The sequence below is a fragment of the Syngnathus floridae genome, chromosome 2 (assembly GCF_059516105.1).
Source record: "Syngnathus floridae isolate MCC-2025c chromosome 2, RoL_Sflo_1.0, whole genome shotgun sequence".
In the NCBI taxonomy this organism is placed as follows: domain Eukaryota; kingdom Metazoa; phylum Chordata; class Actinopteri; order Syngnathiformes; family Syngnathidae; genus Syngnathus; species Syngnathus floridae.
Window position 1 is genome coordinate 26,245,774 of NC_142414.1, and position 68,022 is coordinate 26,313,795.

The 68,022-nt window shown below is 44.4% G+C and overlaps 7 protein-coding genes and 1 long non-coding RNA gene across 15 annotated transcripts in view; 4 read left to right on the forward strand and 4 right to left on the reverse strand.

Annotated features, from left to right (window-relative positions):
• The first annotated feature begins 2,693 nt into the window (after positions 1-2,693).
• Positions 2,694-7,041, forward strand: LOC148402862 (cyclic AMP-responsive element-binding protein 1-like). Its single transcript, XM_088368490.1, has 8 exons — positions 2,694-2,872; positions 3,988-4,076; positions 4,158-4,304; positions 4,379-4,479; positions 4,814-4,953; positions 5,029-5,211; positions 5,282-5,435; positions 5,517-7,041. Exons 2-8 carry the CDS (start codon positions 3,996-3,998, stop codon positions 5,659-5,661), a joined length of 951 nt encoding a protein of 316 aa, XP_088224616.1. The 5' UTR covers positions 2,694-2,872; positions 3,988-3,995; the 3' UTR covers positions 5,662-7,041.
• mettl21a (methyltransferase 21A, HSPA lysine) lies at positions 7,032-7,984 on the reverse strand. The gene is made up of 3 exons (XM_088368491.1): positions 7,743-7,984; positions 7,550-7,661; positions 7,032-7,481 (listed from the first exon to the last, which is right to left on the reverse strand). Exons 1-3 carry the CDS (start codon positions 7,887-7,889, stop codon positions 7,084-7,086), a joined length of 657 nt encoding a protein of 218 aa, XP_088224617.1. The 5' UTR covers positions 7,890-7,984; the 3' UTR covers positions 7,032-7,083.
• Positions 7,985-8,353: 369 nt separating this feature from the next.
• LOC148402864 (cyclin-Y-like protein 1) lies at positions 8,354-11,926 on the forward strand. Of its 2 annotated transcripts, none has more exons than XM_088368488.1 (10): positions 8,354-9,154; positions 9,221-9,295; positions 9,371-9,405; positions 9,478-9,578; positions 9,754-9,831; positions 10,035-10,086; positions 10,146-10,265; positions 11,126-11,292; positions 11,359-11,521; positions 11,590-11,926. In XM_088368488.1, exons 1-10 carry the CDS (start codon positions 8,998-9,000, stop codon positions 11,704-11,706), a joined length of 1,065 nt encoding a protein of 354 aa, XP_088224614.1. In that variant the 5' UTR covers positions 8,354-8,997; the 3' UTR covers positions 11,707-11,926. The 2 variants fall into 2 exon arrangements, with proteins under 2 accessions (XP_088224614.1, XP_088224615.1); XM_088368489.1 differs by having other exon boundaries at positions 8,356-9,154; positions 9,796-9,831.
• A 435-nt stretch (positions 11,927-12,361) lies between these two features.
• tns1a (tensin 1a) lies at positions 12,362-53,824 on the forward strand. 7 transcript variants are annotated; one of them, XM_088364556.1, is made up of 38 exons: positions 12,362-12,522; positions 12,665-12,790; positions 17,611-17,715; positions 19,253-19,411; positions 26,845-26,959; positions 28,196-28,233; positions 32,761-32,799; positions 33,856-33,897; positions 35,177-35,226; positions 35,295-35,466; positions 35,534-35,584; positions 35,652-35,774; positions 35,854-35,918; positions 36,157-36,240; positions 37,612-37,724; positions 37,808-37,868; positions 37,953-38,028; positions 38,109-38,238; positions 38,898-38,963; positions 39,037-39,162; positions 43,977-45,638; positions 46,205-46,285; positions 46,431-46,585; positions 46,696-46,780; positions 48,097-48,153; positions 48,333-48,359; positions 48,494-48,575; positions 48,879-49,408; positions 49,477-49,563; positions 49,641-49,769; positions 49,965-50,060; positions 50,127-50,204; positions 50,275-50,346; positions 50,445-50,471; positions 50,568-50,736; positions 50,803-50,871; positions 51,363-51,392; positions 51,470-53,824. In XM_088364556.1, exons 4-38 carry the CDS (start codon positions 19,316-19,318, stop codon positions 51,597-51,599), a joined length of 5,013 nt encoding a protein of 1,670 aa, XP_088220682.1. In that variant the 5' UTR covers positions 12,362-12,522; positions 12,665-12,790; positions 17,611-17,715; positions 19,253-19,315; the 3' UTR covers positions 51,600-53,824. The 7 variants fall into 7 exon arrangements, with proteins under 7 accessions (XP_088220682.1, XP_088220691.1, XP_088220702.1 ...); XM_088364565.1 differs by having other exon boundaries at positions 12,665-12,771; XM_088364576.1 differs by lacking the exon at positions 46,205-46,285.
• On the reverse strand, positions 31,024-34,442 carry LOC148402866 (uncharacterized). The gene is made up of 3 exons (XR_015854847.1): positions 33,828-34,442; positions 31,919-32,028; positions 31,024-31,555 (listed from the first exon to the last, which is right to left on the reverse strand). It is a non-coding gene; the product is annotated as an uncharacterized LOC148402866 (long non-coding RNA).
• LOC148402867 (lymphocyte antigen 75-like) lies at positions 47,075-47,909 on the reverse strand. Its single transcript, XM_088364605.1, has one exon. It carries the CDS (start codon positions 47,907-47,909, stop codon positions 47,097-47,099), a length of 813 nt encoding a protein of 270 aa, XP_088220731.1. The 3' UTR covers positions 47,075-47,096.
• Positions 53,825-54,597: 773 nt separating the features above from the next.
• Positions 54,598-58,381, reverse strand: LOC148402868 (homeodomain-interacting protein kinase 2-like). The gene is made up of 11 exons (XM_088369433.1): positions 58,111-58,381; positions 57,724-57,990; positions 57,478-57,663; positions 56,619-56,800; positions 56,429-56,552; positions 56,260-56,367; positions 56,123-56,191; positions 55,865-56,058; positions 55,587-55,796; positions 55,418-55,527; positions 54,598-55,344 (listed from the first exon to the last, which is right to left on the reverse strand). Exons 2-11 carry the CDS (start codon positions 57,913-57,915, stop codon positions 55,241-55,243), a joined length of 1,479 nt encoding a protein of 492 aa, XP_088225559.1. The 5' UTR covers positions 57,916-57,990; positions 58,111-58,381; the 3' UTR covers positions 54,598-55,240.
• Positions 58,382-64,810: 6,429 nt separating this feature from the next.
• LOC148402869 (insulin-like growth factor-binding protein 5) overlaps positions 64,811-68,022 on the forward strand; it is a 5,073-nt gene continuing 1,861 nt past the window's right edge. Inside the window, exons 1-2 of the mRNA XM_088369439.1 lie at positions 64,811-65,503; positions 67,796-67,968. Of these exons, the coding sequence (XP_088225565.1) occupies positions 65,176-65,503; positions 67,796-67,968 (501 nt within the window). The 5' untranslated portion in view covers positions 64,811-65,175. The remainder of the gene's footprint in view (positions 65,504-67,795; positions 67,969-68,022) is intronic.

Genomic DNA, 68,022 nt, shown 5'->3' on the forward strand with positions numbered 1-68,022 from the left:
GGAGGAGTTAACGCCTCGCCGGATTGATTGAAATGTTCTAATAAACCACGGTGCCGCCAGTATGGATTAAGAAGAGGACCAGGTCAGCACAATCGCGCCATGTTAGGAAAACTTTGCTGCCCGGTGGGCGGCACCAGCTCGGATCTGGCAACAATGTGACATTTGATTTTCATTCATGTGCATTGTCCCTATTCAAATAAATAAATGGATAAATAAATAAATGGATAAATAAATAAATAAATAAATAAATAAATAAATAAATAAATAAATAGTTAAATAAATAAATAAATAAATAAATAAATAAATAAATAAATAAATAAATAAATAAATAAATAAATAGATAGTTAAATAAATAAATAAATAACACACTGGTGTCTTCAGATTGGAGAACCTTTTTTATATATGCTCTGCACGTGTGCATGTGTGAACGCTTAAGTGTCTGTGGGGCCTTGTAGCCATGGCAACCTCCGCCAGGTGTTCATACGCAAGCCTGATAATTCAACGTGATAAAAAAAATAAAAAAATTGCATAAGGTCAGTGGTATTCAAATGAGTCAAGTAATTCCCCCTTTAGCCACACTCCAGACTTTGCCATGTATCTCAATACCACGATTGAGTGGCAGACATATTTCCCAAGATACAAGATGTTTAAAATGCTGACATCATGTTTCAGTCATGTTATTCAAAATGGTGGCTCCAGCTCCAGCCCACAAAGTGAATGGAGCGTCACTACTCCAATTTAAAAACACAAATAAAGAAGCAAAAATGGCTGAAAGTGCAAGCAGGTTGAAAGGATCCAAATTGTCAAGGGGCAGGCTGTCGATGGACTTTCGTGAGCTTGAGGTTTGACAGCTGGATTTAAGGAGAGGGGAAAGGGCTATAGATTGAAGTCAGGTCGCTTCATGCTTAAGATTAAACTCCCATCCTCCTCCTACGCCATTTTTGGGGGCGTCTTTGACATGATTGGCTGAGCTGTTTGGGCCCTGATTTACAGCCTGGCTGCAGCCTTGAAAATCAGATTTTCTCTTGCAGCATCAGCAAGCGGAAATCTAATTGAATCACACTGACCAGGGCGATACATAGAAAATGTGATGAAGAGGTTAATAATTGATGGCCGTTTTGATTTAGTCAAAGTCTTGGCCGATCTTTGTGTTTGCACTGGCAATTTAAGGAAGGCTATAGCTAACCGGGGATGTCGCGGCGAACGTAGCCGCTGGTCTTGATTAAGGGAAATCAATGTCTAATCAAGTCAGCCGCATACGAGATCAGATGCAAAGGCAGCTTTGGGACAAACATTTATCACGCGTGCCTCACTTTGAATGGAAAAGTAGAAAAGTTTACATCCTTGCCGATGCCGCATCCTGCCTTTCACGTTTTATTGCAAAGGACGGCGTTTAGGTCACAAGTGTTTGCACCGCTGGGATATTCAATCACTCGCTAGGTATGTTTCACATCTGCACGTACGGCTTGAAGAGCTGCCGCGTTGACCTCGCACATAGAGATGATGGTCATAAATTGGTCTGAAGTCTCATTTTCCCCGCAGGATTTTGACCAGCTGCCACAGCTTAGAACCCACTTTGCTGCGGCGGCCCCCACACGCCGAATGACAGAGATAATGAGAACATTTTATGGCCTGGCTTGATGACCAGGGAGAGGCAGCAAGTGTATTGCGAATGCAAGAGCTGTAAATAGTACATAATAAGCACCACATGCTTGAAATCTGTTGGCCTTCCATTAAAGAGAAAAGAAGATAGGAGCTAATCTCACCTTTTTCACCCACAGTCGGGCTCGGCTGGGTGAAACATGATGTGCAACGACAAAAGGCAGGCCAACGAGCTGCGAGGATGGAGAATGAAAGTGGAAGAATTCTAATGCCATCATGTGGACGGTAAGACGCATTGCCGCGAGCGAGCGAGCGCTCAAAAGTGCTTGATTAACATGGATGAAAAGGAGAACTTTGCAAAAACTCGAAAAACGGGTTTGTGTTCTATGTCAATATCATTAAATCGTGAAATATCCAAAGAGAAAAGTCCGCCTGTCGCTATTCTCCTATAATCAAGACTTTTAAGGATAAAACTTGAACTTCTATGTGCACAAACATTGCGCCTGCAAAATAAATATTAACATCAAAATCAAATAAAAGCACATCTTTACCACAAAAGTAAAAATAAGTACAAAATTAAACAAAGATTTTAAAAAATTAAACTATGAAAATAAATATGGAAATAAAAAACGTAAATAAATATATACATAAATACAATATCAATGTATATATATTTTGAATTATTTTTATTATTTATTTTATATTTGGTTTTATTTTCACTTGTATTTGTTATTTTGACCATTTCTGTCGTCCATTAAAGTACTACAGTACATAATTATTATTATTATTATTATTATATTATGCTTAAGCTCATTCTAGTGGTATGCAAAAGAATCGCTGTCAACACAGTTCTGCTAAAAATGCTACTGTTCAGTCCAAAACAATTCCATGTTTATTTTCAAACTTGTGTGGCATTTACATTTTACTTTTGAGAGCGATACATTTTGAGTGCATTTTGAGTAAGTACCGTCTCAGAGCCGTTAGACGGCGCTAACGCAACCACATCCTTGTATGCCAACCTCTTACAGGAAAAGAGGAAGAAACTTTCGGCCATAGTCGTGAGTTCTCGGCTCCTCGGCCTTTTTCGGCTCTTTCCGGACATCCGCCCGTTCCAGGCCGATTCTCGCTGTCGTCGTAGCCTTCGTCCTCCTCTCGGTGTTGTTGTTCTCGGTGACGCGACGGAGGTGTAGCCTGACGCGGTCTCTTACGTGTCGGTCTGAATAAAAGTGGAGCTCCGTAGACCCGGGAGTGACGAAGCGAGTCTGTGTTGGTAAGAGGATACGCATCCGATCTTTGCTAGACAGTGAGATGGCTGCCCGCAACGTTTATTTGCGGCTTGTATCTGCACAACGCCAACAAAGAAATCATGGCGGCGGCGTTGCAGAGGCTCACTAAAATGAGTCAGTCGTTGCAATGTTCGAAAAAAAAAAAAGTCAGACTTAGATGGAGACTGGGTTGCATTGAATAAAATTAAAGAAAAGGGAGAGAGAAAATGAATGACACCATTGGACTAAGTCACAGAAGCAGTTTGGTTGATACATTTGAGTAAATAAATTGTTTGAAATAAACTTGGAAGCATATAAACTGTGTGGTACACAGTTATAGAATTTTCCCTCGCAAACCTTCAATGCATGCAACTTTGCACTTTTAAATCACATGAACGCATGTTTAATTTATCAGCGAAACCGCAGTTTAGACTGAGCACTGACGACCCACAGCGGGAATGCGAAGGAAACCAAACGGTCTTATTTAAAGCGGAATTAAAATTGAAACCGTATTAGCTTGTTAGCATGCTAGCTAAGCAATGTTGGCCGCGATGGCGAGCGGCAACATGCAGTATTTCTGTACACAACCAAGACCGACAACAATTTACATCGATTAGACTCCGATTGCCACTCATCGTGATTGTTACTTTTTTGCAATGTTTTTTCCTGCGTTTAAATGAAATACGTGCTCGCGTGTGTCGAAAGCCACACCCTCCTTTGGGGATGCAGGAGTTTTCAAACTGAGAGCGACTTTTTGATGACGAATTAATGCGAAGATCTACCAGTTTGATGCAGACTTATCAAATTTGCTCAAATTATCTTGAATAATGTTATTTTTATTGGTTATTATTGAAAATTAAGGCAGCCCCATAGTAATTGAATAAGATTTATAGGCAACGCTATACCTCTAGAAATCGCTGCTAGTGTTTACATTTTCAACAGTTCATATTTACAACATTCCTAGAAATTTACAATGTCTCGTTACTGGTACGCCATGTTTAGAACAGGCCTGTAGGCTATTCTCGGGGTCCCCCCTGCCTTAGAAGTTGTTGAGGTAAAGCTGATGAACACGATTTAATGCCGATGCACGTTCTTTCAACACGTTTCTGTCATTGTGCAGATTTTTAAATGACAATGGAAGCTTGTGCCGATACACAACCAAGTGGTGAAACGGGTGTGAAACAGGAGTCTGAGAGTGGCCTGGCCCAGGTAACACCACATCACACCGATAGTTGAGGATGTCTCGTTTCACTGCAGAGTTTACATCCGGATGGGTTGTCCTGCTTGTAGGCTTCCATTGCATCAAGCCAGGCGACGTCCAGCAGTCCTACCGTAGCCTTGGTGCAGCTGCCCAACGGCCAAACCGTCCAAGTGCACGGGGTGATCCAAGCGGCTCAGCCTTCGGTTATTCAGTCCCCTCAGGTCCAAGCAGTTCAGGTGTGCGTCGGTTAAGTGATGTCACCAAAAAAAAAAAAAAAACAGCTGATGTGTTTGTTGTCTCCCCCGCAAAGATTTCAACGGTTGCTGAGAGCGAAGACTCTCAGGAGTCTGTCGACAGCGTCACAGATTCTCAGAAGAGGAGAGAGATCCTGTCCAGACGACCTTCGTACAGGTTTGTTGTTTTGAAAGATTAATTGAATTCAAATTGACATCCCAATGGAGTGTAATGCAATTTTTAAGTCACAAAGGCTGCAATTTGGTGGGGCTATGTAAAAAAAAAAAAAAAAATTGCCTCATTTTGGTAGGTCAGTAGGTGTTATTTTTTATAGTTTTTTTTTATATACTCTCTACTAGACAAGATGACTGTTGAAAAATGTCATTATTTGTGATTTTACATTGTTGTAATCCAATTTACTGACTTGTGTTGACTAGTGTTTATTATTTTTATTTTTTTGCAATGTTCAGCCCTACTTGATAATCACGCCCGTCTTTTTTTTCTTCGTCAGGAAAATCCTAAACGACTTATCATCAGACGCTCCGGCCGTTCCGTGTATCGAGGAAGAAAAGTCAGAAGACGACTCGGGTCCGGCCATCACCACCGTCACCATGCCCACGCCCATCTACCAAACCAGCAGCGGCCAGTACAGTATGTTGCTTGCCCACTGCCAGCTTGTCACGTGGCCTTGAAAAAGAAATCTGATTTTTCTCACTTATCTCGCAGTCGCCATCACTCAAGGAGGGGCCATCCAGTTGGCCAACAACGGGACCGACGGCGTTCAGGGTCTGCAAGCTCTCACCATGGCCAATGCCACCACGGGCCAACCCGGCACCACCATCCTGCAATACGCCCAGACCAGTGATGGCCAGCAGATTCTGTTGCCTAGCAACCAGGTGGTTGTACAAGGTAAAGAAAAGATGGCGAGTAGAGTTTCTTTGGATTTGATCTTAGTTACCATCGACCTCCCGTTCTTCAGCCGCCTCCGGAGACGTTCAGGCCTATCAGATCCGCACAGCGCAGACCAGCGCCATCGCCCCCGGGGTTGTCATGGCGACCTCGCCCGCGATGGGCACGGGGACGGGAACAGAGGAAGTCACGCGTAAACGAGAGGTGCGCCTGATGAAAAACAGGTAGGTTGCTGATCATCCGCCACCATGGCAGTCTCGCGATCAAAAGCAGATTTTGACAATTTTCTTTGTCTTCTCGTCCAGGGAGGCCGCCCGCGAGTGTCGCAGGAAGAAGAAGGAGTACGTCAAGTGTTTGGAGAATCGCGTGGCCGTGCTGGAGAACCAGAACAAAACCCTCATCGAGGAACTCAAAGCCCTCAAAGACTTGTACTGCCACAAATCCGAGTAGGCCGCGGCGTCAAACGCCCGCCGACTGTACAGAGACTCAGTCAAGAGCCGTGCGTACGGATGCCACGCTAACTTTTCTAATTGTTTCGCTTTGTAAAAAAAAAACAAAAATTGGGAAAAAAAAACTGCAAGACATGTATGTGGCCCAGTAGGCAAAGTTAACTGCCAAGTACTAAGTTAGCGTTCCGTTCCCTTGACGTCGTAATGAGTGGATTTGTCCTCAAAGGAGCGCCCTGAAATCAAATTGGCCAAAGGAAGGGATGCCGTCGCTGAGGCTTGACGAGGAGGCGGAGCTACAAGATGTCATCGGCGCTAGTGAGCCAACAGTCCCGGCGAGTGCTCACTTGAAGACGGAACAAGTGATTTGACGCCGTCGCTGAATTTGCAGACTGGGTTCGATCTTTGTTTCTGCTCTCCTCCTTGGCTCACTTTGCCTTGCTACGCAAACATTAACACTTACCGATCAGATTGATTATTTTTTTTTCTTAATTGGCGTTTGGTCTCTAACATAACTGCAGGGTCATTATTTTTTTTGTTTGTTTTTTACCATTTTTTTTAAGATAAACTGGAGCTCCACCAATCTGTTTGCAATAAACAAGGGCCTTTTTTTAGACCTGGAGTGAGAAAGGAAGGAGAAAAGGGGAGAAAGATCAATTGACACAAAGCGCATATGTGATGCTCGTATTATGAAATGCTTTTTGTATTGTGGCTTTTAATCTAACCATTTATGATGTCATTATTTTCTTAAAATAAAAACCAAAAATAATGAGCCCTGCTTACAACTTATGCAATAGATACTTGGTCACAGATGGCCTGTGATGTATTTGAACTTGTCAAGCTTAAAGGGAAATTGAAGTTTCGTTTAGTAAGATGAGGTTGTATACAGTATGCACTTTTCCTTGCTGAAACAATCCAAGATATACAAGTTGTGACAAAAATGATATTGCAAATCCAAACAAATTTTTCCCAGCATTGGCTTGACTTCCCATGTACCTGCTTGTACATAGTTTGGATTTGAAATATAGATTTTTCACACCATGTATTTGACATTCAAACATGAAGCACCAGGACAACTTAAAGCAGTAATTGATCACGAAATGTTTTTTTTTTTTTTTTTTTTAAGGGAAGGGGGTGTAATTTTAATATTCAGATCACACCATAAGGTGTGTTGCACATGGTAGTTGACTCTTGTTGGTCAAACATTCTGCTCGTGCACCCAGCCCGAGAAGGCTATTTTCTTTTTAGCTATAATGTATAATGAGACTTTGTTATATTTCATGTGGCTTTTCATTTATTTTCTTAATGTCTGCACCAACTTGTATGATACATTATGTTAGAGCTGTTACATTTCGGCAGCTGTTAATAAAAGTGTTTCTGATAAGCTTGGATTTCAAAATAATACATTTATTTCAATTGAAAGAAATCATAAATCACTCCTGGGTAGATGCTTCTGAGCTTTGTATATATGAATGTCCTTGTCGTTGTCATAGTGAACCTCCTCGACGGTGAACTTCTCCTTCAGCATATTGAAAAACGTGCTATCTCGTTCATAGCGGATCCTGCAAGCCAGCAGCACCACGGTGGAATCGGCACATAAGTGCTCAAGTGTCTCTATCAGCGGCACGAATGTGTCCTCCAGGTAAACAATGTCCGCTCCCAAGACTAGATCGAAGCCCCCAGCTGGGAAGCGGGCCAGCCCCTCACCCCAAGAAAGTTCAGACACCACCACAGATTCCCGGAGGTCAGGTGGCAGGTTGGATTTGACATTGGTAGAAAGGAAGTCCAGAGCACACTTTCTGTCAGTGACGGTCACTTTAGCACCTGGGAAGTCAACAAAGTCAATTTGTGCAAACTGTAATTGTTAATTGTTTAATTGTTAGGTAATTTACCTAACAGGGCTGCAACGATGCCCACTAGTCCGGTCCCTGCTCCTAGCTCAATGGACACTTTTCCCTTGAGATCCACATGGCCCAGCTCCAAGTACATACACAACACAACGGCCTGCAAAAAAAAAAAAAAAAATGCATGAGCATAAATTTAAGCAACATGATCAATTCAAGCTCTGCTGTTAAGGTCACTGACCGCATCCCACACAACTGCTGCTACTCCAAGTTTCCTCCAATCCTGGGCTATGATGATCTCATGGCTGGCGAAATGAAAACGCGATGATGAATTTTGCAGTTTGGAAAGCGCTGGCACCACATTTTCTACATAAGGAACCAGAGCCATGACTCTAGTAGAAACATTAAATGTTCAACTATAATAATAAAGAAATCATTTCCGCTCATTTTCCACTTCCGGCGAAGCTAAACAGGCGGTACTTTTGCAATGCTGCCCTCTGTTGATGGATATTGTCACTACAAGTACAATGCAGTACTGTACGTACAGTTTCCTTTTCACTATCAAGTTTGTAAAAGTATATGATCCCTTTTATTTATAAACATCACGCCCATTGTCGACTCTCGTCAATTTGGAAATCGCTACTTGCTTGATTTATACTGTCTGATTTATTTTTTTATCTCAAAATCTCATTCTAAATTACATTATAATATTTGCCATTTTTGATTATGTTAGTCTCTTCTGAAACATATTTCTGTCACACAATACAAAGTAAATATGTTTTTATTATTAATATTTTCACGCAAAGCTGAAGGTCTTTTTTATTTTGAAAAGCGATTTCCCGGATATGGCGTAACATACGCGCTTACGAACGATAGGTCTGCAAGTATGTGCAGAAATGCGAGCTAACGTGGGACAACGCTTGAAAAAAATATACTTTATTTCTTTATTCAATCTCAATTAAGAGTCGTTGTTTTTGTTGTTTATTTGCTTTCCAATGCATCTTCACTCCACCATGGCTTTTGATTGAGGCGGAGTTTTCCCGATCCAGTGAATTTATAGTGACGTCGTGGATTGGATTGGGATGCGGAAGCTAGCCGGACAGCTACCCATCGGTCAAGAGAAAGCCGTGACTTTGTGGTTTTAATCTCTGCTAAGTAAGATGACCAGACATATTTTATACTATTAAACTTTTTCCACCCGTACTCCAAGCCATCTAAAAATGCAACCGTGCTTACATTGCGACGCACACGCCCCGGACATGTCAGCTGTTCAAGACATGTCTGGTTTGTTTGCATATTTGTTAAACACAGTACTACACCCTTCTTCTCTGAAGCCAAGACACCGAAACCTTGCACGCCGACTTGACATCCTTACACCTAGTCTAACTTAAAAAGATACTAGTTGTAGATACCGCTTGAGTTAAGAAACCGACTACACACTAACAAGGTGCACCCTGCAGTTCCAACTTATTATAAAGTGCATGGGAAAATAAGCTATGGGTGGGTCGGTGTCCTGCTGCATCTCTCCAAGAGAGAGTCCGAAGAACCACAGGATAGAGCTGGAGCTGGAGGAATGTCCTTTTACTGCAGAGGATGTGAGTGAAGATACTGGAACCTACCTGCAACACATCAGTGACAGAGAGCTCCCTGACGGTGAGAGAAATGCACCGTCCTCGGAACTATACGGAATTTATTTGGATAAACTTGACTCACTTTCAGAACTGGCCCATGAGGCAAACCCGTCGGACCACCCGAGAGCCACCACCCTGTTCCTGAACAAGTCTCAGACGGATGGTGAGCCTTTCTCTGTCACTTTTATTATTCACCTGGACGTCACCTAAATGTTCTGGTTTTCATCTTTGAATTTAGTGCGAGAGAAAAGGAAAAGCATCTACATGAACAATGTGAGTTTGGAAAAGATCTACTCACAAGTGATCACGAGGTTCCTCACGCTAAAACCTCCCCGTTCACTTTAGGTTTCTCCTGGCCTTGTGATGAGGAAGTACAGCTCCTGCTCTACAATCTTCCTCGATGACAGCACAGTCAGCCAGCCAAACCTCAAGAACACCATCAAATGGTACACATGGAAAATATGGGAGATGTTCGTAGCTCTCAGATTTCGAAAGTTGAGCAGCAGAGCGAATTATTCGACCCTGCTGCCTCGTCACTAACTGTAGACGTGGCTCCAAAAAATACAAACCAGAAAAAAATATATACAATTTAAATTCTTTAAAACATCTCCTTCCAAACAGTGACGCACATCTCAAACTGATGTCCTCCTCTTTTTGTTCCAGTGTGGCCTTGGCTATTTACTATCACATCAAAAACAGGTCCGAGTGCTTTTCTTATTTACCTAAGTGTCATTTATCTTTTCATTGATATAATTAGTGAGTCAGCAAATGTTGGTTTTAGCTAATAAGGTAGACTAATTAGCACACTGGAAAATTCACTAACTAGTTACTGCTGTTTTTTTTGTGACTATGAGAAAAATAAAAAAGATATCACTTTAATTGTTCGTTGTCTCCCACTGCAGGGATTCCAGCCGCTCACTGGACATATTTGATGAGAAGAAACACCCGCTGTCGGTGAGACGATTAGATTTTTTCTGGTTTTGGCTTCGAACTGACTTTTTCTGTTTCCCTAGCGGCAAAAAGTTGCAGACGACTACTTTGCAGTGAACCCCGAGCACAAGCTCATCTACCGCTTCATCCGCACGCTCTTCAGCTCTGCCCAGCTGACCGCCGAATGCGCCATTGTGACACTGGTTAGTTCATGAAATTAAGATGAGTTAAATGAAATTCCAATACATTTTCATCCAAATGTATTTGTAATCAAATACCGTATTGGCCCGAATATAAGACGACCCTGATTATAAGACGACCCCCTGTTTTTCAAGACTCAAGTTTGAAAAAATACTTTTTGAACACTAAATTTAATTTTTATACAGAAAATAATTACAGTACATCTGAAACAAATGATTATAACAATATATTCGAGGGAAAAAGCATGTTATTTTGCCTCATTCAAATCATCCCAAAACGGTCTATCACATATTAATATCTGAACATTTAAATATGTAAACTAAAGTGCAATCACATTTGTAAATGAATGGCTTCTGTTTTTTCCATTTTCTGTTATCTCTTCTCTTATTTCCTTCTCGTTTCTTTCTTACCGCAAGTTTTTTTTTCTTCTTCGTGCTACCGCTATTTTTATTTTTATTCTTCGCTTTGGCCTGGAGAGTTAAGTTCAGCAGTCGCTTTAAAGATATCTGGCGCCATCTAGCGTTGTAAATGGGTATAATGACCCCGAATGTAAGACTTATTTCAATGCAAAAAACACTGTCTTATATTCGGGCCAATACGGTAAATAGTTTTGCTTGTGTGTTTTCTTTCATGCACAAGATACAGTTTTGATCAGCCATTAACAGCATTTTTTTAATTTTTTTTTAAACCAGGATGTGATATTTACAATATTGCCATCCATTGCTGATGTTGCTCATATTCATTTTTATGTTCATATCAAACATAACATGACTAAGTACAGTACCTTGTGGAACACCAGTCCATACATTTTTATGACTTGAGCAAAGACAGATAAGGATGATATCTCCTGATTCTTTCACAGGTGTACTTGGAGCGGCTGCTAACTTACGCAGAGCTGGACATCTGTCCGTCCAACTGGAAGCGGATTGTTTTAGGTGCCATCCTGCTGGCCTCCAAAGTCTGGGACGACCAGGCGGTTTGGAATGTGGACTACTGCCAGATCCTCAAAGACATCGCTGTGGAGGACATGTGAGTTTTGTGAGCAAAAATAAAAAAAAAAGCCCTTAATCTTTTCTAAATATTTATTTTCTCCAGGAATGAGATGGAGCGTCATTTCCTTGAGTTGCTCCAGTTCAACATCAACGTTCCGGCCAGTGTCTACGCAAAATACTACTTTGACTTGCGCTCGCTCGCCGATGACAACAACTTCGGCTTCCTCTTGGAGCCGCTCAGCAACACGCGGGCTCAAAAGTTGGAGGTGAGTCACTTTGTCACGTGTCTCTGTTCCGCCATGTGTTCCTCACAAGCTTGCGACGTTGTCTTCAGGCCATCTCAAGGCTATGTGAGGACCGCTACAAGAACCTGAGCAAAACCTGTTTGCGGAAGTCCGTCAGTGCAGACAACTTGGGTGCTGTCAAGAACACAAAGGCAATATTGTCTTAATTTGGACCATCCGAGACATGTAATGTGGAACTCTTAAGTTTGAAATGAAAATACTTTGCCAGACGGACATTTCAAAGTGTCTCCACAAACTTTTGGATGCGACCCTGTGGTGTCGTTCCTCGCACGGAGACCAAATTAGATTTTGCTTTGCTTACTATGTAGGCTATTTCTGCTGAAATGTAAGAGACTTTATTCAACTAAAATAAAATCAAGTACTCTAGTTGTTGTTATTTGGTGTGGCTAAATGATACAATTAGACACGGGTGTGTCTAAAATTGTTCACTGGAAAGTCCCCAGGAATAAAATTTCTACCTGAGTCCTTTCATCCAGCTAAGCTTCCTTTTATGTCACCTGTTTCAAAATTGCACGACGTGTTTACCTCCACAGGAGGGCAGTGTTGCACTGCTGACGTTTCAACTGCAGCTCCGCAAATGAAAAAAGGGAGTCTTGCTAACAAGTTTATTTCACAAAAAGTTTTAAAAATATATCTATATAAGCATCATGCATTAACTTAGGGGAAATACTTTTTTTTTTTTTTTGGATGTGTAATTTTTGGTGGTCTTTTTTAATGTGCTGTTTTCTGGAATAATCTAAAGTGCAACTCGATTTATTATTAAATGACTAAAACTTCTCGAAGCACTTCCGGTTCTGACGGCGCTTGATGACCAGAAACGAAACACCAGTAGGAACATTCATAATCTACAGTGCTTTTTTGTTCTACGTAAAATGTCTTCAAGAGCTACAAAATAATCCTATAATACGTATAAATAATAGAGATTAACTTTTGCTTGGAAAAAGAAAAGTTTAGCAGATCAGGTACGAACCAAATGTTCTATATAAATTGGATTGTTTTTGTCTTTGACGCAAAATAACAAACATGGCCGTCCGTCTATTTCATTCCCAAACTAAATGCAATATGAACTCTTAATTTTGTACGTGTGTTGTGTTTTCCTTGTAGGACTCACACTTCTAGTGTGGCTCCATTAATCTCTCAGCATCATGAGATTTGACCGAACTCATCAAGCTAGCTCCCCGGGGGATTCTCACCATTTACCCTCTGCTCAGGTCAGTCTTTACAGAGAAGGTGAGAGAATTGTCATTCATCAAAACCATGCAGATGACCTCACAAATAGCTCGCCGGTTCAGATTTAGCATGTGTAGATTCTTTACATTTTTACGTCATGAAGTCAAAACTGCGCTTTTGAAACTTTTGAATTTTTAAAAAAGCAATTTGAAACTACATCACATCGGATTATCTTACAAAATTGCTGTGCTGTATTTTAAAATAAATCTTCTCAGTACCCATTTTTCACGTATCTAATAATAATCTCGGGGTTCATTGCGGAAACTTTTGAGTTCCAACAGCAAACGTTCTAAGAACTGCAGTGTTCTGATCCACCAGCAGATGGCGCTGTTCTCGCGTTAGTGTGTGCCGCATCCCAGCAGCTTGTTGCTGAGTGATAGGCGCCCACACCACACTTGCATCAGGAAGCAGTCAAATCTGTTTTGGGTCAATCCATTTGCACTTTAAGCCTTCTAAATTCCATAATACTTTTTAAAGATGAGCTTAATGTGTGGAATGTTTGGTTGAGTTGTCATGGAGTAGGCTAATTTAGGCTAGCCTGCTAATTAGCCACCGTTACATTTTAACGTAATGGTTAGCTTACTTCGACATTTTGTTTTGTATAGTGTTGCAGTCCATACAAAAGTATGACGCATCCGCCTCGGTGTCATCTGCAGGAGTAAAGCGACGATCTTAACGGCGCGTGTCGGATCCACGCTTTCACATTATAGCATCCATCTTGGCTTTGCCGCCCCGCCGCTCTTCCTGCTGAGCTGGCACAAAAATGGCTGCTGACTGCCGCTGGTTCTGTTTGTCTTCTAATGAGCTCAGGATCCAAATTTTGCCACGCAGCTCTGGCAGCCGCTGCAAAGTATTTCACAGAACCAGATGTTGGGCATACACCAACAGCACGCTTCGCTAAAGAGTGCCTGTATGACCTTTGACCTTAGCAGGGAGCTTGCTTTGGCAATAAAACAGCAGGCATGCGAGTTGGCTTGGCACTCATCATCACAACACCAATTTACATATCTGCGTGTGACTGTTTACAGTAGAGAGCTAAAGTGGGTCATGAAATGCTTACCTTTTCCTCTGGTGGCAATTAAAAGCAAAACAATGCGGTGAACCCGATGATGATGATGACGTTAATGTTGCTATGTGCGCCGCGATTAGCGCTTGCAACACAGCGATGATGAGTCCGACCAAAATGTCTTGCTCTGCATTAAGACCGTGGTTCTTTTGTTTGTCTCGGAAGGGACGCAAAATGTCCGTACGGCATCTCATGTTGACCTTCACATCAAACCCTGCACAATAAGTGCCGTCAGCCGAGAGAGTGTAATAAAGCTAATGGAGCACGAGGCGGTTGAGAGAATGGGGGGAGGACACCGCGCGGTCGTCCACGCGTGTCTCTGCTTTTATCGAACTCGAATCTGTCTCCACTCTGGAAGCGTATCTGCTTCAAAGTAGTAGCAAGCGTTTATTTTGAGAAACGTTGAGGCTCTGCTAGCTTAGCAAGGCTAGCTTAGCATGCCGCAAATCACCTTATCGCACACCCCGAGACAATTTCGCCCTCGGTTAAATCGCCAAGAATGGACTTTTTTTTTTTTTTGGACTGCCTGCCTGCTCTTCGGCACCCGCGGTGACAGTTAACGGGATTAGGCATGCCTTACATAAGCGTCTCCCATGGCAACGGCGCAATGGCAGCAAAGAAAAGGCAGGGAGACCATGTGTACCTGCAAAGTAAAGTTGTTACTTCTGATGATGTCACCATCACAAACGTTGCCGACACTAGTGGGCGCTATGCTTTATAGCCCCGTCAGAAATCTAGCTAGCCCCTCTTGCCTTTTAATTTGATGTTCTCAACTATATTGATGAATTATTTCCTCAGTTCCCCTAGTTATCGGTCTAGCCCCCCCCTTTAATCTAAAATAATCCTAGCGCCGCCCCTGGCTCAGCCGTACTGTAAATTATTCTTCACAAAATGTGTGTTTCTCGCTCCCTGCCACAGTTATGCTTATCGACGCCTCAAGTTGTGTCCCGTTGGATACGCACGGCCTTTGGAATGCTTCATTTCCCATCATTCCCTCAAGGGCAGAGACATGCATGCTTTCTGCCTCCAATTTTTTTTATTAGGAGTATAATAGTCGTTGAATTGGTTTAAGTGAAGCATTACAGTTGACATTTCGTCAACAGTAAACACGACCTTCCATCACCTGAGCATTTTTGATTGCTTCGGCTAATTTCCAAAACTGCTTCCATCCATGACATACAGTGAAGAATTCAGTATTCTATGATTTGATGCTTACCATCAACTGAGCACTCCCTTTCTCATCTCCCTTCCTGATCGTAGATTGGCCCGGTCCCAGAAACCAGTCCTGACTGATCCTTTCGGACCTACGAGACTCACTGTCACTTTTGCCTCGTAGCGCAGCATCAACTTGGCATCCAAGTTCAAAGCTGTGATTGGTGATAAATGCGTATAATTAGAAGGGGTGGGTTCCTTCCATGGATTCCTTGGCCCATTTAGGGAATGAGGGCTCTGCAGATTTCTGAGTACAGCAGACAGAATGAGGTGATTAATTCACAAATAGAGATATAACTCTATCCGAGCCTCTGCTGTTTCTCTCCCTCGATTGTTTGCGACTGCCTGATCCGCTTTAACCTTGAAACGTTTCCTCCCGGCGCTGGTGTGTTTGTCGACCACGAGGGGGTCTTTAACCTACATAGGTAGCAACATTAGCGGAGCTAAAAGCGTGCCACAAACTCTACTGGAGGACAGCCAAGTCAGCAGCGGGATGCAAGCTAGCAGTCTCGTTCGGACGCAGCGCGGGGAGAAAGGACCTTTGGGCTCGGGTTCTTTCTAGACTCAAACGTATTTCCCCTGCCTTGAAGGACTTCCCAAAATGTGGTTTGACATTGAAATTGACCTTGACAGTCATTGCTTCACATGGCATTTATTTACTGCTAAGTAGCTATCGCTGCGCCACGGCGAAAGGTGGCACGAGGAAGATTTAAAGGCGCCTGAGTTAAGTTGAGGGTCGATTTTAATTTGGCCGAGCGCCGCAGCTGATAATAGCGATAACTGTTGAGGCGCATCACGTCGCTGTTGTCGGTTGAGGCTTATCAGAGGGCATGCGCATCGCTGATTAGCTCGCAGCTTTCGGCGGATGCGCCGAGATCAGCCATCTTTGTCTGGCTCGTTGAAGCGAGACGCCGCAGCGAAGGTGACAAAAGGACATAGAAGGGATTATGATCACGGGGGCTTTTGGGAGCATGGCAATCTGGTCACGATATAAATTTATCACTTGGGTAAAAATACGGTCATCTCAATGATTTTCCACTGCACAGATCAAGCTTGCAGTTTGTTATAAACGTACTTTGTGTGCTTTAATCTTCTGCATTTACTCCTGTGAGTTTATTTCGGCTTCAGCAATGTCAAAGTCTGCATGCGCCTCTCCTGGAGACGCTTCTGTTAGCCGGGTAACGAGCCGGATGTGTTCACCCCCACAACGGCGCAAACCTCCCTTCTCCACTATGTTACTCTTTAAAAATACCAAAAGAAAGAAAACTATACAGTTGATTTTTGTGCTAAACTTGTATTACGCAAAAAAAAATTAGGGTCCAAATGAAGTCTTGTGTTCCACTAATTGCGTATGCATTCTTTTTGTTTTGAGCATGATGCGTGTCATTTCCTGTAAGATAAAGATTTTTTAATTTTAATTTTTTAAAGATCAGGGTGAGCATATTTTTATTTTAAAATCTCAGAAAAACATGACCATCAACAAAACGTAATTTAATTACTAGAACTTGAATTAATGGGGTTTTTTTCTTAGTGTCACATTTAGATTCCATTAACAGATGGGAAAAAAAAAGGGAGGGGGTTACGTGTGGTATTTCCTATAATGTTCCACGCTCCCTTGGGTGTCCACTAAACGATAGGATGTCACCGAAGTGGGCGAGTCGGGGAGGCCCGGCTGGATAAGTGAGTTTACCTTGGCAGCCGGCCCTGGATGTGTCACTACTCATGGTCCTCCGCTTTAAGTGCATCTCCGTCCCTTCACATAATTTGGCCCCGCTAAAGACAACGCCGTCACCTGGAGCTTCAGAGACCGGCCACGGGCCACCCCGGGCGGGCAGGTCCTTCACGCTGACCTTAAATGAAACGCATGTGGATCACTCGCTTCTAATGATCCCGTTTGATCGAGTTAGTGCATCAAAGCACATTGATCGGGGTCACCTCTGTCCCTCTGCTGCTTTCACTTGGGTCAGACGTGACGCTTTCGACATAAAAAGGGTGTCATCGTTGCTGCTGCGGAATTTCTCGCCGCCGAGGAGGGGGGAGAAGCAGAGAGAGAAAGAGAAGGGCATCAACAGAAGACAAAAGGTTGGGGATGAAATTTAAAAAGGAGGCAACGAGAGGATGAGCGGGCGGGAGAGAAGTGGAAGACGGATGAGTCAGCACATTAGGGAATGATGAGGTGTGTGATGGGACCTAATCTGGTGTCTGCTCCATACAGTACACACTGTGTGCCTGCATGCCCTGAATGTGAATGGCGGGCTGGTGCAGGAACAAGAGTGCCGTGTGGGCGGGGAGAAAATGCTCTGCCTGTCACTCACAGCTGTGAGATACTTTTTTTTATTTATTTATTTTTTATGGTTTTTTTTTTTTTTTTTTTTTAAATAAATTTCTTACATTTTTATTTATTTTTTAATTTAACAATGTATTAAGAAAAGTCCAAGGCAAACTTAATTCAGTCTTTATTTGAATCATAATCAAGATCAATCTGTACAATTTTGTTTTGGCAGCCCTCACCTTATATATATATTTATTTATTTTTTCGCAGGCTTCCCACGCTCATGGCCGGGCAGCGTGACAGGCCGGTCAATCGAAGTCAGCAGTGATTATGCAAGTTGCTTATGCTTAATGAGGATGATCAGCGCATTGCCAAGTGAGAATACCTTGATGATTTTTTTTTTATCGCTGTAAATGTCCAGCAGAAGCCTCAAACACATTGACATTTTTTTTTTTAAATCCAGTTCTGAATGTGGAGATCTAATAAGATGAAGAACGAGTTTATCCATTTTAATAATGGGGGTTCTTAAGACTCATATGTGTGTTGAAAATTGGAATATACATGACTGTCTTTCCCAAAAGCATCTTTTTCTCGCCACATATTGTTTCCATATGGGCCACCATTTTGCCCCAGCCTCCTACGCATTTGGCTACTCCCCGCAGGCTGGACGTGGTCCTCCATGCACTTGCGCTCACCGCTTTGATGTGTTGTGATTGCGTCGGTGTGGCGGCGGCGGCGGCGGCGGCGCCGGCGGTGGTGCACTGGGCTCGGGCTGGGAAAAAAGGGGGGGAGAGCAAAGAAGAGAAGCGCGTTCTGCAGTGAAAATCTGCTCGCTCCTACTGAAGCGTAGAGAGACTGCAGCACCAGTGAACGAGCCTGTGCACCACCTGCAGTCCTCGGCGCACGCATGTGTGTGACTTAAAGTGTGTCCGAGAACGATTCAATATCTCTCTCTTTCTTTCCATTCAGTTCCGCTCACACACCGAAATCATCTCGGCCGGCTTTTTTTCCTGTGCACAATTGCGCATACTGGTGCACGTGTGTGTTTTCATCGGCGCTCTCCAAGCACTCTCTCCCTTCCTGCATCTTTGTTTTGTCATTCCTCTCCCTTCCTGATGTCTCCCATCCACCCATCTTGACTCCCCCCCCCTTCTCACTCTTTCCTTGTCACTATTCGCCTTTGTGCACGTCATCTTGCCATGTCGGCTTACACACACACACGTGTGTTTACTCCCATCTTCTCTTCTGCTTCCCCCCTTTCTACCAATCCTTCAGTTCCCAATACATACACACTTTTTTTTTTTTTTTTTTTCTCGCTCCCATCCGCCCCCTCCCCTTACTGGCTGAGTAAGTGCTGCAGCATCACTGCGTGTGTGTGTGTTTGAGAAAAGAGAGAGAGAGCAGCAGTAGCAGCGGCGTGTGTGTAAGTGTGAGAGCGCAAAGCACCGGGAATCCTGAGCCTAGAGGGGAGCCGTGCGTGCCATGAGAGGGGGGCTCTTCAGCCTGTGGATGTATGTGCCAGGACAGCCTTTTTTTTTTTTCTGTTATTTTTTTTTATGCCTGAGGCGAGTGCTGTGTGTGTGTGTGTGTGTCGGGGGGGTATGTATGTGTGCAACAGTGCCGTCGATTAGCGGCGGACTATTGGCATGATGCAGCCGCCGATGCTCATGACACTTAAACTGATCAGCTCGGAAGACAGTTGGATGGCTAAACCATAGAGGTCCAATTTGGGGGTGGTGGGGGGGGATTTCTAGCTTTGCACCCTCTTAGTCACATCATCACAAATTGGAATTTGCAGACAGGTGGTTCCAATTTGCCAAAATGGGAAAGCGTAGAAGATAGTATCGGGTCTTTTTTTCGTTGTTCGTTTTGACGTTGTTCTTTTTCGGCTCTGGTGGGGGGGGCGTTGCAGGATCCTACCCGGGGGCCGAGCAGGAAATAAGGGGCTCGCGGACAAGAGGAAAGAAACACAGGCATGGCCCGCCTCAACTGGTGCCTAGCTGCCGTCATCAGCTGGGGCAAGTTCCTCTTCGCCTGCTTCTTCCCAATGCGGGGGTCCAAGCGAGACAAGGTAAGACTCCGCCGAGGTTGAAACGGGATTTGAGGGGACTCCAATTTTGAGGGAGTCGGAAGAGAGAACATTGGGAATGACCCAAGCAAGCATTGCATGCGTAGCAAACCATGTGGATGGTGTGAACGCTTTTGGGACCTGGGTGCTTCTTCTAAGTGCTGATTCAAGGTCAGTGTTACATCTGAACATGGTCTCCAGGCAGCTGCTCCATTTATAGCTGGACTCACATTTGGGGTTAACCACTCGGGCTCTGTACTCGGCGCCATCATCTGGACAAGGGGATGTTCTGGATGAACAGGGTCACCTTTCCATCAGTCTTTTCTCATCTGCATTGACAAGGCGAGGGGGGGGGGGACTTTCAGCCCTTTGCCATGTTTTGCCACACAAGTTCTGGCCGTTTTTAGGAAATTGCGATCATGTGTCTTGGTTAACCCTCTCGCGGGGAAAGCGTCCGTAAAATGGCCGGGAGCTAAAGAAAACTGAAGAATGTCTCCTCTTGTGAGAAGACACCATCTTCAGTCCTTTGACATCATCTTGAAGCTTTCCAACTTCAATGATGTGCAAGAAAATGCAATTTGGAGGGATCCTGTACATGCAAGTGCTGCAGCCGCCCATCACATTGAGCCCCCAACACCCTCCTACTAGCACCAAAATCCAACCTTCCCCAATCTTCCCCCCCCCCCCTCACCCGCCACACTCAATTGCCGCAGCTCCTTATCTCTACTCCCGCGCTCAATCCCCGCGCGCCTGTGTGTGTGTGTGTGTTTGTGTGTGTGTCAACGTTTTGCATGAACACTTCACTGGCTCGCTGAGCGGCTCCTGCGTTGGTTCAAATTGGCATGGAGGTGTTTGATTTCATCAAACCTAAACGCTCTCGTGCATTTTGGGAGTGCAATAATAATATAGAAAATTAAAAAAAAAAAAAACGGGTGCAATGATGTAACACGCTTAGCCCCCTCCCTCTAGTCTGGTTTGATGGCTGCAGTGCCAGAGCTCATCATGTGACTTGACTGGGAGGTGAAAGTGGAGAGGTAAAGGCTTGGCGTCTTCCCCTCCGAGGGCTGCTGTGAGCTGTTCAGTTTCCATGGCAACCAAGCTCACACGGTCCCAGGCCTGGGTTATGGCAGGAGATGGCGTAACACGAGGGGGGGGCGATGATGTGCAGAGGTTTTTCGGTTGCTATGGCGACGCCATGGCAGCGCATACATGTGGATCCTTTTCTTTCTATTCATTTTCCCCTCCTCTGCTCGTGTTGGTTTCTTCAGACCTTCTGCCTCTCTTCTTTCTCTCGTGATTTTTTTTTCTGTCACCTTTGAATCATTTTCACCTGCCTTAATTCTGCTTTCTGTTTCATCCTCTGATCTCATTTCATTCTATTAAAGTCCTTCGGAAGCCATCCGTGTATTCCCCTCCATAATACGTCCTCGCCTGTATTCCTAACTTGGTGCCCAGCGCAATGACTAATGTCCCCTTGCAGTATTCTGGGCCGGCCCTCCTTATGATAGATGCGTTGTTATTCTTCCATTAAAGCTTTCATGGAATGGATTCCTCAGCCAGCGATAAAGAAGGGCAATTTTGCTCCTCTTGTTTTATTGTTTCAAATATTTGCACATGGGATCTTGGGCGTGCCTAATATTTGGCATGCGACGTGTGGTCTGACCTCACCATACAACTGTTTGACTCTCGCAGTCGTGAGCCACTGGAGCTCAATGCTAAAATCAAATTAGAGGAAAACTGCTGCATTTCAATGTATTCAAATGAAGTTGACCAATCTGTGGTGATCATCGGAACGTTTGTTGGGGGCTACTAGAAGTGGCGAGCTTGCCTGAATAGAATCTTTAACTGCTGAAAAATACAGTGGAATCTCTTGAGTCCCATTCATCCATTCATCTGTCATTCATCTGCCATCCATCCATCCATCCATCCATCCATCCATCCATCCATCCATTCATTCATTCATTCATCTGTCATCCATCCATCCATTCATCTGTCATCCATCTGTCATCCATCCATCTGCCATCCATCCATCCATCCATTCATCTGTCCTCCATCCATCCATTCATCTGTCATCCATCCATCCATCCGCCATCCATCCATCCATCCATCCATCCATCCATCCATCCATTCATCTGTCCTCCATCTAGCCATCCATCCATTCATCTGTTATCCATCCATTCATCTGTCCTCCATCCATCCAGTCATCCATCCATCCGCCATCCTCCATCCATCATCCATCCATTCATCTGTCATCCATCCATCCATCCATCCATTCATCCATCCATCCATCCATCCATCCATCCATTCATCTGCCATCCATCCATCCATCCATTCATCTGCCATCCATCCATCCATCCATCCATCCATCCATCCATCCATTCATCTGCCATCCATCCATCCATTCATCTGCCATCCATCCATCCATCCATCCATCCATCCATCCATCCATTCATCCATCCATCCATCCATCCATCCATCCATCCATCCATCCGAATCATTAGCTTTGGCAGATTTTTATTTTTTTTTCTAGTTGCCATCATCTCTAGGCACACACAGATCCCATGTCGGGTTAACCTGTGAACCAACGTGGCCGTTCCAGTGCAAGTGATGAAGTGCAGCAGGGATCAATAGCGGGTGTTTTCTGGAAATGAATCGGCTCTTAGCCCTTTATGGATCTAACGGTGATGTAATGCGCCCGCTGATACAATGTTGATTCATGACTTGGATTTTCATTGACGTTCACGAGGAAGAGGCTCGCCCGCTGGCTCGCTCACGCAAAGTTTGCACACACACACGCACACACACACTGCATGGAATGGTTGAAAGATTTGCTCACTTTGCCAACAGCGTCTGGAGAAAATTTGGTCCGCGAAACTCACATTTGCGGCTTGTACCTCCATCGCCGCTAGGATGGGGGCGGGGTTTCATATGAGCTTGTAAATGAAACATCTGTCTGCCACAGTCATTTGTACCATTTTGGAGGGAACCAGTTGAGGTGATGAGGGGAGTGGAGGAGGAGGAGGAGGAGGCAGTGGAGAAACACACCATCTCCTGGGCCACCTTCCCCCACCCCCGATTTTTCCCCCTTCATAGAATGAAGTCGCACGAGTTGACAGGAGCGGCCAGCAGAAGTGGCCGAGACGCGGAGAGCGCCAGAAGAACGGAGCTCCTGTGCGCTTAAGCTAACTGATCCATCCAGCATCGATGCTCCTCACAATTGCCATCGGAGCCTTCATGGGAATATTCAGGAATATAACGGATTTATCTCGTAAGCTGGAACGCCCTCTTTTCTCGGGTCAGGATGCCTTCTGTGTCTCTCTCTCTGGCCGGGCGAGCTCGGACATGGGTCTGCCTCTCCTGCATGTTTTGGGTGAGACATTTCTTTCTTCTATTGCTTGATGGTGGAGGAATCTTCTCAAAGCGTGGGGAGTTGCAGGATTTGGATTTCAATTTACAAGGCAACCTGGACATTAGTTGTAATTTTTTTGTAACCCTTGTGTTTATTCTAAGAGTCCATCTTACGTGCGGGGCTAATTCGGTCGCCGCCTCTCACCGGTGTGTCCAGGCGGCCGCTGCACCGAAGCTATTTCTGTTCACTCCTGTATAATTTAATCTGCTTGCTTTTCCCTCCTATGTGGGACTGAGCGAGTATGTCGGCAAGCGGGACACGCAATGAGTGTCCATGTTGGACAAGAACATGCGGAACACCAAGACCCCACCCGCATTTTCCTCCACTTTGCGATCAACTTCTAACATTTCCTTGACTGGATTAGTGACGATGTACGTGTCACCATCCAGCCAGGCTTCTGCCCTACTTTTGAGTCTTGAGAAATGGAGCTTCCCATGCAGTGAGACTTTTAAAGGCGACATCATCAGCGGCAGAAGAATAAAAAACCTCAAGGGCCGCGAGGTGTAACACGCACGGGTGACGTGCGAGAGGCTGGTTCGAAGAAAGCTCCCCAAATACACGCTATTAATCATTTATCAGGCCCGTGCACAGGGAGTGAATATTGGATGTGACGCGCTGACACGGGCACAGTAGCATGAATGTGCTCATTGCTAGCAAGCAACTGATTTTTTTTTTTCCTCCACATAGACAAAAAAAAATAATACATCTTTGCTGCATCTATTGGAAACATGCATGTATGCCACATCTGTCATGTCTTCAGTCGTCTAACAGAGTCCCCTTATTGACTTAAACAAATCCCAGCAGAGCCGTGAAAATCAATCCGCCTTTGATTGGACTTTAACAGCCGTGCCACACCTCCGACGATGTGATTTTTTTTTTTTTCCTTCGAGTGCAATTAATGTGGTGCTCATTCAGCCCGTCTATTGGTCCATTTCTGATTTGACAATATATCCCATAGCAAATTCTAAAAATAGAAATGTTAGTCGGAACGATACGAGGCAGTGCGTTAACTTGACGAGTGGATGTGTGGATTGAATCGTCCTCCTTAAATTAAATCGTATCGAACGCGGCAAAGTTAATTCTTTGACGCCCATTAAACGGAGCTCCCGGGAGATATGCTGAGTGTGTGGGATCAATATATTGTGACTCTATGTGTGGAGCTTGGAACGCTCTAGTTTGGACTTTGGAGACTTTTTTTTCTTTTTTTCATTTCAGCAATCTAACAAGAAACAATTGCAGTGAGCCCAAAAAATAAATTTAGACCCTTTTCAAACTTTTTTTTTTTTCTCCCCACTGATGCTGTGCTACTTTTGATGGTCCAGATGGCTGGAGTTCTGAAGGTTTGAAGTTAGCGGGAAGGTGGCAGACTTTACAGACTCTGAAAGTATTAAATTAAGGCGATACTGGCAGCTCCATAAATATTGGGACACAATTCTCATTTTTTGGGCATTTTTTCATCCCACCACAAATTCACTGCAGACTTTCAGTTTTAATTTGGCGGCATTTACTTTCTAGTCAGGTGAACAGTGTTGGAATAGTTTTCCCGTCAGTTTTGTTTTCAGAAAATAAGATGCTTGCTCAGTCAGATTCAGATCTGAGAAAAAAAGATCTCAAAAAACGCTTGTCAACCCTTTTAAGAAACCTCAAAGCATCTTTGAAGTGACATGAAAAACTGTTTTCATTTGACATATTCGCTAATCATGTCTGGCTCCGGGTCACATGACCTAAAATTGCACGGCTCACGAACACACCTGTTGCGCATGCGTGGCGCCGTCACTCCATTAGTGATGGTGGCGCATTGATCTGTACCTGATATTGATCATGTGACACCCTCGTTCCAATTTCTCATGCTAATACGAGCAACTCAAAGCTGTCACCGCGCAGCGTTGCTTCCTCTGCGCCAATCTGGCCACGTGCCCGGAAAGTCGCTCCACTGGGATCGACTGGATTCGTTGTCATTAATAAAACATCAGCAACTCATATCTATGTTCTCCTACACTGATCCATCGTTGCAGGAAAAAAGAGGAGAAGTATATTGGCAAAGTCCGGATAAGCCGATGTGTGATTGCGCAACAATCAAGCAAATAAACATCTGGCAACGCAGTTTTTTCTTTCTTCTCCGTGCAGGCCTTTTGGTGAATATTTGCTTTCTTTTCATGGAGCATCTTGATTTGTAGGAAGATCATCAAATGTGCTGAGTTGGAATTGGAGGGAATTACAAGGTTTTTTTGTAACAGTGAACGCATCGCATCTGGTAGGGTTTGCCCTCCTCGTTGGCCCGGCCCGGCCCGGCCCACAAAGGCACTCTTTGTTCCGGGCAGAATTTCAAGCTGGTGGAAATGGAAAGCAGGTGTGACTGCTTTCTTTCTTAATCCTGAGGGGCGTACGGGACTTCTCCTGCTTCGGGCCGTGTTTGTTTCTGTGGAGCTCGCTGCTCCTCACGCTCGCTTGGTTGGATGGATGGAAGGATGGAGTCATGTGCCATGTGCTGGACGAGTTCCAATTCGATTCTCTACCTGGACTCGGTCATCATTCCTGCGGGATTTTACATTTCGATAATTATTTGCTCGCTAGCGCCTCAGATGCCGTTAGTATTCATTCTATGTAGATGAGAGATTTCATATTTGCTTCATCTACGGATTAGGAAAAGGAGTTACAAAAATAATAAAAGAAAAATGCAGCTCTAAGCTGTGTATTTTTCATATTTTATTAAAAAATGATTGATTTTTGTTTTCCTAAGGAAATTTCAACTTTTTTTCTGTTATTAAAGAGTTAATGGACTGCAGGAAAATGACATCAGCCTGTTTATTGCAACACAAGACAAAGTCAATCTGGCAATCCTTCATACTATTCATACGCGGCAATAATAATTTGCATTCATGGGGTGCCGAAGGACACGTTGGTGTCTTTGGGTGTGTCGCCCCGCCTCGCCTTGCCCCGCCTCTGTCTCGCCTTCCTCGTGGTAGCGCGTCTCCACTCCAAGTGAAGCCGAGGTATTGTTGTGCTGCTTTTCATTAGCTAAGTGCACCTCGGGGAGAGGAGCCCCAGTACTTGATTTACTGTCCTAGCTGTCCATAATCCTCAGAGGAACACCTCCTCGCCTTGTTGTGCGTCTTCGGATCTTGGGCCGTCCACTCTTTTTTTTTTTGCCTTTTATCTTCATCCATTTTCTGTCCCTCAAGATAAATCTTAATTCTCTCCCTCATTTTGAGGGTTATTTACAAATTTTGGAAAATACTCAAGTTTGAAGCGTATCTACTGACACGTTGCCGTGGCAGCCAATCGGAAAATGTAAAAAGTTGCCTTTCTTATTTGGCCTGCACAAATACACAAAGGAAATGACACTGATGCTATGACTCACGAAAGGTCACCAGGGAGCAGGGATGATGAAAAAATGACAGCTCAGGAGAGGAAAAACAAGAGAGTTCTTGCTCGGCTTCTTTCTAATTGGAAAGATGACGGAATTGTTCGAGGGAAACACCCTGAACACACACACATGGACACACACGCTTTTGTGTTTTGTTTCTCCTTCTATTTGGACTTTTTGGTATGTTTTGCTTCATGGTGCAGCTGGATGACCTTTGACCTTGGGCATCATATTTCACTCCAGAGAACTTTTACTTTCTTTGACAATTCATCGACACGAATCGGCACTAGAACTTAACGTAGTTTTCAGAGTGGGTCCATGTATGCTTCATTTGTGTGTCTGCAAACAGAACTGTACAGGCCGGATTGTTCATATTTTTATGTCTTTTGAAATTAATTAAATTAATTAAAATGTAATTTATTTAATTTAAAAAATATATTTTAATTCATTCCAAATTTTTCGCATATTTTTTTATTTGTATCACTTTTGTCAGTTTCAAGGCTTTTCTTTAAAGGACTGGTACCAACTTTATAATGACATTATTTTGCCTCTGTGAAACTTTTTCTTTTCTTTTAGCCAGCTAGGCAAGATGCTAAGATGATAAACGTCGAGGTGCTCGCTTTGTGTGACGCCAATTTCCTCTTTTCCGCTTCTCCTCAGCCCGACGAACTGGAGGGGGTCCACACGCACACCTTCAAACTGAAGCCATTCAAGAAGGCCAAGAGCTGTGATATATGCAAGCAGGCCATCACAAAGGAGGGTCTCATCTGCAAAGGTGAGCGAGCAATCCTGCTTTTATTTTCCCCACTCTCCCGGATAATCAATTGGAGGTGTTTCTTTCCCTCGCCTCCTTCGCCGCACTGGGAAAGGCTGCGGCTGCTGACGACCTACTTTGTCCGTTTAGTTCAGCAAATTGCCATCACGCCTGCCAGAAACATTACCACGCCTCGGCGAGCCGAGGCCGATGATGTTCAGGAAATCCTTGTCCGTCGCTGCGTTGTTGACTTGTGATCCAGTTTCCTTCACGTGGCGCTTTTTTTTTTTTTTTACATCTCCTTTTTGGTGCAAACATACGTGGTTATTCTTTTGTGGCTGCGGTGCCAATGGCTGCGCTAACTGAAGGCAAAGCCGAGCTGAAAAGCTTCAGCGGCAGTAGGAGATCAAGCCGGTTTGGGGCTTTGGCGAAGGATTTGCTGTTAAAATTAGCACGGCTGCTGCAGCTGCTGCTGAATTAGCCTAGATAAGACGCAAAGTGGGGTGGTAGACAGAGGCAGAATGGGGAAATGGGGAGGGGAGGGCATGAGATTTGTCTTCAGCACTCTTTTGTTCCTCTCTACAAATTTCCAATCACGTCCAAACGACTCCAAACCTCAACATTACAATATCGGCGTTTGCAATTAATATTTCTCAAATAATTGGAATAAAATACATCCACCAGAGATGCTAATGCAGACCTTTTTTTTTTTTTGCCTTTGTGCCACTCATAGATGCACCTCTAAAACATTTGCCCCTAAAACCCATCTTTCATTTATTTTTATTTTTTCCACCTCTGTGCTTTTATGCCTTTATTCTGTTTTTTTTGCGTGTTTTTATTGCCAGTCTTATTTCTGTAGCACTTTGACATTCTTTTATGAAAAACGCTTTACAAATAAAATTTATTATTATCATTAAAATATTATTTAAAGACTTTAATCATTTAAAAAACGCTTTATTTGTTCCAGAGGCTCGATGTATAATGATATCAGCAAATGCCAACTTAAAAGTTTGGACACCCCTGAAATAAAATAATTCCCTTGTCATGCGCTATGGTGGCTGTTTGCAGTTTAGCCGCTAGGAGGCAGCCCCACACTTAATCATGCAGCAGCAGGCTGACCTTGGTGCAGTTTTCCAGCTCAGCGACTGGGCAGTGAGCGTGACAGAAAGCATCAGAGTGTCTGCAACTCTGCATGTGTTTTGTTTCGCCGACGTCCACCTTTGCGCAACAAGTAACACGTGTCTTTCTTCTTTGCAGCTTGTCAACTGTCCTGCCATAAGAAATGTGAAGTGAAGGTAAGACATTTTACTTCCCTGGTTGTTCTATGAACTATTTCACTGTGCCATCTGGGAGTCGAGGAGATCTCAGGGGCTCCGCAAAAAAATATATAAAAAAATAACACCCTGAAAATTGTCAAAAATTCTAATTTTAATTATATGTTCCCCTACATGGCCCGAAAATGTGGGAAATGGCCAAGTTAATTATCTGGCATGGCACTGGGACATTCAAGGATTTATTTTTTTGGAGGGGGGCAGTGCCCTCGCACCCCCCCTCAAACTCCGCCAGTGAAAATAATCAAATATACAACAAAAAAATGTCTGACCTCTGGAGTAACCTCCTAACTTATAAATTCCGCCCCCCAGAGTGGTTTTCATGTGACACTTTGTTGTCTGCGTGCAAGATGAAAAGAGTGATGTGAAGCCATGTGTTCGTTGCCCTTAATTGCCGGCACATTTCCTCCAGCGGGCCCACTGGGGTCCGTCCGTCCGTCTGTCGCCGTCCGTTCCCCCACTTCGGCCTTTTTAATGTCACCGCGTGATCCCGGTGTGCAATGGAAAACACAACCGATGACACAACGATGATCAGAGCCCAACGAGGCTGTTCTTAGTGGGTTTGCGTTGTTTGAAGCCATGTTGTAAATGTCATCACCCCCCCCTCCTCAGTCTCAACTAAGACATTGCTTGCTCAATTGTGTCAACCGGCGTGTTAAAACAATAAAATAAAACACACCTGAAAAAAATTATTTTGGTGAATCTTATGAAGGAGAACATGATTGAATTCCTCAAATTGACCTTGTAACAGTTAACGTGTCAACAGTCTCAATGATTTTATTCTTTATGCTAATTTTAACATCACATTGTTGACATCATTAAGGGTGCACGCAAATGCTTTTATACACTTTATGGCGCTTTAATGGGGCCTATCATGATTTGAACGGGGGTGTCAAGAAGGTTTGACGTTGCCAACATGTGGCACGCATAATGTGCAACGTATCCAAATGAACAATTATCTTTTTATCACTCTTGTCGTACTTGTGTTGTTGTTATTTTTCCATCCATCCATCCATCCAGGTTGCTTTTACTCCCCCCCCCCCTCCCCTTCCCCCCCACGTTGTTGATGCAATGATAGTTATTCTCTTTCAACAGCCGCTTTGAGCAAAGTGCAGACAGAAGGAGTGCGGACAGGGGAATTGGACAGAGTGGGAGGGAGGGAGGGAGTTCTGCAGTTGTACTGTCTCGCTTCGGGCACCGAGAAGCCCCAAGCTGCTTTCTTGGCCTTATATAGAGCGTTGCAAGATGACTTGGCAGCAAAGGGACGAGTCTGAGCCAGCAGCACCAAAAGTGCATCCTGGTTCAGTCCGCCGGCTGAACATAGTTGACTTCAGTAGCTCTCTTGGCACGCGTCCGGGATTACCGACGGTGTTTTGAGTGAGGGTGGGTGGAGGGCTTGTCGGAGGAGGTCGTCAAAAGTGTCTGTATTTGGTTCTGCTCCTCTCGGGAGGGGGCGAGGCTGGCTTTGTGGAAATGCAACGTTAGAAAGCAAGCAGAGAAGGAGAGAGGAGAGAGCGCTCCAGCGGACAGGTAAGAAGCCTAGAAATATTTTTCCTGGTATGCGGGATTTTTTTTTTTTCTTCTTCATGTTACGTCATGTGAGAGGCATTTGAGGCTTGGCAAGTTGGCCGCTTCCTTCAAAGTGCAGGAGATGAAGTCAAGCTGAAAAGTTTGCGCACTTTTCTGCTCCATGATGTTTGTTGACGTTCTCATCTCTGACCTTCAGCGAGACGAGCGGTCAGGAGGTCACGTGTCCTCTGTTGCTGAGACAAAACACAGCAATTGACTTTTATTGTAGCGCCCTTGGGTACGACACAGCCTGCCAATGTTCTTAATTTGCTTCTGAACCTCCGGAGAAAACATTCCACCTTTTTTTCCTCACCTTGCCCGTAACAAGAGCGTGTCCCTGGAGCGCGATGAGGTGAAGACCGATGTTAATAGAACAGCTGTTTGTCTCCTCTTATAGAAGCGGGTTCCCCTCGGGGAAGGTGACATGTCGGAGAGCAACCCCGAGGGAAATGTCGTGTACCCACATATTCGGTCCTCCCTAATGTTAAACAAGCGTGAGTCATGAAATCGAGCGGCTGCGTCGTGAGACGTCTCCGCTCTTGCGTGAAATTTGTTTACAGAAGATTTTTTTTTTGTCCAAAGTGAGCTTGCATTGCACATCTGATCTTCATCAGCTGCTCATTAAATGTCGATTTTGTAGCAGTCGTCGTGATTGGCCCCTTGCCGCTCACTGCGGCCTGATGGTGGTCCAAAAGCTACTTTCCCCTCTCATCCAGTCTTCTAAGCATCTCCACTGAAGTTCCTTTTTGGACCGCAAAGCCGTCACGTAATTGCGGCGGTGTGGGAGGAGAGCTCGTCCTATAGATCATCATGCTGTGGTCTGGGCAGCGGACATTTGATGTCTTGTTGAAAACCACGGTTGTAAAAAAAGAACATTGTATATCAACGTTTGGGAGCAGAGGAGGAAATAATGCAATGACATCATTCGAGTGAGCGGATTCCGGGCCAGGAAGTTTTTTTTGTTTGTTTTTTTTCCACGCTGTTGCCACCTAAAATTTATGGCCTGTGCTTTTGGGTGTCAAACTCTGGCCCGCGGGCCGAATTTGGCCCGCAGTGTAATTATATTTGGCCCACAAAGACAAAATGTACAAATTGCATTTTGAATAAATAAAATTGCAAATTGTCTCCACTTTAAAAAAAAATAGAGACTAGTTTATTTTTTATTATTCATATTTTATGAAAGTTATTTACTCGTCTCTGATTTCAAAAGTAGTTATTCATCAATTTGTTGCGTAGCCTATACTGTATATATATAATACGAGATTTATTTGGGTTGACAGTCATCGTGGCCTTCCGAAGATGACACCCCTGTTTTAGAGGACTTTGAAACCAACCGCCATCTTGTCTTGTGTTTATGCTCACAAATGACCCTCAGGCACCCATCTGGGAAAATATTAGTTGTCCCCGTGTTGGTCATTCATTTTGGTCTTTCCTTGATTTGTCACCTTTCTGAATGTACAGCATCACCATCAAATCAATGATGAACACACATTATGGCGCTCTGTGGATTTCTTCCCTCTCTGAGGAAATCAGAAAGCCAGCATGTTTAAATCCATCCCAAGAGTTTTTTTTTTAGCTTTGGTCCTTATTTGGCCATAGCTTGGTGAGCGTGGAATTCAGTTTCTCAGGCAAGCAGCCATCGCCGAGCTCAGTAGGATTGCGGAGGGAACTGTGAGTTTGGAAGCGATGCACTTCTGTGAAATAGAATCGGGCCTGCCTGATAGGGAAAAAAAAAATTGTGATAATTGATTAATTGGCAGATTCATTCATTCAAAAAAAAAAAAACTTCTTCCAATGATAGAACACCACTTGGGGGTAAAAGTCGGTACTCTGAACTGCATAAGCACAAAAAAAAAACAGTTTGGACCCGTCCTCTGGAATTATTTGAATTGTTCTTCATCATTAGCTTTTCTTTGAAGGAGCAAAAAAAAGTCTTGAAAGAATTTTTACCATAACTCAGATGCATGCCTTTTTTTTTTTTTTTTAAACTTCGATTTAATTCTGGCACCTGGCAAAGCCTTCAAGTTATTCCTGTACTTTTATGTGCACAAACCACTTGAAGATTGTATTTGCTTCCCACCTCGGCCGCCTTATAAGGATGGAGTAGTTGCACTTGGGAATGTTAACAGTGAAGCTCTGTCGTCAAGCTTCTCTCGAGTCCCATTCCGCTCATCGCCGACGCCTTTTGACCTTTGGATCGAGAAACATGCCGTGAATGCCAGTCTTGTTAATAATTCATATACATTGTTTTATTCGAGGGGGGTCATTATAGTTGAATCTTGTAACTCATTAACATTTTGCCGTTGTGATATTCACTCATTGGCTCTTTTTCTTCAGTTGCCCGTGGGAAAATCGTCCTGACGTAACCCCAAGTTGTAAATGAAGTGACCGCACTGTAACGATTCAACCGCCGCACGCCAAGACAGTTACGCTAATGTCGGTCCAGGCGGCGGGAAGCCAAGCAAAGTGCAAAACTTTCATCACTGATGTTTGCCAGCATTGCCACCGCGTGGCATGTCAACAAAAGCGCTCCAGATCCCGTCTCCCGATATGCTCCATGACAGCCTTGCAAATGCCAGCCAGGCTTTTGTTCTCGCTGTGCAAACTCATTATGGTGGCTTCCTTCCCGGCGGAGCCTGCCGGCCGCTGATAGCCCCGCGTCCGTCTCGCTGCCAGCAAACATGCGGCGAGACTGCGAGATGCTCACACAGACTATCAGGAGCCGCTCTCGGAGCACTTGATACTTGGACCACGCGCTGGTGGGCCTTCCTACTATTTAAAGACGCGACATCAGAAAATGTAACGAAAGCCGTTCTCGTCGTGAAGCAATCGGAGGATCGGCGTATCCTCGCTTGTTATTATTTGCGGGGCTGAAGTGAAAAGAGAATCTCAGTTCTTCTCATACTGTTTCTCCTCTTGCAGGTCACCGCGACGTGTCAAACAGGAACCAACTATGAGCTGGTGAGTAGCACTCGTCGCGCATGAGAAACCTTTATTGACCCTGCTCAAATCCCCTTTTCAATATATTGATCCTTCCTGGAATTGTGGGCAAAGCTGCGAGATGCTGATCGAGGTCAAAGGTCAGGCTCTAAAGCAGGGATGTCAAACTCGTAGTAATTGGTCGTAGTTAGGGTTTCCATAAAGTAATTGTAGTAAGCTATTTTTGATTTCTCCCCTTTAATTATTATTTTTTTTAAATTCATATTTTTTTTACTTCTTTTTTTAATTATTTTACTTGTAATTATTTTGTTTGTAAATTCTTCGAATTTTTTTACTTTAAATTCTGAAAAGCGCCTAGCCTTATATATTATATACAATATCTTTTTACTTTTTATTTAATTTTTTTTAAATTTTGTTATTTGTAATTATTTTCTTTATAAATTCTTCTAATTATTTTACTTTAAATTGTAAAAAGCCTTATACAAATAAAGTTTCCTTACCTTGCCAGCGTGTGCCAATGAGACCGAGAAAATGCATGAAAGGATTTTAAATTAAAAGTCAAGAAAAGACAGTTTGTTCGACTATTAATTATTTAAATATATTTTGAAAAAAAGCTTCAAATTCTCAAAGACCACCTAAAATGACGCGTTGATCCCTATCTGCCTTTCGGGCCTTGCCTTTGACCCCTGCACTCTCATTTTATATCACGCTCGGAACCGTGTCAGGAATTCCATGCTGCTTTCTAAATTCTTTCTCATATTTGAAGAGCTGAACAAATTAGGAGCATTCCAATCAGTCACTTCTTAACTTTGGTCGGGGCCCTTTAAGATGACCAATGCCGTTTATAAACAGTCTGGAGTTTTGTTTACAGAGCTCAACTAAGCACACCACTCAACTATTTTTCCTGGATGAAGATGATTGGCTTCATGTTTATATTTTGTCTGTACAGTTCCTTTGTCACGTACTTGTAATTCGGATTTTAGCCCCGCCCCCTTTCTATCTAAATCATGCTCTTCAAAAGATAAGTATGCAAACATTTTGCGACTCACCACTCGGCTGTCTGGTTTCTCTCCACAGCCTCCAACTCCTCAGCTGCCATTAAAGCACGTAGATACTCCGGTAAGCACAAAGTCCAGTGTTGATATCAGCTGACTAATTTTTAAAAACACTTTCTGACTCTGAAGACAACATTCGTCAAAAATATCTGGACAACAGGGCTGAGAACATTTTTAGTTTCATTTCAGCCCACAGCTGGAGCAAAACCAACCGAGATAACGCTAGCTAGCTAGCTAGCTAGCCGCGGGGCTGAAACTATTTTGAGCTCAGGAACTTCATTCTGAAGGGTAATTACAGTAAGCGGCGCATGTTTGCCGTGCAAAGGAAGCGCTCATCAACACAGGGAGAAATTGTAGCGGGGGAGTTGAGATCATGAGATGGACGGATGGAGGGAGGAGCAGCTGCAAAGGAGGGGAAAACATCAGTTGGCATCCAGCATCTTTGGGCATCATGGGAAGCCGCGCCGAGTGGAATGCAGCCTCGCCAACTTTCTTTTCGCACTTATTTTGATGTTCTGGAGAGAAACTAGCCGGCAGCTTGCTCAGCCATGCCTCTCGGCGGCTCTTTGAAGAGATGTTTTCCCTTCTTGAGTTTAACCTGGAGGTGGAGCACAGGTTACCTGGGCTGCAAGGTAGGCCACGCCCACATTTCAATCATTTTTAAGAAGAAGACTATGTCAAATTGTATTTGAATCCAGATGGTTTTATTTTGTTCAACCACTTGGTGAAATAAAATTGGGTAAATTCAACACCAACAAAATATTCGGTGGGAAATGGATAAAGTGCGACTTTAGCTAACCAGCTAGCCATTAAGATCTCAAAAGAACAACTCAGCCATGTCTTCACAAGTTCAAATGATGGCGCTTTGGTTTCCAGACAGTCAGTCCCTTTTGAAGTGGCTACTCAGCGTCTGGAAAGTCTTGGGAGCTGAAGGATTTGTGACATCCTTCTCACCCGGAGGTTCCTCACATTTGGTTTTCTCAAGGAAATGAAAAAATACCACAATTTTTTATCGTGTAGCTATGCAGCGTCAACTTTTTTGTCATTTTCAGTTCCAGTAAACAAATTTGATTGGTCGATTCATTTTGAGCCGAGCCGCAATGGCTGGTAAAGCCAACATTGGATCTGGCTTGCCTCCTCCTGAAGTTTTAACAGCTTCCCCGCATGTTGCTACAAGACCACAAACTGTTGTGATGTCACACGTTTCGCAGTGTCTACATGAGGCCTGTCTGACATCTGGTGCACCAAAAACATCTCCATTTTGACTCTTGGCGCCGCACTTTTTTAAATTAATTTACATCTAGTGATTGATGCTTCTGATTGATCACTTGACTTCCCTTCAGGGCTCAGCCAGGTCCTGCAAGAGTGCAGAAATAAAGCGCAAGCAGTCACGGTAAGACTCAACCAAAATTGGACCAAAATTCCAATCGGGTCAAGCGCTGACTTACTTGCCCTCACCAGGAGTCAGAGTATGGTCCAAGACATGGAGGAGAGCTACGAAGTGGACCTGGTCTACATCACGGAGAGGATCATCTCCTTCTCTTTCCCCGCCACTGCCGAGGAGCGCAGCTACATCGCCCACCTCAAGGACGTGGCGGACATGTTGCGTTCCAAACACGGCGAACACTACCTGGTGAGGAACACGCCACCAATGAAGCCACCCGTTGGTGGCTTCTGCTTCATTCCTCTTCTTCTTTCAGGTGCTCAACCTGAGTGAGTTGAGGAACGACCTCGCAACATTAAATCCCAAGGTAAAAAAAAAAAGAGGTGTGAAAATACGATATTTGAGAAGGTTCACGCTCGCTGGTCCGGGTGCAGGTGCTGGAGTTCGGCTGGCCAGACCACCACGCGCCGCCGCTGGACAAGATCTGCAGCATGTGCAAGGCCATCGACACCTGGCTCAACGGCGACCCGCACAACGTCGTGGTGCTTCACAACAAAGTAAACTCCTACAGACCGCACCATCTCATGAACGTGGAGAACTTTGTGGGTCACCATATGACTTTTTGGGGCGTTGCAGGGAAACCGAGGTCGGACCGGGGTGGTGGTGGCAGCCTACATGCACTACAGCAACATTTCAGCGAGGTAGATACAAATGTGTGTGTGTGGGTGTGTGGGTGTGTGCGTGATTCATGTATCAAAACAAGCCATCCCGGCTGCTTTATAGTTGTGCTTCTCTGAGAACAAGCAGCTCGGGAGAGTCATCGTTCTTTAATGCCGCCAGATGTTGTTCAAAGTTTGGAGATACTTTTGAAAGCCCGCAGGATAAATCTTCCAAAGCTTCCCGTTAATGTCAACAATTGATGTCGGTCTACATTTGCAGCGCTGACCAGGCCCTGGACCGCTTCGCCATGAGGCGTTTTTATGAGGACAAGGCGCTTCCCATGGGCCAGCCCTCGCAGAGAAGGTCAGTCGTTACCTCGCTCCCTGTTTGGAAATGTTCTGCTAGCTTATCGCGCACTACAAACTATGCACAGCGTGTTTCCAAACCACCCAAATTTCCAACGAGCGGTCCAAATGCGGTTCCTTCCCGTACACAGGAAGAACGTTTTGCAATTTAGCTCGAATTGGGATAATTGTGTGAAAATGTCACGGCGTCCACTGTGCTTGTTTAAGAGATTCCACTCATGCCAAGAGAGCTCCCGAGAGAGCGTCTGTTTTCCACCAGAGTTGATGATGTCATCAAGCATGTTGTGGAATCGCTGAACTTCAGAGGAGGGAGATAAGATGAAGGTGGCAGAGAATCAACAAAGAAATCGGGGGACTGACTCATCCGCAGCCAAGCCGCTATTTCCCGTTTCATTATCTCTGCCCTCAGCCGCCTGCTATTATGGTGGTGAATGTGAGCCATTCAAACTGGACTGACCTCACTTGTGGATGAAGAAGTGCTTGGACAAGTTCATCAAATCCGAGCAATAATGTGCATCCCAAAAAATATGATCCAAAATCCAAAGAAACTTTCAACACATGCCAAATTTCTTTTTCAACTTTGCATCACTTTCCTTCCTTCCTTCCTTCCTTCTTTCTTTCTTTCTTTCTTTCTTTCTTTCTTTCTTTCTTTCTTTCTTTCCTTCCTTCCTTCCTTCCTTCCTTCCTTCCTTCCTTCCTTCCTTCCTTCCTTCCTTCCTTCCTTCCTTCTTTCTTTCTTTCTTTCTTTCTTTCTTTCTTTCTTTCTTTCTTTCCCTCCTTCCTTCCTTCCTTCCTTCCTTCCTCACTCGCTTGCACCTTGTGTGAGATCCCCGCTAACTCAACCATCTGGCCTCCATCAGCAGAGCACGGCATTCGGCCTCGTCATGGTCAAGGTCATGTCAGGTAGCCTCCTCACAATAATGTTTAACAACCAGGCCGCACTAACTCACCAGAAAACCGATTGTCCTCTGAACACAATCACTCACTGTTGCACTTTCCATCGTCGAAATAATCTCAGGAAGCAGGAGCAGCAGGGGAGAAACATGCTCGTATTTGATTATTTTGATTTTATGCGATTATTTGTTTTGCTAACTTGGAGGGAAGTAGCATCAGGAAGCAGTGTTAGCACGTTAGCACGTCTACCTCACATTCGAGAGGCTCCGGGTTTCAAACCTGATTCTGACTTTCCTTTGCGGAGTTTCCATGCTTGCCCCGTACTTGCGTGGGGTTTTCCTGCCACATTAAAAAAAAAAACATGCATATTAAGTTAATCGATACCTGTCAGTGGCCCATCGATGACCCGAATGAGGAAAAGCAGAATACAAAATGGATAAGTGGGCTCACCTCGGTTGTTGTCTTTGCTCTTCAGGTATGTGCGCTACTTTAACGGCCTTTTGTCGGGCCACATCAAAATCAACAACAAGCCCCTGTTCCTGCACCACGTCATCATGCACGGAATTCCCAACTTTGAGTCCAAAGGAGGTGAGGATGCGCCCTGCTAATATTTGGAGCAGTGAGAAGTAATACAAAGCTAAATGTCCCCTCTGGCTTTTTGCCCTACCCAGGCTGTCGTCCGTTTCTGAAGATTTACCAAGCGATGCAGCCCGTCTACACGTCGGGAATATAGTACGTAATTAGTAGTACCTCGTCGGTGCGGCGCGTCCTTGAACCCCTTTGTTTTTACGAGACGATCTCGTTGTTGTTCCACAGCAACGTGCAGGGAGACAGCAACACCAGCATCTGCATCACCATCGAACCGGGCCTCCTGCTAAAGGGCGACATCCTGGTGAGCCATTCCTCCTGGTTTAACCTTGTTCCTGTTTGATCTTTGTGTTGCCACACTTTCTCCGCTCACCTGCCACACAGCTCAAGTGTTACCACAAGCGCTACAGAAACCCCACCAGGGACGTTATGTTCAGGGTGCAGTTCCACACGTGCGCCATCCACGATCTGGGAGTGGTGTTTGGGAAGAGCGAATTAGATGAGACATTCAAAGGTAACACCGCCTCGGAGTTGTGTCTTGTGTGTCATCATCTGGTGGTCAATAATTACAGCCGAAATAGATTTGGAAATGTACTCATCTTTATTTATGAAACAGCATAAGACTTATTGACTGTATTAAAACTAAAAAGCGTCCAAGAACTTTGGAGTTGTGTGTTGTGTGCCACCATCTGGTGGTCAATAATAGAATTACAGCCAAAATAGATTTGGAAATTTACTCATCTTTATTTATAGAAAAGCATAAGACTTATTAACTGTATTAAAACAAAAAAGGGTCCAAGAACTTTGGTGTTATGGTAAACTCATGCGTATGACTTGTAGATATTTGAGGAACCCATCAGACACTGAGAAACTCATCTTTTTGTGCTGACCAAAACCATGTCTAATTTAAAACTATTTGGCGCCATCTGGTGGCATCAAGCATCTAAGGTCCATCGAAGGGCATAAGCTTCAATAGTCATTTTAAAAAAAAAATATATATATATATATATATATATATATATATATATTTTTTTTTTTTTTTTTTTTTTTTTTTTTTTTTAATGCGTTTTGCTCCTACCCAGTGGCACCTAGCGGTAATTACAAGTCCATTGTATTTGTGAGTTCATGTATGCATGGGGGTATATTTTTACTTCACTTTCTTTCTTTGTACAGATGACAGATTTCCTGAGTATGGCAAGGTGGAGTTTGTCTTTTCCTACGCTCCACAGAAAATCAAAGGTAGCATGTTTTTTTTTTTTTCTAACCGCCAATAATTACTGTTCCTAAATATTTGACGACATGCGTTCCTCAGGTCTGGGCCATCTGGAGAATGGGCCTAGCGTCTGCGTGGACTACAACACTCAAGATCCTCTGATCCGTTGGGACTCGTATGAGAACTTCAGTCATCGTTCTGAGGGAGCCGAGGACGACCAGCACGGTACGCGCACAACACGTCGTGTCGATCGTCATCTCATCAACCTTACTACGTCGCAACGACCCGTCTCATTTTTCTGAACGTCCTCGGAGAGACGTCGTGGTAATTGCAACGTTTCAAGAAGGTCAGCGGGAATCGCCCGAATTGCAAATTGCATCCCACTCGACAGGAAACCTCTCGTCCTGTAATTTAAGCCTCTCGGCTATCCAGTGGAGTGAAAGACTTTGTTTTTACTCGCTCTAAAAATAGTTTGACTCCTAGGATACTATCTGAGAAGTTCATGATGATGTTGGGATTCCCTGACAATGGCAGAGAATAGATTCAAAGGCACAACATCACTCATCAAGGGGTCGATGAGCGAATCCACGTCGCTTAGGCCTCCTGGCGTCGTGTTTAACACCGACTTTGTCTACGGACTTGAAAGAGCCCGGTACGAAAAAAAAATGGTGTATTTCGGAATCCTTGTCGCGTTCAATTGAAGTCAGCAGCCCCCGGCAGCATGTTTCGTATATTGTCAGCGCGCCTCGTTAGCGTTCACCTGCGCGTATCGCACGTGATTTGATTTACACGTTGAGTGCATTGCAGTTTTTACGCTAGCGTGTGTGTCAGCGTGACTTTGCTCCGCTAATATACCCCGCCCCCCCCCCCTCGGCAGCTGTCGACCTCGCTGCCACGGCGAGTCAGAAGGCCCTGCCGAACGGGCGAAACAGTTACTTTCAAATTGTCATGTGCTCGTTTTGTAAACAGAAACTCAATGCAAACATCGGATTGTTCAACACGAGAACAAATGGTTGGAAGCAAACGTGAATACGAACGAGCACAACTTTGGCGACGTTACGATGAAGCAGTGGAATTTGTTCAGAAGGCTTGAAGGCCGTCTCCCTTGTTTACAACCCCTCCCCTATTTGGCCGGGCCGAGTCGTGAAACATGTCTAGAATAGCTGGACAGTGACAGAAAGGGACACAGGCGGGCGGGCGGGGGGGCGAGGCAGACGCCGCCACCGCCGGTTTTATGTGCAGAGCCTCACAAGTCACTTGGGCTTTTGCGAGGACTGATTGAAGGAAAACTTGTGCGTTTGGAATCAGGTGAGAGTTGAGTCTTTGTTGATGTGAACGCTCGCATTTCATTCCATGCATTATCTTCCAAGCTGGTAGTCAGATGTTTAGTGTTGTTGATGTTTGGCACTGATAATAACACTGGTCAACAGCAAATTTGAATCCGAGATGGTTTACTTTACATGTACGTAAATGTGACACAGGTTTAAAAAAAATTCAGGTTTTTAATTTTTTTTATTTTTTATTTATTTATTTTTAAGTTTGACTTTATCATTATTATCATTATTATTATTATTATTATTTGACTTTATTATTATTATTATTATTATTATTATTATCATTATTATTATTTATTTGACTTTATAATTATTATTATTATATTTATTATTTGACTTTATTATTATTAGTATTAGTATTATCACTTGATGTGCAAGAGAAAAATAAATAAAATATAGTGCCATTTTGGAATCTGTGCAAAAAAATATACAGGCGTCCTGATCCGATATTGCGATCAGATATCAGTCCGAAATCAGCCAGGAAAAACAGTTTCGGTTTATATCGGTCTCCATACAAAGCAGTCCATTCCAGACTCTTGCTGTTCTTTGGAATAGTATCCCAAGTTTCTTCTAACATACGAAACGTAGCCGATATCTACCTGTACTTGAGCGACTAAAGAAACTAAATATACCGAAGCCAACTAAGTCTGCAGAAATGGAGAGCGGTGAACTATTCGAAATGCGCGCTTGGACGTGTCACACGAGAACAAAATGCTTTGAGCCCCCGGACGTGCCGCTGACAGCGCGGTGAGCCGCGGCAGCAGGTTGCCGTCGCAGCGGTCCTGGGAACCCCGCTGTGATGCTCTTCTGCTCTTGAAGCCATCTTTCTCCTCTCAATGGCTATTTTAGAGTCCACCTAACTGTCACGGCATGGAGAGAAACGGGAAGTGGACGCCATGTCTTTCACATGACATCACCCCGACTGTCGTTTCGGTCTACGTGACACCGCCGACGCTCACGTCTCGTTACCTCTAAGGAGCGAGTGACGGATGGGACGCCTGGCAGACGTGGCTCATGTCAAAGCAGACGCTGTCAGTCATATGTCACGCTGCAAACGTCTTCAAATCAAAAAAAGATTCGTGACGTATTATGAGTTGAAGATTTTCCCGTCACCTATCTGTCTGTCAAACTCGGCCGGCATGCAGACGGGTTGTCGTCACGGCGATATCAAAGCCCAATGTCACATCCAGTCGTGAGATGACATCATTGCTTGTCCTCACATTCCTGCCTGAGCCGGTCATTGTGCCGTTTAAGATATGTTGGCTTAGTGAAAAAAAAATGGTGACAGTAGCCACCTTTTTGTTTTTGACGGAAGCTTTTTTTTAATTTTATTTGTAAGCCCATTGAGATCTTGAGAAGAAGCGAGAAAACTTTTAAATGTTGAATAGTGATCATGGCTGCCTGACTTGAATACTACCAGTGATTTGAAATTTGAATTACAGTTAAATGTTTGTTTAAATTATTTTTATTAATATAAAATTAATTATTACATTTAATTTATCTTGTTTATGATAAAAGAACCAGTCAAATAATAAGAGCATTCTGAGTTACTGCGAAAATCAATTCAAGACTTTATGATAGCAAACAATAGCGACTGATATATTTTTCATTTGTTTCATTTTCCTATTTATGGTGGTGTTGTGTAAAGGCAAAATTCACCAAAAGTCACCGTCCAAATATTTCTGGACCAAAGTGCACACACGACTTTCTTCTATGTAGTCCACTTCCCAGCTGGGCTATTGACACAGCAATGGGTGCCCAACTGCTTCTATTTATAACAAACCATTAGCCACATTTGTGAAAAGGGCTTTTTAAAGGCTGCCAAGTCCGTGACGTACCGATGAGACACCCAAGCTAGCGTTTGGGAAGTGAAGTGCGCTGGCATTGAAACAAACGTCAAGGCCAACCAACGAGCAAGTGCGCCCGCCTGCCCGCCCGCCCGGGTGACTCACCTGATCTAATTTGAGGTCTGCTGCCGCTATTTAATGGCGCCCGGGGAAGGTTTTGTGTGTTCCATTTGGATTGAAAATCCCGGTGGCCATAGTTAATACCCGGCTAGAGTGCCGCCGCAGAGATTTGAGGCACTTTGACATTAATGTGAGTGATAACTGCATGTTAGGTGCCCGGCAGCGCCATTCGATCTTTTTGCGGTCACAGTCGGACGCAGGGCATGTGTTCATGTTTCAAAAGGACTTCTCAGCGCATTGTTTCTGTTTTACTTTAAGCCGCGTGACCGGCGTTATACCGTCATCCATCCATCCATTTTCTACAACCGCGTCTTCTGTTCAGGGTCACGGGGAAGCTGGAGTTGATCCCAGTTGATTTAGGGGAGAGAAGTGGCAGACATCTTGGATATTCACCGCACTTAGAATTTGCAAAAGAAATTTTCAATGGAACCTCTGAATTTGTTTATAATTCATATTGATAACATTCAATGACTTGACTTGATGATTGTAAACCATCGCTTGGATGATTTTTTTTATTTGCAAGCAAAAATCCAAGATAAGAGCCCAAGATAATTCCAGCAAATTTTGACATCTTGTGTGTTTAAAACAATCCAAATTTGCGATGGTGTTCAAAGTTAAGATATTTGAACACAAACGGTGATGCAGCACATATAGAGTGAAATTGTAACAATATTTTTTGAATAATATCTTTATCATTACATCTTAACAGGTTTGAATAATTAATTAATTAGCTTAATTCAGTGCAATGTTGGGCCTGGAACGGATTAACGTCATTTCAATTAATTTCAGTAGAGAGAGAGAGAGAGAGAGAGAGAGAGAGAGAGAGAGAGAGAGAGAGACAGTTTTTTCTGATTCTACAATGAACTGCACCAACCTAAAGTTGATTAGAAATGAAGACTATGGACATTCAAGGTGGCTTTGAAGGAAGGGCTCCATCCGCCGCCATCTGGGAGTTCTATCCAAAGTGTAGCCACTCCCCTGCTGCTGGGAAGAATCAAATGTTGGTGCAGCCCCGCCTCACTGGCGTTAAACACATTTCTAGTGATGGGAGGACACAGAGAGGGGAGCAACAGGAGAAGGTTCAAGTAAAAGATTATTTGGCCAAGTTTTTGAGAGAACCAAGGAAAATCACATCTGCAGGTGAGGAGGATGGTTTTTTTTTGGTTCCATTTCTTGATTTATGAAGCGAGTTGTGTGTCTTGCTTCCTGTTGATGTTTTGAAAGAAGCCCATCCACCATCTGTTGCACGGCACATAGCGGTCAGCTGTTGTCGGCGTACTTGTCGTGGCTTTCCGACGCTTTTTGGGGACTACTTGGGAATGTGGATGAGGTTTAAGTGTGAGAGTTTGGATTTGAACAGCGCTTTGAGGTCAGCTGTTCCTTCCATGTGTACACCACCACATTGACTTTGCGGGGCTTCTTTGGCCCATACCAGAAGTTCTACTGACAAACTTCACAGCCGAGCCGAAGGATAGTTGGAGACAGCATTTTGTCGGCGTTGTGTTTGTTGGTCAGTGTCCACCCTGCTTTCCTCAGTGACGCAATGCTAGCCCCGCCTTTAGCCCTGTAAAGTGTCTATTAATAGCGCGTGAGGCCGGTGTTGCTGGTTGCTGGGCTAAGCTTTTAAAAAAAGCCTTCCCGAGTTTCCCTGTGCTTGTACGGAGGGTTATTGACTCCTTCACAAGTTGAGCGGCAGTGCACTAGTTTTAGGTTTGATCCCTCTTTTTCTTTCTTTCAGATGTTGTTCACAGTCAAGGTCCACTTGACGGAAGCCTGTATGCGCAGATCCGAAAGAAAAACTCCCTGGAGGGAGGAGTGGTCACCATCAACGGTCTCCCAGTCCACGGAGACCCCTTGAGCGCCCCAGAGAACGCTTCGCAACACCCAAACCATCCCCTTCAACCGTCGGAGCAAACTCTTCCTGTAATCGGCCACGCCTCTCTCCCCGCCGTCGACCACACTCTGTCTGTGAGCAGCGACTCGGGAAACTCCACCGCCTCCGTCAAGACAGACCGCACCGAGGAACACAGTCAGTCCCTGCAGGTGGGATCCAGCCAGGGCAACCCGGCGCTCGGCCGCCCGTCCCTCAGCCCCCAGGAGAAGCGAGAACTCGATCAGCTTCTGAGCGGACTTGAGGCGCCTGTTCATCAGCGGCAAGCTTATTTGTCCACTTCGACCAGTCCGGGAGGCGGGGTCCGCCACCTGGTCCCTGCGCAGGTGCATGTCAACGGGGGTCACCCCAGACTAATTGCCGCCCCTTCGGCAGAAGAGCGCGAGACCGATATTCTTGATGACGAGCTTCCTAATAGCCAAGAGGGCAACAGCGTGGACAGTTTGGGCACACTCTCGTCCTTAGAGGGTCAAGCCACCCCAGGTGACCTCTACTACCAGTCGCAGGCCCCCGTCAGAAGTCAAACCGACGGCCCCTACCTTGAACGAGCTGATAAGTTGACCGAGATGCCGGTGCACGGAATACAAACGGCCGTTACCATGCAGGAGCGCAGCGCCTCCGCTTCGCCATCGGGGGGCTATAACAATTTCCAGAACGAAAGCGGAATGTATCGCTCGCAGTCCTTCGGTCACCAGCCGACGAGCAGTCCCGAGTCCAACCCCAAACGAATGCCCAGGGCCCCCGAGAGGAGCACCAGTAGCCGGGACGCTGTTCAAAGGGGACTGAGCGCTTGGCACCAGTACAGCCTCCCCGACGATCCTTTCGGCCCGCCCCTCCAGTCCACGCATAGCTTGCCACATTTTCCCTCCTCGGCGTCTCAACGGGACATCGAGCAATCCATCGAAGCGCTCAACATGCTCATGCTCGACCTGGACCCCATTAACTCGCACATGTCCAAGTCAAACAGCGCCCCCCCTGGGGAACACACCCTCAGTTCATCCCCCGTGCCCTTCTCCCAGACACTCACGAGGCCATCGTACCAAGCCGACTCGGCCATCCACGGCTACAGCTCCTCGGGGTCATTCAACAATACTTTCCATCAGCCGCTACGCGCGACCGGGAGAACTTTTGCTAACCAGAGCCCCCTTTTGGAGTCTCCGGTACACTCCCCTCAAAGGCCTAGCCCCGCTTTGCAAAATCAGAACAACACCCCGACACACACGCCCGAGCCCTACGCGCACACACGTCCAGCACAGCACCAGTTCCCCCCGGATCCAAACGTCCACCCGCCGTTCAAACCCGTCAACACGTACATGGCGGGAACGACGGTGTGTCACTCTCCGGACTTACAGGGGTCGTCTCCCTATCCGGGCTGCAGCGAGTCGTCCTCTCCGCTTCCCGCTCTCACCCCTCAACCTAAGGACACCTCCTCTTCCTCTCTGGCTCGAGAGCAGGATGCCGAGGAGGGGGCGTTGAACCTGGAGGGCCTGGTAGCTCACCGCATCGCCGGTAAGGCCAAACTGTAACGTAATCTCGTCATTGATACGAACCTCTGTGTCTTAAATGTCTCACTGGAGTCAGAGTTTAATCTGTAAAGTTCCACCTCAAGCTCCCCACGTGGGACTACGAGCAGCACGTGGTGGAGCAGATTAGAGCAGATCCGGTTACACCGGAGGAATGAGACGTACACGTATAATTAGCGCCGCAGCTAAAATGAAAATAAAAAAATCAAGCCTGCGAGTGTGAGGTAATAATAGCGGAGCGGTTTTGGAGGTCCCAGTTTTCATGAGTTCATGTTAAGGTAATCTGAATGGAAGCTCAACGCTGCCTCCTGGTGGATTCAAGTTGCACATACACCTTCTTTTAAATCTCATTTCTGTTGAACATTTCCTTTTCAGTCAGTTGCTTTTTTTTCATTTTTATTCTGTTTCTGTTGAATGGCACGCTGGTCGGACAACCCTTTCCCACCATTGCTTCTTCCTCTGCACGTCTTCTCACCTTGTTCCTCCTCTACCTTCCTTCCTTCCTTCCTGTCCACTATCCACCACCCCGACCTCCCGTCCCCCCGGCATCAGAGTACAACGCTCGTATCCAAGGCATCAGTGAAAGCATAACACCGCAACAATCTGACCGCCATCGCTCCTATTCCTTCTCTGGTTTGTCCACCGCCACTCACTTTTATTTGCTTCCATTTTTTTTTTCTCCTCACACCTCATTTGATGAACATTGGTTCCAAATTGTTTTTATGATCAGCCGTTCTGGTTGCCCACGTTATTTAATGTTGTGCGCGGGGGGGTTCAGGGGTGCGCTCCAGGGGAATGACCCCGGAAGTGAGCCAAGGTACGAGTCGGCGTCGGACCACCAGCGAGGGTCAGTACCATAGTGGCCATGACAACAGGCCAGCAACAGATTTCAGCAACACTCTGCCCCACAATGCAGGAGAAAGACCCAGAGAGGTACATTGATCAATTTCAAAGCTCAGCAGACAAAAATCCTTCATGATTATTCTGTATGTTTTTTTGTTTTTTTTTTTTCAAATTTTAATTGCTTGACTCTTTTCTGTCAGGGCACCGTGCACAGCTACCGGGAAGCATTTGAGGACAACGATATTGATAGGCTTGTCGGCAACGCTCCTGCTTTGGGAGGCTATGGTGAGAATTACCTTCAGACGTTTCCCCCCGGGGATCAATAAAGTATCTATCTATCTATCTATCTATCTATCTATCTATCTATCTATCTATCTATCTATCTATCTATCTATCTATCTATCTATCTATCTATCTATCTATCTATCTATCTATCTATCTATCTATCTATCTATCTATCTATCTACAAGTAGCAAAGACAGCAGCACTTTTATTAAAAGCCAATTTGACATATTTCAATCATAAACACACAATAACAGTCAAACAGGTCAAAGGTACATAACGTATAATTAGCCTCGAGCTACTTACTCAGTCAGCAATTTTAGTAGCAAACAAAATAAAGCTTCTGCTCACAGTCGTGAGCCTCCCACACGGATTCTTCCCCCAAATCACTTTCCCCCAAGCTAACCCCAACTAGCGTGTTATTGGTTCCCAAAATTCCACCGGCGCTTGGCCTCCATCCCGTCACCTTGAAGCTGCCACACTTCTGTCTTCCTGCTGGACATGAAGGTCTGCCGTGCTCATTCCAGGCCTCGTATGTCAAGTTCTCCTTGTCCACCCAGCGCCAGCCCCCTGGGAAGAAACGCAGACCCAGCCAGACATGCTCCATCGAGAGATTCTTCTCCAGCTGTTTCTGGATCAATAGCATCTCTGTGTGTGATGTCACGCTGGCCAAGTCGCTATGGCGCTCCCTGCAGTAGCCCAAAGCTTCCTCCCAGCACGCTTCCTCCCTTACGACAATGGCATCGAAGCAAAAAAAGGGATTCTGTGCGTCTCGGTTTGCGTCGTGAATCCAATAGTTGATCATCAAACCGGCGTCTTCCATTTGAAGACCATTCGGCTGCCCGGTTCCCCAGAGAATCGCCCATGCCGCGCCGCCCCCTGACCACATCCATTCATCTCCATCATTCCTCACCAGTCCCGTCCAGAAACTAAACACGTCGCCGCTGATTTCACGCAGTTTCCAGATTTCCTCGCGGTTCACAACCGGAGCCAGATCTGTGTGAAACTCACGGCAGTAACTCTGAGCGTGGTCCCATGTCATGCTCTCGTTCACGTAGACGTATTTTCCCAGAGTGGTGCACCACGCCTGGAGGAGCAAGATGGAGACACGTACTTGCACCATGGCAGTCATCTTCTCAGTCCTACTTGGAGATGAGCTTTCGAGAGTTTTGTTTACCTTCACGGGATTTGCATACATTTGGGATTATGTAAAAGGAACACGCAAATGTACAAAGCACCGACTTGAGTTAAAATATATTGACAGAAAATATCTTTTGGTAAAAATCACCTGTAACTTTGCTCTTTCTGTCTCTCTGCAGCTCGTTCGCCAGCAGGCTGGATGCCAGCAGCAGGAATGAATCAAAAAGGTGCAGCAGGTAAGGAAAAGTTTGGCTTTGGTAAAGGTTTCAGAGCATTTTGCATCTCTGCTGCCTTCTGGTGTTTAAAATAGTTACTGCTTCTCCTCAACTAATGGGCTTTTTTTTTATTGTTCCTTGCTTTTGTGCATCGACTTCCGTTTTCAAAATGGTTCCTTGTGTTCCTTTCCCCTGATCAGACTCTGCTTTCAGTCATGGAGAACAAGGTAAAGTATTTTATTTTTCCCCCAGTTTTTCTTCTTAGAATGTGATTTGTGTCTTGTGCAAGACTATTATTCAATCACATTGAATCATATTCTTTTTATTTCCCACGACTTAATGTATTTTTCATGCAATGCAGAGAATCGTGGTTTTGTGGAATTTAGAGCACAACAATTCAGCGCTCCGCTGACCTCCGGAAGTCCTGTCCACAGCCCCGACGGGTGCGTATCGACGTACGACTGAAAACTCACGTGCTGAGAAAGTAGCGGAAAAGCTCATTGCTATACGTCCAAGCCTCTGATTTGAAAACAGATACAAGAACATCATAAAGTCTTCCTGAGCTACGAATTACTCAAATCTGGCCACAATTACACATTCATTCTTCAATTTATATATTTAATTAATATGAATAATCAATAGGCTGAGGGATGGATGGGGATGACTTCTGATGTTTATTTTTTATGTTGATATATTTGTATTCATCTATGTAGCCATCCAATCTTCTTGTTTTTCTCCATCAAAAGGAGATATGGCTCACCAGACCACAGCACAGCAGCATTTTACCCGCACACGCACGCCTCCCCTGATGGCTCCCAGGTCAACATCATGGGCGTCCACACCGTCCCCGGCAGCCCCAACACCCTCCACCGCACAGTGGCCACCAACACCCCCCCGAGCCCCGCCCTCCAAAGACGCCTCGGCCAAGCCAGTCCTGCGACGGTCAGACGCACCCCTCCAGCCGGCGGCGGCAGCATCCCATCCAGTCCGTTAATTGGGCGAAACCCCAAAACAAGCGGTTCCAGCGTGCCGCCCGCCAGCCCCCTGATAGGCCGGCGAACGGCGGCGGGGGGCCACGGTACCCCAGATGAGTTGGGGGCCACGTCTCGTCAAGCTCAGCCTCCGTCCACGCCCGCCTTCCCCGTCTCCCCCCAGCTGCCGGTGAAGAGGCACGCAAGCAGCGGGGACGCAGACAGGACAGACGGCAAGAACCTAGCGGCCGAGGCTGGGTCCAACTTGACCGGGACTTACCCAGACACGTCCAAGTCCATCTATGGTGAGGCACAGTAGGTTTTTTTTTCTTTGTCCCTGACAACGTTCATAATTTCACTCTGTCAACAACAGATGGCTATCCGGACATCAAGATGAACGTTAAGTTTGTCCAAGACACATCCAAGTTCTGGTACAAGCCCGACATCTCCCGAGAGCAAGGTGACACCGGGAGTTCTGCGCGCACTCCCGTCAGTGCCGTGTCGTAGACTTGACTCTCGTTTTTTTTTTCCTTTCAGCCATTAACGTGCTGAAGGACCGCGAGCCCGGCGCCTTCGTCATCAGGGACAGCCACTCCTTCCGTGGGGCTTACGGTCTTGCCTTGAAGGTGGCTTGCCCGCCACCGACGGTACAACAAAGCAAAAAAGGTACAATCTGGCTCCCTGAATGAATAAATAAATAAACACACACAAATAAATTATAATAATAATTAATAATATTAATGAATAATTTATAGAATTAATTTAAATAAAATGAATGCATGAATTAATTATTAATTAAATAATTTCAAATGAACGAATAAATGAATAAAACACATTTAACATGCTGTCTTGTACATCTAGCTGCTGATCTGACCACCGAGCTGGTGAGACATTTCCTGATTGAGACGAGCCCCAAAGGTGTCCGCCTGAAGGGTTGTCCCAATGAGCCTTACTTCGGTGAGTGCAGCCGTCGCGACTTGAGCGTCTCGCCACGGACCCCACTCACACACGCTTCCACCCCAGGTTGTCTCTCTGCGCTGGTTTACCAACACTCCATGACCCCTTTGGCGCTGCCCTGCAAGCTCATGATCCCCACCAAAGGTAAAATTGCAAACATAAATAATCTTTCCTCAGCTGCATGAGATGCTTCAAATGTGCTCGCTTTGTCCAGACCCGAACGAAGAAGCGCTGGAGCTGGCCACACCTACCGACCCCGTCGTGGAGCTTTTGAAACAAGGAACAGGTAACCGCCTCCTTTCGGGTATAAGCAGAACGAGGGAAGGTGGAGCTCCATCGATATGGTCATCCACTTTGCCTCACAGTGTCACCTCTACTTTACAGTTCAGAAGGTTCCGGAGGAGGCTCACGGTAATTACCGCACCGCTTCCATTTTTGGTGCTAGCTAGCGCCTGTTGGCTTGCATCAGATAATCTGACGGTGAGCTCCGCTTTTTTTGGCTTCCAGCGTCCAACGTGCTCTACATCAACTCTGTGGACATGGAGTCCTTGACCGGCCCTCAAGCCATCGCCAAGGCCATCAGTCAGACGCTGGCGACCAATCCTCTGCCCGCCGCTACCGTCGTCCACTGTAAAGTGTCCTCGCAGGGGATCATGCTCACAGACAGTCACAGGAAGTAAGTGCAGGAAGTCTGCAAACATTTGCAAAAGTCGAAAAAAGCCAACGTTTTTCCTTTCTGCAGGATTTTCTTCAGGCGGCATTATCCACTAAGCACCATAACCTACTGTGACATCGACCCGCAGGACAGAAGGTATGACTTCATAGCAACGTCAATCAAATTGACGTGCCGTCACAATAGTAAAACGTCTACATTTGTAGATTGCAATTCAGAAAATCTTATTTAGCCCCACGGGAAAAATTACAACAAATAGCTACTAGGTAAATGAAGTAAAATAAATAATATAAATATAAATAAATATAAATTAATTCATATATATATTATGACAAAAATCATCATAAATCATATATGTAATGATAATAACAAATCTAAAAACATAATCTAAAGGTCAATAATAATATTTTTTATATTTTTTTAAACTAAAAAGAACATTTTTACATTTTTGAGTGTTAGCCAGTAGCTACAGCGTGAGCCGTAATCAATTGTAATCAAGCGAGGCTAATTTGCTAACTCACTATTTCCCAATTACATAAAGAGTCACAATTTTTTATTATTTTTTTTAAATGGAAAATGTTGCAAAAGAATTTGGCTTGGGAGAGTAATTCAGTCATTTATTTGCACAGGTGGGGCCAAGAGAGTGGCTGCTCACTAAAGTAAGTATTCTCAGCATTCTCGTGACTGGTGTCCATTTTGTGCACGAGCAAAAACGCAGGCGTGTGTTTTCTCTCAGGCTTTTTGGCTTCGTGGCGAGGAAACAAGGAAGCACAACAGACAATGTCAGCCACCTGTTTGCCGAGCTGGACCCTGATCAGCCGGCCTCGGCTATCGTCAGCTTTGTCTCCAAAATGATGAGGCGGTGAAACACACGCCCGGATGGCGGCCATTTTGAAAATCCATCATTTTGCTGTCTTTCTGTCTCTGGGATTCGACGATCTCCTCTTCTTTTTTTAATTTAATTAATTTATATATCTGTACTTTCTGCCTTTCTGGTTTGGTGTGTTGGAAGCGTCATTTTTTTTTTTTTGCGAGAGGTTTTATGAACTTGTGCGAGGATGTGCCAATGTGAGCGTGCAAATGTGACAAACGCGGAGGCCGCGTGACTCAAACGCGGACACGAGAGCGAATGAAACCAGGGAAGTTGGGTGTGAAGATACGCGAGGCTCGGATGTTTCAGGGTGTTTTCACGTTTTTCTCGATTGATTTACCAAAGGTAGACGCAATACAAGCGCGAGAATGACGTAGCGATGAAGCCATTCTTATTCTTTCCGTCTTTAAAAGATGTACCGATGGACACACACAAAAAAAGAAAAGAAGTCGTTTCTTCTTGACATTGTCTTCAGGAAAAAAAAAAAAAAAAAATGTTGGCCTTGATGGCTTTTGGCAAAATATTGTCTGAAGACCTTATGCATGTTAGCTTGACCTTTAAGCTCGGTTCTTCTACCTTCCACGCGTCCTTGTGGAGTTCTTAGCGTGAACTTTTCTGGTTCTGCTGTGTGTTTGAAAGGGCTCTTCGGTGAACGGCGACTGATCTAAACTGCACATTGCAGACCAGAACCCCCCCCACCCCTCCAAAAAAAAGAAAAACGGCACACACATCAAGTTCCGTGCATTTTCACCGACCACACCCCCAACCCCCCACCCCCCCCTTTTTCGTGCAAGACGCTTGACTGGTGACTTTGACAGATTGTCCACAGGGTAGGACGCTCGTCACGGAATGATTCCGGAAAGCCCCCTCCAGGACGCCGAACCCGGACCTATGCACTGTTCCTCCTGCATGCTCTTTCTCCTTCGAGGCGACGAAAAAATTCGAAGACCTCGTAGACATCGAGGCCATCTGACTCGTGGAAAAACCGCATGAAGTAGAATTTTTTTGCTCATGCCCTCAACGAAATATAGACAACCCATTTTTGAAGTAGTCAAACGATGGTGATACGCTATATTTTTATTTTTAATTGTTGGCCCGATGGACTTGTCTCCCTTTCGTTCCCCACTGTGCTGTCACAAAACACGTTTGGATATTTTTAGCGGAGAAAAAAAAACACAACGGGAGTATTCACACTGTGCGCAGTTGCACAAGCGCGAGCATCTACAACGAGAGGATAGCTTACATATGTACATAGATGAACTACTTTGAAAGGTGACTTAGCGAAAAGTATTTATTTTTGTTGCTTTGGTCCCTCATGAGTACTCATTATGCATATATTGTACAGTCTAGATAAAGAAATGGGTTCAGGAAAAAAAAATCTACTTATTTTGGCTAATGATTTCAAAGTCTGCGGATTTTGACATGTTTGAATATATGGTGTACATTTCTTTGTACGTGTATTTGTTTCGGCTCGTCTCGTTTGTCATCTTGGCAAAAAAAAAAAAAAAGCCGTGTAGCGGACTTGCATGGACTGAACGAGTTTGCTGATGGGAAAACAATTTAGAACAGATTGTAGTTGATAGAACATTACAGATTTAAAAAAAAAAAAAAAAAGATGTGCAAGGGAAAAGAGGCCAAGCTCAAATGCAATACAAAAACTGTGTGCCCATGACAGTTATGATTTTTGCCAAAGAGTCACACGAGCTGCTTTTTTTTTTTGTCTTGCTTCCATTTTACATGCAAAATATTACACAGGGAGCTTTACGTTTATGCACTGAGACATTTTTTGACGTCTTCTTTTAAACATATGCCCGGAGGGGAAAGAAAAGAAAAAAAAAAAGATGCCTGCTGCGTACATGAAGCACTTAACTTGACAAAGCAGCAGAGAAGCAACATGCAAAATACTCTTCCAAGGCTTCATCATCAGACCTCCCGGACGCCACTCATTTATTTTTGTTACTTTTATTTTTTTTCCCCCCAGACAGACATCTTGTTCCGTTGTGTTCTAAGGAAGCAGAGCCGTGCAGTTGGCTCCTATCCAACAAAGCATTTTTATAAAAGTCCTAGAAAGCGTCCATAAAGTCATTTCAGCTGTATTAATGTGAAAAAAGACACTCGGATTGTGTTTGCGCTTATCATCTTCATTTTTATCATTACGGCTTACCTAAAGGATTAAAAAAAAAAAAAAAAAACACATTAAAGCAATACAAGTCTGTTACATGTCTGTATATGCATGTGTGTCGTTATTTGTTTTGGTCTCCAATTGGGGGCGCCGTCCAGTCGGCGCTTTTGGCTTGATGGAGGACACCTGCTGCAAATAAATTACTCAGCAGCACTGGAAAGACTTGCAGCTGATGTGTTGCTACTTTCCATACACGCAAAAATCAACTTCACACTGACAGTCTTGCACAATACAATTTTCTGGTCAAACTTAACCAGTTCTTAAATTTCTAAGGAATTTTAAAAAAAAGTCAAAATACAATGGATGTTTATGTGCTTGTAAAAAAACACATCTCAAATCATATTAAGTTAAATATAAATGCTATTCACTTCATCCTGAAAAAATACTGTAATGTTCATTTTAATGAGATGCAGTTTTACAGATAATGACCGTTTTGTCTCATGACATCAATGAAATGCTGCTCCTTCTAAATGTATGATTGAACGTCATCACGTAAATTGTAATTATAACGCATTTGCATGAGCAGCACCCTGGACAGCGCTTCTTTCCTGCCCCTCCCCTTTAAGTGACCCACGTTGCTGGTCGAGCCTGTTTACCTGTTGCTCGACTCGTGTAGGACTTCCGCCTTTGAGATTTGGCTACGCCTGACCTGCTCGTGTTTGCTTCGTTCTTTGTCCAGGTATGACCTTTTCTGCCTAACGCCCTACCACGTCACAGTAATGAAACAAATTCTCAAATTTCCAGAAGTCCCTGAATACCCCCCCCCGTCATTTTTATTTTATTTGTAGTTCATCTATTAACCACTAAGAGATTGTGTGTGATATACTGTAATTTTATTGAGTAAGCAATTCACAAGCGTAATCCAAATGATCCAATGATCTTTTTTTTTGTCTCCCTTCTGTTTGCCTTCATAAGCTTCCAGGATGACATGAAAAAAGATTAATTAAAAAATAGTTTACATTGAATAATAGATCTATTTTAACAGCCATACATTTTTTTAAGCGTTCCAAGCAATTTGAAAGCGTAGCTCGATAGAAAAATATAAACATTTAGAATTCCTGTACAAGACCAAATGAACACTGTAGAATTGAGATAAAAAAATAAATGAATAAAATTGATACTGGAAACACGAGCCTCAATCTAAGCAAATATTTCTAGGATCTGATAAATAAAAAAAACATTTGAAAATGGAAAGTGAGCCCAACCATCATAAAATACACTTCACAGCAAAAGTGATGGGGGGAAAAAAATAAAATAAAATATCTCAATTAAAAAAAATAATAAATACATAAAATATACTAAATTTAACAGCAAACATGATGGAGGGGAAATATTAAATTAAAAAAATATCCAAATAAAAAAAAAAATACTTAAAATATACTTCACTTCACAGCAAACGTGATGGGGAAAAATATTAAATTAAAAAAATCACAATTAAAAAAATTTAACAATAATTACAATTCACAGATCTTCCCCTCGGGTTCTTTTGCAGCCTGCGTCGACGCCTTGTTGTTCTTCCACTGAATTGTGGCATCGCCGCATTCCAAGTGGAGAAATCCTGAGAAAGAGGAAAAGTTTGATTGGTTATCCAAAAAGTTTCCCGCTCTGGCGTCAGACCAAAACAAGCTTACGTTTATGCGCCGGGTGTTTCATTTCCCCTCCGCCCTTCCTGGAGCTGTCAATTGAGGACATGTAGAAGACTTCTACCTCCCTGCTGCTTCTCTTACTTGCAGATGACGCACTGTAAGCATCCAAATGTTTTTATCTCAAAGATGACTTTTTGCCAACGTGACCACCTACTAGCTGACGGTCTCGTCATCATCCTCATCTCGTTTCCTTTTCCCGACGTTGCTTTTCGGCAAGGAAGCGAGGCTGCTGATGGTGATGACCGACTGGTCCAACATCCTGGGCCCGGTAGCGTGATCCCCACAGGTGAAGCTCGACGTGCTCCAAAGGTCTTTGTTCTGACATGTTCGACCCATCTCCATGCAGTCGCGCCAGAGTTTGACGCTGGAGGAGAAGCAAGCGGGGAGTCGGACATTGTCGCGGAGAAACACGAGAAACACGGTTGCTCTTACTAAGCACTGTTTGGGAATTTTCCATCAAAGTGGCTCATGGTCACAAACGGGTGCTCCAGAATTTGGCACGGCCTGGACCTTTTGCTCGGGTCCATCTGAAGCATTGTGGCGACAACGTTCACGAAGCTCTCCAGGTCGCACTGCATGGCGCGCCAGTCCTCGTCGCTGCAGTTGATAGGTCGCACGAAATGAACCTAAGAAGGAAAAACGTTCTTCTCAAACTGCAGCCGTAAAAACGCACGGTGGGGATGAACGAACCTCCAGCAGATCTGACAGTTTGTTCAAAGATTGAGTTCCGTCGTACGTTGTGACCATTTCGGCTCTGTTCTGAAGCCGGGAAACACCCGTGTCAAAACCGGAGCACCAAAGTTGAGCAAGAACATCATAGGAGCTACCTTCAACCTCCATTTCTTGGCTTTCTTGCGGAAGAAGCAGGAAGTGAATATTCCGGCGTCGAGGAGGCTGGCCGGTAGTTTTCCGAGTGTGGTGCTGATCTGCGACAGCTGTGACATCGATGGTTATATTGGAGATCTGAAGCTCTTCGTGAATCCGTGTCACGCTTACCATGCTGTACTCATCCGAGCCGGCAAACAGAGCTCGACCGAGCAGAAGCTCCACGGCGACGCAGCCCAGAGACCAAACGTCGATGGCTTCCGTGCACTCGTGTCCGAGCAGCACCTCGGGGCATCTTGGAAAAGGAGATGTCACACTTTATCGTGTTGAAGCAGAACTGACGGATCCAAATAGGACTCACCGGTACCACATGCTCTGCACTGTCATTCCTCGCGATAACTCCGAGGCGTGCAGAGCCAAACCAAAGTCGATCACCTTCACCTTCAGCGGCAATTGCAAGTGGTCCACCACCATGATGTTGTCCGGCTTCAGATCGCAATGGACGATGCCCACACTCTTCAGGAACTGCAGCGCTGTTGTCAACTAGAACATCAGATGATATTAGATCCCACTTAAGCCATACAAAGTGAAAAATTGGTTCTCCAAAAGGTAATGCTCAATGCTGCCACATAGTGGATGGGAGGTCAAAGTGTCTCAAACGGCATGCCTGGTCTTCAGTGAAGCTAACACTGACTGTGGCAGGAACCAGGCCAGAACTTCTTGCTGTGAGTGAAGGCTTGAGGAAGCACCCATCAAATTTGGTGTGGGTCCAAATCAGTAGAATCTACAAAAGTGGACTGATTTGTGTTCTACTACTTCCACACTGCATTTGTTTGGACCAGCGTTCACCGCAGCCAATAAGTCATGTGTTGCTGGTTGCCAAGTAACCAAACAGGAAGTAGCCTGGTGTTCTGGCATTTGGTTGGAGGTAAGGAAGACTGCTGGGTAAGATCTATTTGTTGCATCTGTGGACTGCGACACCATCACTGGAAGCAACATCTGACACATCTCAGTGGGGCTATGTCAAGAAGATAGTGGCTAAACCCCGCCTCCTGTGCCACCACGCCAACTCGTTGGTAGAACGTACCCCATGAATAGTTTCAACGACGTCACGCTTTGTTTTGGATGGTGCAAAAGGCTTTTATATTGCTTCTTCAAAGATTAGCGACATCACTGCCTGCATCGGAACAGAATTTGTTATATTTGACTAAGTGTCAAACCTGCTGCAGAACGGGCCGGATCTCCATCAGCGACAACGGGAGGCGCCACTTGAGAAGTTGATGCAAACTCATGTCGAGCTTCTCAAACTCCAAGCAAAACTGCCCCTGGAAAGTGAAGGAGTCATTCCAGCAGACGATGTTGAACCGGTCCGAGCCGTGTTCCTTCAGCTCGATCAGAACCCGCTCCTGGAATGCAAATTTCAAAAGTCACATGCAGTCAAGTCGGGCTAACCTTGTGACACCCACCTCATCCTTGGCGTCCTCCATCTTGCTACTGTCCTTGATCACCTTCAAAGCCACCGTCTCGCCCGATGACATCTTCCTGCACTGGACCACCTCGCCAAACGACCCGGCCCCTAAAAGTTCCTCCATCATGTAGCTGCAGGTGGGAGAGGAGATCTGGCACTCCACGGTCACCGGAAAGTTGGAACACTCCATCCTCGGGTTCCTCACACTGAGAGGAGCTCGGAACGTGCTCGATCCATGGCTCTGACCGTTGGTGCACCGTCGAATCTGGAGCGCAGTTGTCAAATTTGCTTGGAAACTTTCAACACGGTTCTGATGACTTGCTAAAGGTCAGTGAAAGTTCCAACGAAAGCATTAACAATATTTCTATTTAATAAACACGCTTACCTGTCAAGTCACTTGAACATTTGCTCAAGTGAGATGTTTTAAAAGTCAAATAGACATATATTAAAGACATTTAACAATTCAAACCTAAAACGGTTCAAAATAATACAAGAAATAGTCATCTAAGGCAAAAACCAGCAGTAAAGAAGAATCTTTGTGACATCATAGTTATGTGACCTGCGCCTTTGCGACAACCACAAAGAATAAAGACGTGTCAATTAGCCCCGCTGACGATTGTATCCATGGTGACCAAATCCCAAACAGAATAATCAGAACTTGATCAAACAGTACAGGCAGTCTCACTTTTGGACTCCTCCCTATAAATCTTTGTAGGACTTACATAATCGATAACATGTCAAAGCATAACATGGCCTTTTTTTATTTATTTTAATTTTTTGGAAGTGACTAAAGCCCTCCTGCTTCAAACTGACACCAAACTATTTCTTTTGCATTCAATCAAAATAAAATTACATCCCATAAAACTAGTTGTATTAACTCATTCACTGCCAACCCAGTTAATATATCTTTTTTTATGTTGAAGTTTATTTTTGAACATGAGATCAACCAAACACAAAATCATTTTTTTCATATTTTCACATAATTTCATGTTATGCCAAGAAGATAAATAAATCATCATGTTCGTCCAAAGATATCTTTGATGTCTAAAACCGTCAATGGCACCGAATGAGTTAATAAACTGCCATCTTGGATTCGACGCGACATCCACAAGGTGGAAACATGACCTTCCCATATGTTGGAAAAAGCTGAGAGGAGCAATTGAACATTGTGCCGGACTGTAAATACTCAAACAAAGGGGCAAGTTCCCATTTTGTGCTTATCAAATGGAAAAATCAACCCGTTTGTTTTGCTTTGCACTCCAGTTTCTCCGGCCATTTTTTTGGAGCTTAAATCGCCCGCAGGTGCATGAAGTGAGACCAAAAGAAAAAAAATTCTTCCAAATATCAGTGAAATATTGACGCTCTCAAATGGCCGATGGCAGGGAGACAATAGCAAAATTGATTTCTAAGTAGTGGAAAAACGTATCTGCCATTTGAGCTTCTGGAGTTTTCTTTGTGATAGCAGTCGGGGCTAATTAGGAAATGGAAACTCGAGACTTGGCTTTTCCTCACGTCCACATGTTGGCCGGGAAGAAGCAGACAGACGGACAGACAGACAGACATCCGCAAGCTTCTTAAACGCTCCAGCTGTTCTCCCACCAGAAGAAGGCCAAGAGCCATCTTCTTCCCGTTTCATGTCCACGTCAACTCGCAACCAAAGTCTGTCTCACAAAATATTTGTTTTTTATTTACTGTATATTATATTATTACATTCTTTATTGATATTGCATGTGCACTGGATTCAATGTTGAGTGTTGAACTGTTACTGAGCTAGCATTAGCATTAGCTAAAGTATTAACGCCACCACCGGTCACTGGATTGACTACCAATGATCAAACAATTTTACTTGTATTAGCAAACAAAAAGCTAGTAAAAAACGTAGGACTACCCGATGTTTTTAACTGGTGCTAACCTAGCATGATATTGCTAAATCTATTAAATATCTTTTTTTTAAAATGTATCCGTTAATTGATACTGCACCTATTAATAAATACGGTCCACCTAATGATCTGTAAAATACAAAACAAGGCACATTAATAAAGTAGACAATGTAGAGATAGATAGATGCGTGTCAGCTTTGAGTCATACGAGCACAGACTTGGTCTTAGCCTGCAGCATACATGCCAGTGCTGAGGAGCACAAGAATGTAAAGACCGGCTGCGCTGGTGGTGGCACCCGTTGGCGAATGACAAATGGGGAATCAGTCTCGGAAGACAAAGCGTGTGCTTTGACGCTTTTATGACATAGGTGTCAAACTCAAGGCCCGGGGGCCAGGTATGGCCCGCCATATCATTTGATGTGGCCCGCGAAGACAAATTGTGCATCAAATTCGTGTGTCATTACTAGAATTGCAAATAGTCTTCACTTTTAATATCTTTTTTAATATTTGACCAGTTTTTATTCATCTGATTTGAGTTATTTGTCAGTTTGTTTTGTAGCTTTTACTGGATATAAAAAATTAGGTGCTCATACATTTATTTGGGTTGACAGTTATAATGGCCGTCCGAAAGAAGCTATGACTACAAAGCGGCCCGCCAAAAAAATAAGAGTTTGACACCCCTGCCTTATGAAATGGCTGAAGAAACAAAGAGCTCCATCTTCCAGAGTTGTGGAGCAAGATAATATTCCAGATGCTTGCATCCAAGGCAGCATGATAGTTGAAGTGAAGCAGGACTTCTTTAGCATGATCTGACACGCACAAGGATTCTTGGAATAAATTCCATCAATCAGCATATAATCTGAAAGTTTTATTTGGAGGTGATTTTAGATAGACAGCATTTTATCATCACAACTCCATCGATGCATGTTTAGGAACTCGCCGCCTCCCACACGACCATCTGCTGTACACGTTGGAAGTTTGTCCGCAAAGTTCTCGCTCGCTAGCTAGTGGTATGCTAAAGCGCTAACGTGAGGTTTTTTGTTCAGGATGTGATGACGTCAGTTGGATTGAATTTTGAGCACCTGACAGACCGCAAGTGAGTCAGGCAACCTTTAACGTGGCTGTGACAGTTTAGACAAAGCTTTGATTTACTTTTGGGGTGAGCAAGGCGAGGAGCGGACCACGTCATGTAATTGAGATTTTGGGGGAAATTTCTTAAGCTGTGGGGACTTGCAGCTCCAGGCACCAGTAGCTCCAAGTCCAATGACAACCAGACCCCTTCTCCGTTACTCTTGTCCCTTTATCTTGTCTTCCTTTAATTGTCTGGAGCAGCCTCTGACTCACCCCTGGCCCGGCAATAAGCTCTCATTGCAGTATCTCGTGTCTCGGGGAAGACACGCAGTTCTGGCGGCGGTTCCCAGAGAACAAAGTCTGGGAACGAGCCGTTCCATCCAGCTGACTCGGATCTGAAATGTGACAAATGGAGGGGTGGGGAAAGGCGGTGGCTCCGTGCCGAGAACGAAAAACAGCCCCCCCCCCGTTCATCATGCGTATAATGACGATTCTCATGCATGTGGAGTAATCTCGGCATCGCTGCTCCCAAGAATCTGGAACGGACGAGCTCAGCACATCTGATAAAGATCTGCAGCGCTCGTGGAAAATAACCAAGTCATGTCCCCAAGCCGGTTTCTTTGGCCGCTTGTTTTGCGTTGATATGCGAGAGCCCCAAGGACACAGAGGACAAAAAAAAAAAAAACTCAGAGGTGACTTACACCCATCTTTTTTTTTTTTTTTTCTGAAAGTTAACAATTATGTTCTCACTCGAGTTAAGGTGTAAACATTTGGACAAAGATAGACACACACATTTCAAGTATTGTAAAGACAATTATTTGTAATATTGCCATCTTTTAATTCCGGGCAGGTTTTTTCCTGCTGAGTTGTCAAGTTGGATAGAGGTGCCAGCCGATGAAATAAGCTCTTATGTTTTTACGAGCATCACTCTTGACACATTTACTATATGATTGGAGGCTTGCAGCAGCAAAAAGGCCTTTGCCAGCAAAACCATTCCGGTTCACTCCACGGTGACTCGTCTAATTTAGACCCCCAAAAAAAGCTGTAGCGATGTCGTTTGACGCCTCTTGGTCGCGTGAGAGCGGATAGCGTTGGAGACGCGCTGACCTTACGAGGTTGCAGGTGGAATGCGAAATGTGGGAAACCGCAGTCATCACTCAGCGCATTTTGCTCAGAAGCAACTGCTCAGGCAAGTCGGGGAGGTCACAGCGGGATGCTGGAATGACTCCTCTGCGGGCCAAACACAAACCAAATGATATTTAGAACCTGTGAAATTGGAGAATTTATTTTATGAGGGATGCTAAGAGTGTTCGAAGCTTTTGGTAAAGTTACACCAGCACCCTGGAGGATACATAAGATGTGTGTGATAGACACACACAATGCGTGGATGTTATTGGAATGCTGGGACAAAATCTTGCACATTTGTGTTAATCCAGTGGCTGTAACGATTCGTATTCAGTACATGATCCGAAATATAGAAAATTAATTTGTTGGCGCATATATGTATTATGTGTGTGTGTGTGTGTGTGTATATGTATGTGTATGTATATATATGTGTATAGATGTATATCTATATATGTATGTATATTATGTGTGTATTTACGTGTGTATGTGTATATATATGTATATATGTACAGCATATTATGTGCGTGTATGTGCTTATTTACGTGTATGTGTGTGTGTGTGTAACGCCTTGATGTGCTCTACTTTAGCAAACGAGAGGGATGATTTCCATGATTTCTTTATTTTGGGCTTTTATTGTATTTTTTTGTTGTATTTTTGTGTATATATATATATATATATATATATATATATATATATATATATATATATATATATATACACAAAAATACATAAATACATATATATATACATAAAAATACATAAATACATATGTATGTATGTATATATATATATATATAAAACAATTATTTGATAATGCCTTGATGTGCTCTACTTATGAGAGGGATGAGTTCCATATGCACACACACACACACACACACGTGTGAATATATACATACAACGCCCATTGGTGTGTAACAAAAAAAAATCTGTATGCAAATGTCCCCCCAGCTTTGTTGTCTTGGATATTCAGATCCCTCAAAGTCCATTAGAATCATTCTTTGGTTTCCTCGAATAGCAGTGTATAACATCGAACATCTGGACCTGCAGATGTTCCGAAAGGATTTGCAACAATCTGTCATCTTATGTACTTCTGGGAACGTGTCATATTTTCAATACTTAGTTGCAGGTGGCTTTGCTTCTGCATTACCATCAGTTGTCCCTCATTAGAACCAAGCAACCCAGCAACTGGAAACACGAAGCTTTCATTTCATTTTCATAGAGAGCGTCTGTGCAAAAAAATAAAATAAAAAATCTCCGCTTAATCCAGCATTAGTCATGCGAAACAGGTGCAACACATTGGTTTCCCGTTGAATTTCATGCGAACATACATGGTGGGAAGCAAACGCGCCAGCACCATCTGGACTTCACACTCAACTTGGATTTCACATTGATTCGGCGCTCATTAAACACGAGGCGAGGACGCTGCATCATCGGCCGTAAGCCGGGCCATGTGGCATCGACGTGAATCGGGAGTGCTGAGAGATGCAAAAGGCCACATGGGCCAATGCATGAACCATCTCGAAGATCAAGATCCGAATGTGCGGATCTCAAACTTGATCTCGGAGCTCTCAAACGAATCCAGGTTAAATCTTTGGAGTCCTTTTTATGAAGCTGACTCCAGGAGCTCTTCCACAAGGCAGCTGCAAGCGTCCTTTTAGCACATCGTAAAGTAGGTCAGGACGTGAAAGCCGAGCCTCGGATAGACACGGCCGAACAATAGGAGAGAAAACCTTGATGAGAGCACAATGAATAAATCGCTTCTGACTCTCATTTTACAAAAAAAGAATCCTCTTTTTGTTCCACGGTCATCTTCGTTTTCATCAACGAATTTGCAAGGAACACTGTCATGGTGGCATGATGTCACACTTCGAGTTAGATTTCAGCTGAGTGAGCATTAGCGAGAAAAGTCATGCTACCATACATGGGTGCAAGTTGTGGCAAAGAGTTGAGATGAAGGATAAACCAGTTGAACAACACGGAAAACGAGGCATGCATCTTTGTTGTGATACTGAGGCACCAATTGTAAAGCGTTTATATGAACGAATTGGCATCCAAATAAAGATGAATGTCCTTTTCTACTTGATTGGCTGATATGCTAAAAAGGACATGTGACGAGAGACTGCTGGCAATGTGAAACCTGACCTATGCTGCAAAGAAGAAAAGCTTTGAAAGGTCAGTTTCTGTTCCGGGGGCCTCACGATGAGCAAGATGTTGGTCAGAGGAGGGGCCCTGGAAATAAGTGCATCTGGGAGGAGTACAAGGAAACGAGGGAAGCATATAATGTAAATCATTAGGATCAAATTAGATTCACAGATTGTAGTTGACATACCATAAAAGAAATCTGTGAAATTAACATTAATAAGCTGTAAAATTGTGACATAAAAATTCTAACAAGAAAAAAAGGAATTCTTTTTTTTTATTATATATTGAATTTAAAAAAAATTAACAAAAAAAATGTACAAATTCAAAAAAATTTAATTCCACTCCCCGCTTTAAAAAAAATCACAGACTTTTCTTCATATTCTCTGGATTGCCTGGAAGCGAGGGAAGCATATAATAAAAATCATTAGGATCAAATTAGATTCACAGATCGTACTAGACACACTGTAAAAAAAATCTGTGAAATTAACATTAATATGCTGTAAAATCATGCCATAAAAATGTAACAAGAAAAAAAAGTAATTATTTTTATTATATATTGAATTTTAAAAAAAATAATAAAAAAATTACATTTTAATTCCACCCCCCACTTTAAAATAAAAAAATCACACTGACTTTACTTCATATTCTCTGGATTGCCTGTTCAACTTGAGTGCAATGGGTGGGGGGTGGTGAGTGGTCCTCAGTCACATCAGCCACCGTCTCCTATCTGAAGGCATGCCAGTACCCGCCCTGCAGAATCAGCATCACAGCCTGCACGCTTGACAAGTGCGCCTCCCCCCTCCGTGCCTTGTTTGACATCCCCATCGTCATAGGCTTCGCCTCTGGCTTTTTTTTTTTTTTTTTTTAAGGCCACAGCTCAACGCCAGCCACAGATTACACATTCTGCTCACACGCAGGCACGGAAGCAGAAAGGCAGAAAGGAGAGACGCAGGGGGAAACAGACGCGCACACGAAAGATTTTGCGCGCAATCGGCGCCAGGCAGAAGACGAGGAGACTGCTGGATCTATTCGTGCTCATTGAAGCATTTTTTTTTTTCCCTCCACTGCAAAGTTGAAGACTCCCTTGGTTATCAGTCGCGTCACTGGTCGTCTGCGGTGATAACTTTGCGCACCTGTGGATGCCGCAAACGCCTGCTTGATGCTCGGACTCCAGTCGTTGATACATCGCGGCTTCTTCAGTTGATATCCAGATATCCATCCCACGCCTGCACCATGCTACCGAGTGTAGCTCTCCTGGTGCTTCTCTTCGTCCCAAGCTGCGTTGCGTCGTACGTGCCGTGCGAGCCGTGCGACCAGAAGGCCCGTTCCATGTGCCCGCCGGTGCCGGTGGGCTGTCAAGCGGTGAAGGAGCCCGGCTGCGGATGCTGCCTGACGTGCGCGCTCGAGGACGGCCAGTCTTGCGGCGTGTACACGGGGCCGTGTACTCGCGGGCTGCGATGCCTTCCCAAAAACGGCGAGGAGAAGCCTCTGCACGCCCTCCTGCACGGCCGCGGCGTTTGCAGAAACGAGAAGTTGTACAAACTGCTGCAGCCTTCCAAAGGTAGGCCAGCGGCGTCACGGTGGTGTTTTTCAAAATATATCAACTCATAATTGGCAATAATTGGACACAGGAAGCCATATGGTGCATTGCTATTCTAATGGAAAAGCATTCAAAGAGATGAGCAAAATAAATAGCCTATTTGTTAATAATAAATAAGAATTGTAAGGCAATTGAAGTGAGACTGAATGATTTCTCATGCCACTCTAGCGTGTCTTGGGTGAATCACTGACGCTCTAGGTTCAACGGGTTTATTTTGGCACAATGTGAATTTGCTCTCACAGTCCGCATGTGTAATATACGCTGATGATAAGATGGCTCTTCCGAAATTCCACCAGTGACTTGAGGTGTTGACCTCTCGGAACCAGCGAGACTGTGTCTCCAACCACCCTTTAAAGCATAGGTGTCAAACTCAAGGCCCGGGGGCCAGATGTGGCCCGCAAAGACAAATTGTGAATGGACTTCATTTGTCAATACTAAAATTACAAATTGTCTTCACTTTTGAAAAATAGATATTTCTAGCAATGTTTATTACATTCATCTTTTTAAAATATTTGAACAGTTTTTACTAGTCTGTGATTTCAAAACTAGTTATCCTTTGTTGACAGTCATAATGGCCCTCAGAAGGAAACGATGACGACGATGCGGCTCGCGACAAAAATGACTTTGACACCCCTCCTTTAAAGATAGCCTAACATATGATTCAAAATTCCCCCCAAATATCCCATTGCCCGATTCCCCCCGACACCACACCCAACGCGCCTTTTCCCAGTGAACCCAACAATGGGCGCCAATCAACCTGCCATCTTAACCCCGAAAGGCAGTTGGGCTGCAAGCCATAAATCAGTCGGCTTTGTGTGAGTGGGGTGGGGGTGCGGATCGGATGCTGACCCACATGAAACAAGAAAATTACAGGTGGGACCTGGTTACGCCTGTGTCTGTATTTTTTTCATTGCCTGGCATAAATGAACTTGCTTCGCCCTCCTTATTGGTGAGGTGACATCCGCCCGAGGCCAAGACATACGAGAAACGATTTTATTCAACAAGATTCAATCCCAGGTGTTTAAAGTAACATGGATGACATTACATGTGAAGATATTCAGTCCACCCCCCTAAGCAGAAGAATTTCCCGCCTCCTTTTGTTTGTTTCTTGCTGTTTCGTGCAACTTGGAACTCGCTCAATCGACGGCCAATCAAAAGCTGCGTATTTTGTTAGATTGTTCATACGAGATGATGATCTTTGCATCTTTGGATGGAGTTCACCTGATGTCATGAGATGTTATATGGTGACGATTTAAAGAAGACGATCATCGTGCAAAAGTTTGCAACATGATTCGTCAGCACAGGCCAGATTGGGTGAGGATTAGCAAGCAAAGACTTGATGGACATATAATGCGGATCCTGCTTCTGTTTTTTTCCTCCAAAGGAGGGGGGGGGGGAGAAAATAACTGTGTCAGCAGGAAACCGTTTCCAAGAAGTCATTATGTATGACATCACGGTGATCTACAGCATCGTCATCGCGAGAGCTTTGGTGGTGGGGGGGTGACCTTGTTTCATTACGTTAGCTTAGTAGCTTAGCGAGCAGCCACATAGAGCCATGTACCAATGAAATGGAGGAAAAGCTTCATATCAATGGAAATGGGCCAGCAGTGGCTTAAAGGAACAAAACACCTTTTAGTCAGGTTTGATGACTTCATAGAAAAGCATAGTTTTATTTATTCTTTAGATTTAGAAGCAATCAAGCGAGAGCACAAGCTCTATTTGTAAAAATGAGGGCAACCTAATCAACTTGCATGGACGCAATGAGTGGCGTTCCACAAGGCTCGATGGTAGGGCCCAAGTTATTTATCATATACCGTATGTATGATTTATTTTTACTTTTTTTAAAGATAGGATCTTGCACACCTGTTCTAGTGGGGAGAAAATAGAGATTCCATGGATGGTTATTGGTTACATATGCTTTCAGATCCTTCCAACTGAGCTTTTAGCTATGATATTTGATTACCTTTCACACAATGGAAACCTGGCCTGATGTGGTTACTTTGTGGAATGTTCTTCGCCATGTTCGCATGTTTTCCCTGTGTACACTGGCTTGTGTCCACATTCAAATTCACACAGTCATTTGTCTGTGGGTGCAGGAGAGGACAGAGTCATTTTGCAGAAATGAATCTCCCGTATCTGCCTTCTTATGCAGATCTCAAAATTCTGTTGTCACATACAAATCACTCTGACCAGAAGCAGAGACTCATCTGGACACGTGACCATCTCACAATGATGTCTTGTTTCTTGTCCCAGATTCCATGATGCCCCAAACCAAGGTGCCCATTTATGGACGGGATCACATCAGCAGTCGGAAGGCCCAGGCGATGAAGCAGGCTAAGGATCGCAAAAAGCAGCTCGCCAGGGTGGGACCCAATAGCAACTTGGACTTCCCTCTGCACGGCCTGGAGAAATTGGAGCCTCAGTTTGTACGTAATCGGCACTCACTCACTTTTAATTGCAATCTTCAGCTTTAGCAAAGT

What these genes read in the sequence shown, in the direction of transcription:
- LOC148402862 (XM_088368490.1), top strand. Translation starts at nt 3,996, where the DNA reads ATGACAATGGAAGCTTGTGCCGATACACAACCAAGTGGTGAAACGGGT. An exon ending in CTCAGGTCCAAGCAGTTCAG is followed by an intron (nt 4,305 to 4,378) that starts GTGTGCGTCGGT and finishes TCCCCCGCAAAG; the next exon opens with ATTTCAACGGTTGCTGAGAG. An exon ending in CAACCAGGTGGTTGTACAAG is followed by an intron (nt 5,212 to 5,281) that starts GTAAAGAAAAGA and finishes CCCGTTCTTCAG; the next exon opens with CCGCCTCCGGAGACGTTCAG.
- mettl21a (XM_088368491.1), bottom strand. Translation starts at nt 7,889, where the DNA reads ATGGCTCTGGTTCCTTATGTAGAAAATGTGGTGCCAGCGCTTTCCAAA. An exon ending in CAGCAGTTGTGTGGGATGCG is followed by an intron (nt 7,662 to 7,742) that starts GTCAGTGACCTT and finishes TTTTTTTTGCAG; the next exon opens with GCCGTTGTGTTGTGTATGTA. An exon ending in CATCGTTGCAGCCCTGTTAG is followed by an intron (nt 7,482 to 7,549) that starts GTAAATTACCTA and finishes TTGACTTCCCAG; the next exon opens with GTGCTAAAGTGACCGTCACT.
- LOC148402864 (XM_088368488.1), top strand. Translation starts at nt 8,998, where the DNA reads ATGGGTGGGTCGGTGTCCTGCTGCATCTCTCCAAGAGAGAGTCCGAAG. An exon ending in AGAAGAAACACCCGCTGTCG is followed by an intron (nt 10,087 to 10,145) that starts GTGAGACGATTA and finishes CTGTTTCCCTAG; the next exon opens with CGGCAAAAAGTTGCAGACGA. An exon ending in AATGCGCCATTGTGACACTG is followed by an intron (nt 10,266 to 11,125) that starts GTTAGTTCATGA and finishes ATTCTTTCACAG; the next exon opens with GTGTACTTGGAGCGGCTGCT.
- tns1a (XM_088364556.1), top strand. Translation starts at nt 19,316, where the DNA reads ATGGCCCGCCTCAACTGGTGCCTAGCTGCCGTCATCAGCTGGGGCAAG. An exon ending in CCTGTCCACAGCCCCGACGG is followed by an intron (nt 48,576 to 48,878) that starts GTGCGTATCGAC and finishes CTCCATCAAAAG; the next exon opens with GAGATATGGCTCACCAGACC. An exon ending in ATCGACCCGCAGGACAGAAG is followed by an intron (nt 50,872 to 51,362) that starts GTATGACTTCAT and finishes TTATTTGCACAG; the next exon opens with GTGGGGCCAAGAGAGTGGCT.
- LOC148402867 (XM_088364605.1), bottom strand. Translation starts at nt 47,909, where the DNA reads ATGACTGCCATGGTGCAAGTACGTGTCTCCATCTTGCTCCTCCAGGCG.
- LOC148402868 (XM_088369433.1), bottom strand. Translation starts at nt 57,915, where the DNA reads ATGGAGTGTTCCAACTTTCCGGTGACCGTGGAGTGCCAGATCTCCTCT. An exon ending in TCCGGCCCGTTCTGCAGCAG is followed by an intron (nt 56,801 to 57,477) that starts GTTTGACACTTA and finishes CTGATGTTCTAG; the next exon opens with TTGACAACAGCGCTGCAGTT. An exon ending in GCTCGGATGAGTACAGCATG is followed by an intron (nt 56,368 to 56,428) that starts GTAAGCGTGACA and finishes TCGATGTCACAG; the next exon opens with CTGTCGCAGATCAGCACCAC.